Source organism: Rhipicephalus sanguineus, chromosome 9 (genome assembly GCF_013339695.2).
Source record: "Rhipicephalus sanguineus isolate Rsan-2018 chromosome 9, BIME_Rsan_1.4, whole genome shotgun sequence".
NCBI lineage: Eukaryota > Metazoa > Arthropoda > Arachnida > Ixodida > Ixodidae > Rhipicephalus > Rhipicephalus sanguineus.
In genome coordinates, this window is record NC_051184.2 from 152,550,340 (window position 1) to 152,611,364 (window position 61,025).

Sequence of the window (61,025 nt, forward strand, 5' to 3'; positions counted from 1 at the left end):
ATGATGGTGGCAAAGTTTCGTATGAAGCGTCGAAAGTGACATGTCTCGCTTGAAGGCAACGACAACGAAGTGCGCGCGCGACTAGACTGGCGCTGTGGCACGAGCGTGATTCTGGTGTCGAACGTAGCCATTCGTGTCTCCAACGCCTAAGCTGCGCTTTTTAAAGTGTTCATGTTTCCTTGCATAAAATAAATCGTCGTACAGCCATAAGTGGCTGTACAGACGTAACAGTTGGCGACGAGGAAGACTCTGGACTCACCGGCACTTCACCGACGTCAAGGAACGGAACGAGATGGCGACGCCTGACTTTGGTCGGCTACCCGAATTCAGCGGCAGCTCCGGCTCCTGGAGATCCTGGTATGGGAGGCTACAGTTCTTCTTCGAGGCTAACGACATTACGGACGCTTCCAAGAAACGTGCTCATCTGCTAACGTTATGCGGGGAACAGACTTACGACGTCGTCTGCGCCCTCGTTCAACCCAAGCAGCCCAACCAAGTGAGCTACGATGACATAGTCGAGATGCTCAAGGCTCACTTCGATCCACAGCCGTCTGAGGTCTTCTGCAGGGCACGCTTCCAACGTCGTGACCAACGGCATGACGAAACGGTCAGTGATTACGTAACAGCGCTCAAGAAGCTAGCAGCAGATTGCAATTTTGAAACAAGCGTAGACGCTGCGGCGAATCCAACAATGCTGCCGCTTGATGTAATGCTGCGTGATCGTTTCGTTTGCGGTCTTCGGAACGGGCAGGTCCAGCAACGGCTGTTCGCAGAAAAGGACTTGACATTCAAGAGAGCCTTTGACATTGCACTGCGAGCTGAAAACGCCGTCGAAGATCAGAAAAACGTGAAAACGGAATTCAAAGAGATTCACGAAGCCTGCACAAGTATCCGCAAGACAGAAAATCAACGTCCCTCTAGTGCCTCTGCCCAAAGGAAGAAACAACAATGTTGGCGTTGTGACGCGCAGCATAGTCCGGACACTTGCAAGTTTCAGACAGCTTCCTGCAACTACTGCAAGAAACGTGGACACATTGAAAAGGCCTGCCTGAAAAAGCGGAAAGAGGCAAGAACAAACAAGAACAACATCGAATTTCCCCGACAAGGAACTTCGACAGTGGCCTCAGCACCAGTCACGACTCCAAAGGATTCACCAGAACGTCTCGATGAACCCTGGCCACCAGGCGACGTACTATTGTTCGAAGCTTTGTCGAGACCTCCGTTCACTGCTACAGAGATAGCACGTCTGACACAAGAAGACAGCATCCTGCAGAGGTTGTACAAGGCAGTGCAGGATGACACAGTGGAGAAACTCACTGGAGATGAGTTCACTCCTTACCGACGACGAGCGACCGCACTAGCATTTCATCGCGAGTGCCTCACACTTGGATCACGGGTGATCATACCGAGCTCAGCACGATCCCACGTTCTGGCACTTCTGCACGCTGGTCGCCGAGGCATGGTAGCCATGAAGAAGTGCGCAAGGAGCTACGTATGGTGGCCCGGAATCGACAAGGTTATCGAGGAAACGGTGCGACAGTGCCGTGAATGCCTCTCAACGCAGAAGAGCCCACCCAAAGCTCCTATTCCCTCCTGGGACCGTCCCAAGACACCATGGCACACGGTGCACGTTGACTTCGCGGGGCCACTACTCGGGCGCACCTACTTGGTTGTTGTGGATGCACACACAAAGTGGGTGGAAGTCCGGCACGTGACGCAAGCAACATCCGCGGTTGTCATCGATGTGCTACGAAGCATCTTTGCTACGTTTGGCATTCCCCGAAAGGTCGTCTCCGACAACGGAAAAGCCTTTATTTCGAACGAGATAAGGCAGTTCTATACTGCAAATGGCATACAGGCTACAACATCACCAGCTTACCATCCTGCCACAAACGGCCAGGCAGAACGCTATGTGGCAGAGCTGAAAAGAGCACTCCTGAGAGATACAGACAAGTCCATACAGTGCCGACTTGCAAGATTCCTGTATAGGCAGCACACGACAATTCACACTGCTACAGGAATGTCACCTGCGAAAGCAATGTTTGGACGAGAGCTTCTATGTCCTCTCGATCTTCTCAAACGGGAGACGGAAATACACATCCCTGACAGCCACGATACATTGACGAAATCCCGTCGTTCCGCAGTAGGAGAGAGAGTGCTCGTCCGACAGTTTTTGAAAAAGCCAGATTGGATTGAAGGCGAAATACTGCGCCGCGTCGGACCACGATCCTGGCTTGTAAAAAGCAACCACGGAAAGGTTCGGCGTCACCTCAACCATATGAGGAAAACGAGCCAGACCGGACACACAACCCAATCACCGACAGATTGGAGCGTAGCAGATGATTTCTCGGACACAACGTCAGAAGAGACGCCGTCGAGTTCTGCTGATCAACGGCCTGACTCGCTCAACATGCAAGACAACCCTCCCTCGCAACCGTCGACCTCGACGTCACAAGCAGGAACCACCCGGAAACTGCGACCACCAGAGGTTAGGCGCCCTCCAGACCGCTATGGAGACTTCGTCTAAGGGGGGAAGAATTGACATGTCTCGCTTGAAGACAACGACAACGAAGTGCGCGCGCGACTAGACTGGCGCTGTGACACGAGCGTGATTCTGGTGTCGAACGTAACCATTCGTGTCTCCAACGCCTAAGCTGCGCTTTTTAAAGTGTTCATGTTTCCTTGCATAAAATAAATCGTCGTACAGCCATAAGTGGCTGTACAGACGTAACAGAAAGTATGAACACAGTCCAACGAAACTGCGCAGTTCTTTGACCGACGTAGGTTTGGGAAATTCGGCCACGGCCCGAAGCTTGGCCGGATCGAGAAGGATTCCGTCTTTGGACACGACGTAGCCGAGGATTGTCAGCTGCCGTGCCGCAAATCGGCACTTCTTCAGATTCAGTTGGAGGCCGGCGTTGCTCAAACGTGTCAAAACATGCCGCAGACGTTGGAGATGCCTGGAGAAGTCCGGAGCGAAGACGACGACGTCGTCCAGGTAACACAGGCACGTGTGCAATTTCAAGTTACACAGAACGGTGTCCATCATGCGCTCGAAGGTCGCGGGCGCATTACACAGACCGAATGGCATGACGTTGAACTCGTACAAGCCGTCGGGCGTGACAAAGGCTGTCTTTGGTCGAGCGTCATCAGCAATGGGTACTTGCCAGTACCCCGAGCGCAAATCGAGAGATGAAAAGAATTCTGCTCCTTGGAGGCTGTCAATCGCGTCGTAGATTCGCGGCAGTGGATAAACATCCTTTCGGGTGACCTTGTTGAGCCGTCTGTAGTCCACACAGAACCGCACAGAACCGTCCTTCTTCGCCACGAGAACAACAGGAGACGCCCATGGGCTGTCGGAGGGCCGAATTACGTCACGTCGAAGCATATCGTCCACTTGCTCGTTAATTGCCCGGCGTTCTGTGGGAGACACGCGATATGGACGTTGCCGCAGTGGTGGTTGGGCGCCAATGTCGATGCGATGCGTAACAGCGGACGTGCGGCCGAGGGATGTTTGCCCGACATCGAAAGAATGACGAAATTCATCCAACAAGCACAGAAGCTGCGAACGCTGGACCGACGTAAGGTTGCCAGCAATGGAGGGACCAAATACATCAGTAGGTGACGAATCAGACGTGGAAACAGCACTGATGGTGCGGGAACTGGTGCAGTGCGAGTCATCGGGTGCGTCCAGAACTTGTGCGTCTTCAACGGGTTCCACTTTGCCGAGACATTCCCCTCGAACCAACGTAACAATGCACGGGGATGGGTTGGTAACAAAAATAGCGGTGCTGCCCTGAGTGACTCGCACGGTCGCGAAAGGTACCAGCAACCCTTTCCTAGTGCAGACGCGTGCAGATGGCGAAAGGAGTGCAATGGTGTCGGAGAGACCGGCGCAGTAGACCGACACAGCCGTTGACGAGTTTGGAGGCACTTTCGTATCGTCTTTGACGAGGATCTTGCTCAGTGCCGGTGGACTGTCTGTCGGCGTCAAATGTGAGAACGGTGAGAGCTCGATTTCGGCTGGTGCGCAACGAATTACGGCGTCGTGGCGGGAGAGGAAATCCCACCCCAGGATGACGTCGTGAGAGCATGCCGCAATTATGATGAACTCGACGTCGTGCAGAACGTCCTGAATGACGACGCGAGCAGTGCATACTGCTGTAGAATGAATACTCTGGGAGCTCGCGGTACGGAGGGACATCCCAGAAAGTGGCGTCATCACTTTTCGATGTAAGCGGCAAAGTTTTGCGTCCATAACGGAAACAGCGGCTCCGGTATCGATAAGGGCCGATGCGCGAACACCGTCCACAAGCACGTCGATTACATTCGATGGACTTCGCTGAGGGCTTTAACAGTTCGATAGCGTCGCAGCCCTTGCCTCCTGGACTGCGACGACTAGTTTTCCTGCTCTCGTGCGACCGAACGTGGCCGCATGGGTGACAGTGATCGACGTCGTGGAGACGGAGAGCGGCGAGTAGTTGGAGGTGGGCGTGACGTCGGCGACATAGGTGGAGGTGGGTCGCAGAATGCACGGCTTGACTGGCTGGTGACAGGTGACGCGACTCGAGGCGGCTGCACGCGTTGACAATAACGTGCCACGTGACCGGCGTAACCGCAAGCAAAGCAGATGGGCCGGTTGTCGGGGGTGCGCCATCGGTTCGCCGGGGTAGGTCCTTCCCATGTCGCAGGACGTGATTGACGGGTCGGCTGCTGAAATGACTGCATGGTGGGCTGCAGTCGGGGCCGAGGGATGGCGTCAGCATAAGTAGCCGGCACACCCGCCTCAAAGAACGGAGGTCTAGCGGCGGCTTCGGCGTAACTCATTGGGGCAGCCGCAGGAATTACTTGGGGCGTCCTGGCGACAACTGGAGGGTAACTCTGGGGCGCAGGAGCCGGAGGTTGCGGGTGGTACTCAGGCATGACCTCCGCAATTTCCTGCTCAATCGCTCGGCGGAGAGGAGGAAGAAGGGTGGTCGACGACTGTTGCACGTGCGGCGGGTGGGCAAAGGCGAGGAGAGAGACCTGGCGTGCAATTTCCTCGCGCACGAATGACTTCACTTCTGCCAGCAACGCGGCCTGGTCAGATATTGCCGCCAAGCCAGCAAGCTCTGCGTCGCGTGATGGGGAGCGACGGGTCATCAAACGCTGCCGGCGGAGCTCCTCGTAGCGTTGGCACAGCGTTATGACCTCGGCCACTGTGCCAGGGTTTTTGGCGAGCAGCATGGTGAAGGCATCGTCGTCAATGCCTTTCATTACGTTCCGGATCTTGTCAGACTCAGACATGGTTCCGTTGGTCTTCTTACACAAGTCGAGGACGTCTTCGATATAACTTGTGAAAGATTCACCGGCCTGCTGAGATCGTTCGCGCAAGCGCTGTTCGGCTTGCAGCTTATGGACTGCTGGGCGGCCAAAACGCTGATGACGGCGGTCTTGAAATCGGACCAAGTCGCAAAATCGGACGCGTGGTTGTTGTACCACAAGCTTGCGACGCCCGCGAGGTAGAATACCAAGTTGCTTAACTTGCCTTCCTCGTCCCATTTGTTGGGGATGCTGACGCGCTCGTAAATTGCTAGCCAGTCTTCCACGTCGGTGCTATCGGCGCCAGTGAAGATAGGTGGATCGCGTATACGGGGGACACCGGGACATGTGCTCGTTGCGAGAGGAGGCGTTTGCTGGGCGGCGTCTTGAGGCATGGTAGATGGCAGGGTACGGGATCGGAGCTCCAGGGGCATTGAATGGGAGCAGAGCACTCTCCACCAAATTGTTAAGGTGTTTAATAGACAACACTCAACGACAATGAGTAATGGCGACAGTCACGGCAAGGCACGAACTCTCTGCACGAGCGGCGTTCTTTTTCAAGCAACCAAAGAGGACGACCCACTAGAAGGCGCTGGAGAGGGTAACCCATTACCATGTCCCGAGGCTTCTCTACACACTTATTACTCTTAGCCACTGTCCAGCGCCGCGTCGCACAATGCGCGCGGCGGTTATCGCGCAAATTCTGATGCCGCTCTCCTGCGTGGTGCTTCGTTACGAAATCTGAATCATAGGGCCACTTTGCGTCTCGTGGCTTTCACACATAAGCGATTTGAAGGATCTTGTGGATGCAAGTTTGACTTACGTGCGATTGACTAATGTGCAAATAAGATTCCAACTATAGTACCACTAGTACAGATGTTAGATCCAATAGAGCAAGCGTATACCTAGCGGTAGAAATCCTCGTGTACCGTATCTTTTCCTTCCTGCTGTCGATCGAATCCCGGCCGCGGCGGCCGCATTATCGATGGAGGCGAAAATACTTGAGGCCTGTGTACTTCAATTTGGGTGGACGTTAAGCAACTCCACGTGGTCCATATTTCCGGAGCCTTCCACTAAGGCGTCCCTCCTAATCCTATCGTGGTTTTGAGATGTAAAACACAAACAATTATTATTATCTTCCTGCTAGCTTTATTCAAGGAGTTTTTGAAATCATAATGTAATTGTTAGCACAAGTGCTTTCTTAGTTGTCCTTCTCATGCATCCCGTACGTTACCTAGGGCTCTGAACAGCTTTTTTTTCTCGGTCTGGTCACTGCAATATGTCTTTTGTGATGTGCTGCCAAAATAAGCTCTCTGCTCTATTCTTACTTTGAACTGTCTACTTTATTTCTGCTACTGTTTAAACATTTATATTTCTATTGAGCTTACTGTTCTGCCAAGGCGATTTTGAAAACAAATATGTAATTACGTGGGCGTGCACTGAATATACAGTACCAAACATTCTGCTTACTGCTGAGTAAAATAGCGAAATTGAGTTTGCATTATAATAATGGAAGTAATTAGGGGGCAGATGGAAGATGTTTGGAAGGGGATTCGAGAAAAATTGCTATATCAAATGATCCGTTTTTCTCGTAAGCGTCCCAACGAGCCGTTTCAGGCAATTTTTCACATGTGCCAAACGTTTTTACTATCTTACCTTAACAGGTAAGTTGACGCTTCATGCTTAATAGCCGTAGCCATTAGGGGTGCCGCCTGTATCGTGTTTCTATGCTTATTCAATATGAATGTTTGATACGGAACGGCTTTTCAATATTATTTATATTTGCTTTCCTTTTTAGGCCTCCCTAATTTTTTTTTTTTTACTATTACCAATCGCCAGGTGATCGGAGCCATGGCAATAGCGTGAATACGGCGGTGCCCTGCGGCGATTTGTGCAACTATACTGCTACGCGCTCATATTTCTTTATTTTGGTGTGATCTGGCTTAAACCTTAAAAAATTGTTAGCACCGCTCGTCTCAAGCCGCGCCGCCATGTTTCGAAATCTTCACGATTGTTTCAGATTGCTCTTTTAAGATTACGCGTGAATGCCGGACGCGGCAGCGACATTTCGACGGAGGCAAAATATTAGAGGCCAGTGTACTTAGATTTAGGTGCACGTTATAGAACCTCAGGTGGTCAAAATTTCCGAAGCCCTCCACTACGGCGTGTCTCATAATCATAATCGTGGTTTTGGGATGTAAAACCGCAACAATTATTATCATAGTTATGCGCAGGACGCGGGTACTATAGTTCATTCGGGAGCTTACGCAAGTTGGATCGCCGATATATGTATAAAAGACGACGCGTTCCGTCGATGACCCGACGACGATGGCCGACGACTTTTATTGGCGCTATCAGTGTACAGCGTGCTTCGCTTGTACCTTGAGTTAACTTAGTTACTGGGCACAAGTTCGCCCAATAAAGAGTTTCGTCTCTGCAGAGTGATTGCCACCACGTGCCACCACGTGCCAATAAATAGGTGTGAGCCCTTTCTGGGGTACACAAGTTATCTCGTTGAAGAAAAATTGTTAAAAGACTGCACGTTAGTGGGTATATCGATAAGGAACGCTTTACGCCAGCAGATAAGTAGAATATGAAAAGTCATTGCAGTTTTATGAGCTCTGCGTACACACAATGCGTCACGAAAAATGTCGCTAGCAGCTTTGTTGCTGCTGTGCACTGCTGATTCGGTATTGCGTAAACGGTCTTTTACGGACAAGGTAAAACTCCACACCTGTATTTGTGCCATCGTGCGAAGGCTTCTTATTTAAATCCTTGTGATTAGATCGCAACCCGCTAACTGGTCAGCTAGCAGAGCAGTGACTCCCATCAATTACAAACATGACGAGCAAGAGCCGCTGTCAGAGAAGAGCTGTCCTGTTAAGCAGCCATAACAAACGCCAATAAGTTCTTTCGGAAGTAAACTAATTACCTTGAGCAAGAAGGACTAAACTTTTGAGGTACTAACAGACATTTGATTAAAATAAAATAAAATTGGTGTCAATAAAGAAATTTTCAAGACAACCTTTTTGTGCATAGGCGTTTGCTAATACATTATAGGGGTCTATAATAACAAATTTGCGAATGTATCGAAGTATCTTAAGATACAATTGGCAAGTATCGAATCGGATACAATTATTGCGGTAGTATCTTGTATCTGTATCTCCAATACTTCTTGCTTGAGTATCTTGTATCGTATCGCGATACAATTTCAAAGTATCTTTGCCCAGCCCTGCCCTCATCATTACCAGTGACTTCAACATTGATTGATCAATACCGAACAGCGCCTGCTTCTTACAGTGCATGAAAGACGTACGGCTTGGATGTGAACAGGGCATCACAAGACCTCGTTGCCAGGTCCAGGACAGGAGGCACCATAGATCATTTCTTCGTAAGAGGGATCCATGATTTCCACCAGCTGTACATTGCACTTCACTACACTTAGACCCCTCGTAGCCGCGATCACGAACGAATTCGATAACAAGTTCTGTGCACTACATACCGCGTGTGGTGTTGATAACACCCATGTTGCTGTTGGCATCGTTGCGCAACTGTAAACGACCGGTTATATAACACATGTGTGACTCTTCAGCATATGTGTGCATATACCGTTTGCACATTTCTCTAGCGTCGTTCCCCATGCTTCGCATAACATCGATTCCCACGGTACGTGCGATCTGCCGATTTTTTAAATACAGTTTTTTCAGCACATGGCAAGTAGGTAGTTTACTGAGCTTTCCATTAGCAACGGCATCCATTCTACGAAATGTTTTCAGCTGTACAGGGCATGATATTTTATGCTGGCTCGTAATCATTTTATGAAACCATGTGTTGATTTGCAAATGAAGGTGTCACGTACACAAAAACAAATACTACAGGGCGTCCAGTCAACAAAACGCTGAGTAGAAAGGAACTCAGAAAACGAATGCGCAGCATACACAGGCAGGGAGAACATACGCGAAATCCTCGATCTTCGCATTTTGCAAACGAATTTTACGGCGCAGCTTTAGTAGAAAACCCTGTTATTTTTTCAGAGGGATATTGTCTTGTATCGGTCATTACGGGCAGGCCGTTCGACGGAATGCAATTGTACGGAACCCTATATGGACGAAGCAGTATTCATAAAAAAACGTAAGAAAAAATAAGGATGGTTTCGTTCCACAGAACTTACCGTTTCTTATTTACACAGTAGTAACAACGTTTTCGTTCTACGTAAGCTGCTGTTATTAAATTACGTAGGAAGGCTAACGGAATTGCCGCTCTGCACAACGTGCAGTTTTAGGGGCGAAGCACCTGAGAGTCTTGGCGTGTCGGCGTGCATCGTCGTCTGCTGTCGGGACGGCCCGTTTGCTTGAGCGCAAGAGAGGGTGCGCCACCTCAGCGCTCACCGTGTGGCGAGAGAGCGAACGGCACGCGTTGGCTGCAGAAACGCTCTTTGCGATGAACGCTGAACTACCAGCTCGCAAGGAACGAGAACGAGCCCTCGCCCGCGAGAGACAACGCCGACGCAGGCAGCGTCTGCTAGCGAGTTTCTTGACTGAAAAAACAGACTGCTCGCGCTCCACAACCATTCACCGGCCACCCCGTGTATATAGGCACTGGATATTGACCTGCAATGTAGTGCCGGTGGGAGATTTCTCTTGTGCGTAGTTGAACAATAAGGATTCGCAGCTTGCGCTGTAACTAAAAGCGGACTGCGGGTCTCTGTGTATAATCCTTCTTCTGTCTGACATTGCCCATTAGCAGTGATTTTGCTGTGGGAAACATCGGCGCACACTAGATGCTTCGCCCCTCCACAGGTTTCACGTTCGTGGAGCTTAAACACCCTCCTCTACATGCTTCACCCCTCCCCAATTTTTTACATGTGGTGAGGGGCTCTTTACCGTTTGACGTTCGGCTTTGCCCGCGAAAGTTTTTAAAGCGTAGCTAAATGGTGTAAACATCGGTTAATGAACTTAAGCGTTGATAAATGTAAAGTTATGTGTGTGCCCCGGATAACTAGCAGCATGCGCACTTATTATTTTAAAATGTTCCTCTTGAATTTGTGAACCTATAAATACCTTGGTGTGCGTATATCTTCTAGCTTATCTTTGAACGACCACTCCGAGTACGCAAGTAGCAATTCTACCGCATGCTTGACTATCTACGCGGTAAATTTTCAACTGCCCCTTCATCTCTAGAAATGCTTCTGTGTACTACTACTAATAATAATATCAGGGGTTTAACATCCCAAAACCACGATATGATTATGAGAGACGCTGTAGTGGAGGGCTCCGGAAACTGGGACCACCTGGGGTTCTTTAACGCGCACCTAAATCTAAGTACACGGGCCTCAGACATTTTCGCCTCCATCGAAAATGCAGCTGCCGCGGCCGGGATTCGATCCCGTGACCTTCGGGTCAGCAGTCGAGCGCCATAACCACTAGACCACCGTGGCGGGGCTCTGTATACTACCCTTGTATTTTGTACATGCATGTGCTGTTTGGGATACTGCTGTAGACAAATTAATTTATTAGAACTCGTTCAAAATAACTCAGCTCCCTTCATCTTGTTTAACTACAATCGAACTGTGTCTGCCATGAAAACCAATCTTTCACTGACGTCACTATCTTCTCGTCGTAAAATCGCGCGTTTGGCTCTTTTGCACAAACTATACCATCATTGGACACTCCGCAGCGAACTAATTTCTCAGCCACAATACATATCGCCTCGAATCGACCGACCATCTTCATAACGTTCGTCTCGAAACGTGTCACGTTACAAATTTCTTTCAGTCATTTATTTGTCGATCATCCACGGAGTGGAACCACCTTCCTGAAAATATCGTGTCAATTCACGATAGCCATTTATTTAGAGCAGCTTTCGCTAATATTGTATGATCGAAGCCTTCTGTTCTTCTTTTTTTTTGTACTTCGTGTTTGTAACCTGAGTGAATTCTGTTATCCAAGCCTTCTTTTCTTACCACGTACATGTTTGCAACATGAGTGCATTTTTTATCGTTTTTCTGCGATAACTTTGCATGTTTTTGTGAACTCCAGCTAAAGCTGTATAATCAGAAGCCTCTGTACTTAAACGTTCCATTGGCTTTTACGTTTTTTCTATTTGCTTACGTAACCACACCGCTCTTTAGTGCTTGTGAACCTGAGGTATCTAATAAATAAATAAATAAATAAATAAATAAATAAATAAATAAATAAATAAATAAATAAATAAATAAATAAATAAATGCACGGCCATAAACACACATCTCTCTCACACACACATATGGTATACATACATACAAGCAGCCCATACGGACTGAGGTGTATGCGCATGTATTGGGGGGTTTATAAAAATAAACTTCCACCTTTTGTGAATGTGTGTTGAATGCTAATGTATTTTGAATGCAATGTACATTAAGCAGAACAATAATTCGCAGTCCAGTGTACGCGTCCGACCTTGAGAACAGTAACTTTCGTATAAACAGCTCTTGAGGCTTCTTGCGTGTAAAGGCGCAACCCCTCAGCACCCTTAGCCTCAGGATGGTGTTTTATGTGCACAAACACCCTCTCTGCACGCATAAGGTAAACAAAAAGAAGTAGGAGTGCATTCACAAAACTTTTCACAAAAATAAGGGCGCAATAAGGGTGTTTTCAGAACTGATTCACCCACGAGGGCGTCATTGGTCTTTGTGCGTAGCCCTTGTTTTGCGACTTATTCATCGGTGTTCTTTAGCATGTGCAAACCAAACAAGCAACATGACTGTCGGAAGAGAACACGGGTGCTGTGTGTTGTCATATTCCAGATCGTCCACTCTGTTCGTTCTGTTGGTTGATGTTTCGAGAACTTGCCCAAAATAATGCTCTTGCAATATCCATCGAACATTCATCAAGCAAAATCAGCTGTCACTGAAGTTGGAATGATCTCACTTGATGCAGATTTCACTCGTAAGGCGTAACTTCCATCTTAGTCGCCAGGACTGCATGATAAACCCATAGTATAAGCCTCCCCCCCCAAAAAAAAAATAAATAGAAGGACCACTCTGTCAGCACCTTGCTGCGACACTACGCTTCGCTAGGGATTCGCACTTCGCGGACGAGTACTCTATTCTCCCAGATGGCTTCCCACCGTCTAAGATATATCGCTGTCGTCTTCCAGAGAGAATCCAACGATCTCTTTTTTTTCTTGTTCGCTGCTGCTTTTCTTTTCCCACCATCACTGCAGGGTTATCATTGGCCCATAGCTGCGCGGAGACCTGAGGCGGCGCGCTCCCTTCGGTGCGAGAGGAAGTGGCTTCCACATCGTGCGATAGCGCGAAATTGGATTCAGGGCCACGGGATTACGTGACCTGCTGCCGATGGCTCTCCCGGCGTCGCTCGAAGAAAGTTTCGCTCGAGCTTTGCCTGCACTCTCAAGTGCATTCTTGGCCACATTCATCCTGTTTTCACTGGATCCTAGCCGCATGCTGTTTTGAAATTTACGCTTGCGTATTCCGCATTCATGTTTGCTTCTGCCATGTTTTTGTCGCATTAGTGTCAGCTATTGCTCCATGTGGCCCTTATGCTGTTTCGGCAGTCTACGACTGCAGAGCGACGGAGGATCGCTTCGCAAGCAAATCTCGGCACACGCAGACACTGCTGGATAGGCGGTGTTAGTGTATACCGTGAAATATCACTTGAACGTACGTCGGTTAAACGAACTATTCATTCGCACGAACCTTTCTTCATGTCCCCACGGAAGCGCTATTGAACGGAAAGCTCCCTCTCCTCAGTTTATTGAAGTTGAGTGTACAGCCCATTTTAGTTTTACGAACATATTCCGTGACACTATCCAATGCCTCCTAGGTCATGCTGATCACGTCAACAAGTACAAGCGCAGTTTTTGTGGCATAGCTTTACCGTTGCCTTCGCGATAAGGTGTGCAAACAGCGTACCAATGGAGCTAACCGCGGCGGCCATTATTTTAAGTTGACACAGCTCTTAATTACCACTGGACGAAAAGCGGGCAGCCATTGGCCTTGAACTCGATTGGCTGCCTGCATATTTTCGACGCCAGCCGGAGTCGTAGCCACAACTGCAGCTATATCCTTATCCCTACAACCGCGTGCCGGTTATCATGAGTGCCAAACGGAAGCGCATGTCTCTAGGTGGAAAACTGGATGTTTTGCGCAGAAGCACTGATGCTCTCAGAGAAACAGAAGTCCTCCTCTGCTGAGTAGAGCGCTGTGCCCAAGAAGGTGGTTCTTGGGCCCTCAGATGCAGGAAAACCAAGGCACGAACAAGAAACACATTTATCGACTTGACACACACACACATTGGCGGTGGTGGCGGCGTTACGGCCAGTACCTGATCGCATCCTCTCCGTGTTACAGGTTAGAACTTTACTGTTTTCACTTCTACGGTTGTTTTTGATGCTGTACCGCTGCCACCACTGCCACTACTATTGTACCAGTGCATTATACTAGTGTTCCGTGTACTAGTGTACCGTATTAGCGCTACTACGTAGTCACTATGTCAAAAGAATACGTAAGACTTCTTCAGGATTGCAAGGAAGAGCTCAAAACAGAGTTTAGAACGTTTAAAGAGGCTATGGAAAGAAACATGCGCACAGAGGAACGCAAAGTTCACGGGGAGCTGGAGGAAATGAAGAAAAGCCTGGAATTCCTTAGTAAAAGCTTCGAGGAATCCAACCGTGTGGTTTCAACCGCGGTTGCTGAAAACAAAGCTTTAATAACACAAAACGAAGAACTTCATCAGAGAGTAAACCTGCTTGAGAAGAATCTTGGTGAATGCCAAGCAAACCTGGTCAAAGCCGAACAATATTCCAGAAACAGAAATTTGGAAATCAAGGGCGTGTTGCAAAGTCCCAATGAAAGCATTCTAGATGTCCTGAAGAAGTTAGGTGATGCTGTTGGCGAAGCTATCACAAGTGCCGATATAGAAGTGTGCCACAGAGTAAACACAAGAGACAAAAAGAACACTAACATTATCGTACAATTTCAAAGGCGGAGCAAGCGCGACCAAGTGCACGAAAGAAGCGATTGACCAACAATCATCTTGGTCTGTCATCATCAGGAGAAGCCCCCGAAAACCCACCAATTTACATTAATGAGCACCTCTGCCCACATCTCAAGAAACTCTTGGGAAAGACGACTGCGCGCAGGCGCGAATGTGGGTGGAAATACGCATGGTCCAAAAACGGATCCATTTACGCTCGTCGAAATGACACATCACCTGTCCTGCTAGTTCAGCACGAAAGCGATCTTGACAAGATCACCGCGTAACATCCCGTGACGTTCTAACCATCACTGCTGCGTCCGAACGATGGCGAACGGTGCAATTCTCCCTGCGCACGTTGCGCAAATTACAGCAGAGATAAAAACCAGTAAATCTGTTAAACTTTTGCATATTAACGCTAGATCAATCAGATCAAAAAGTGATGACATGATGACATTTATCTATTCTTGTAATACGGCGTTCAATGTAGTTATGTTTACCGAAACATGGTACGATGATGACACTCAGCATCTTGTGATGCCCGGGTACAACCACTTCTTCTTAAATCGTAAAGAAAGTAGGGGAGGTGGTGTGGCCTTGCAAACTAATTTTTCTGGATTTCAGTTGGTTCGTGACTACACTGTTTCCACCGAAAACTACGAAATTTTGAGCGTTAGGAAAGACTCCCAAATGTTTGGGGTTATTTATCGACCACCGCATGGTAGCATACGCGAGTTTCTTGGATTTTTCGACAAACTGCTCTCGTTTGCGAGCAACAATGCATATAGCCTAACTATAGGTGGTGATTTGAATATTGATGTATTGAAAGATTCAGCGCCTGCTGTTGACTTGCTACTCACACTGCAATGTAATGGGTTCCGCAATGAAATCACTGCGCCAACCCGTGTTACCACAACATCCACATCTTTGCTTGACCTGTTCATCACAAACACAGTTGCTGAAAACGTAATTTCCCGCGTCATAATCTCCGATTTGAGCGATCATCTGCCTATCATGTTAATACTTGAACAGTAATCAACGCTTAAAAAACGAAATGAAAAGAAAACATACCGAGATATATCAACACGTACACTTGAGGATTTTAGGCAAAGACTTTTGCTCATAAACTGGAGTGAGGTAACGGCCCTTAAAAATGTGAATAATGCGTACGATAAGTTTCTACACATAATTAAACAGTGTTATTACGCTTCCTTCCCAGTTAAAACATACCACGGGTGCAAGAGGGCTCACAAGCCGTGGGTCACTCGAGACTTGTTAAAATTAATCAACGTGAAAAAAAGGATGTTTGAGGTATTCCTTAAGACACGCAACAGCGAAACGCTGCGGGAATTTAAATGTTTTAAAAACAAATTGAACAAAGCTATTTTGAAAGCAAAAGAAGATTATTTTAGAACAATTTTCGACAATGACTGCCTACGAAAGAGTGACGTAGCCTGGAAAAAATTAAATAATCTCTTGAATAGAAAGCCAGTATCAGACGCCGTTGACTGTATGGTGGTTGATAATGTGTTACTAAGCGGCGAAACACTCGCGAACAGTTTCAATGACTTTTTTGTACAGATAGGAAGCACTGCTACTTCCCCAGCTACTTCTGTAGATGTTCTAAGAACATCACAGTCTTTCTTTTTTCAGCCTACTTCTGTTTCTGAGGTGATTACCCTTTTTTCCGGCCTTCGGAACAGTCGTAGCCCTGATGCAAACGGAATAGTAATCAAACCCCTTAAGTACGTACCAGATTTGATTGCTCCTGTCATCGCACACATATTTAACAAAGCAATCTCATGTGGCGTTTTTCCAAGTAGCATGCGAGTTGCTAGAGTCACAGTAATTCATAAAGGAGGCGACAAAAATAGCTTCTCCAACTACCGTCCAGTCTCAATATTGCCAGTTTTTTCGAAAGGCCTTGAAAAAGTTATTAATACCCGCATCGAGAGCCAAAACCCAAAACTAAGTGTGTTATATATCGTGCTCGCGGAGCGCTGGCTGTAGTACCTGAGGAGCTTGTCCTAGGTCCGTTCACTGTTCGCATTGAAAAATGCGTTAAACTACTTGGCATCATCTTCAACGAGCACATGTCATGGAATGACCAAGTGAACGCTGTTACGCTGAAATTGGCTAAGTATGTAGGACTAATTAGCCGTCATCGACACATACTGCCAGCTACAATAAAGAGATTACTTTACGACGCGCTTTTTAATTCCCACCTATGTTACTGCTTCCTGGTATGGGGTAAAACTACAGCTCTTAATATGTCAAAACTGAGCGTGTTACAAAAGAAAATGGTTCGACTTATTTCAAATGCTTCTTTTCTAGAACATACCGCCCCTCTTTTCAAACAGCACCAAATCGTGAAGATATCAGATCTATATACTTACAAATTGCTGTGCTGCTACAAAAAGGCAGCACTCGGGAAATCGGACACATTTCTTAAACTCGCGAACCTTAAACAAAACGTAATTTCCTATCATGTCCGATATCAACCGCCTTGGCACGTTCCGTTCTCACGCACACACTATGGAACGCAACGAATCCAAGACATCGTCCCAAGAACATTAAACTATTTCGAAACGCAAGGAACAGATATTTTATTTCACACAAAAAAAGAAATTAGAGGTCTGTTCACGTAACAATTCAAACTTGCCTTTTCCAATATTGGAGTATACACGTATTTCGCAAGTTGCGTTTTATATATATATATATATATATATATATATATATATATATATATATATATATATATATATATATATATATATATATATATATATATATATATATATGTGTGTGTGTGTGTGTGTGTGTGTGTGTGTATACTATGCGCATGCATATCTGTACATAACTGCGCATTTTTAACGTACTTGAAGTGCTTAGTATATTTCTTTGCATATTTTTCCTTGTTTTGTATTCTCTGGATTTCTTCTCTTTTTTTTCTTCTTTTCTTTTCTTCTTCTTTATTTATTTTTAGCAAGTGTATAACCAGCATAATTAGCTACATTTGACCTTGTAAAACTAGTGTACCTGCGCCCGTAGTGACTGCACTACGGTATCAATGTGTAATTGTGAGCAACTATTAATATGCATTTTTTTTTTCACTTTTATCAAGTGCTGTACCCTGTCGTTTTACCACCGATGGGTGGCTGGGGCTTTGTCAAGCTGTAATTGGACAGCTTTTTTCCCGGCCACCTTTTTTCACCGTGAATGTTCTTGTTTTTGGTGAAAATAAAGTTCTTTGATTGATTGAATTACACACGCTTCGTCTGACTTAACAATACAAATATCCTTTAAGTCCTAAACCTCAGAGTTAATAACCCACACGCGAGAGGATCGGCGCGTCCTGACGTCTAGGCCCGTCGAGCGTCACTCATAGTACCGCAGTCAGGTAGCGACGATGCCAGCACGAAGCGTACAGGTGAGTGATGGAGTCGTGCGAAGGTGCACGAGCAGACGACGACCTGCTGACGACGGCCAACTCGGACGTGGCACCACGGCCACGATCTCGGCTCCGGAAAAGGTCAGTGTGACGTAGTGTAAGGGTTTTGGGCCCAGGACCGCTAGCCAAGGAACAATCGAGCCACGAGTGCACACACACACACAAATATATTTACAGAAAGAAAGCAACTATTACTGAAGTATTCGTGAAAATAGGCTGTCACATGCAGTCCTATACTAAATGTGTCTCTAAATGAGAAGTCTCTCGCCGTGTTTAGCTTGTGGCTTGTTGGACGCCGATCGCTCGGGGCAACGCGTCGCCTGGCTCGTTGACGTCCTCAACGGTAGCTGGCCCACGCCATGTCACGGCCTTCTGCCGCAGCAGCAGCAGGAGGGTAGCGGTCGCTTCGAAGCTCCGCAACAGAGCCGCAGCTCTCAGCCGCCGCGTTCGTCCCAGCAGCACACGGGGTCATGCCAGCCACCCGGAACGGCAGCAGTACTAGCGGCCCAAGCAAACTGGAACTCACAGCCACACGGGACGTCAGCCGGAACAGCGGAACCTCGCCTGGTCCCTGGGCCAGTCACCCAGCCGGAGTCCAGGACAGTACAGCGCCTGGAGGACGTCGCCTAGTTCTCCGGACCGGACGTCCAGCCGAGAATCGTCTGCCCTTGCACGCTGCGCTGTCTCGAACGCTGTCACGCGCTTTTTCGATCCCGCGCGCTCTTCATTGTCGTCTTCCCTGGTGTCGCTCTTCTGCCCGTATTATCACAGTCAGCTTGGACGTGGCACCGAGGCCACGATCTCGGCTCCGGAACGGGTCAGCTCAGGTTGTGCCGGAACCGCCTGGACGTGGCACCGAGGCCACGATCTCGGCCCGCACGCTCGTTCACCACAGGAACAGCTGCTAGGCCCGGCCCGTAACGCTTGCTCGTTCCCGGGACACACCAAGCTCGTCCCGGCTGGTCTGGTCGCACCAGCTCGGTCCCTTTTGTCTCTCGGCCGAACGACCGGCGGTCTGTCTGCCTGGCCGCCTTCTTCCAGCCCGGCGACGTTCTGCAGCTCTCGAGCTTCGCGAGCGTCTCGCTCGCGCACACCGTCGTCGTCGTCTCTGGTTCGGCGTACTCTCTTGTGGGTTCTCACCACACATATAGTCTCTTACTACACGCTGATGCGCTTAGAGAAACAGAAGTCCTCCTCTGCTGAGTAGAGCGTTGTGCCCAAGAAGGCTCATTACAGCTTGTACACAGTAACACAATGCGTGACCCCTGCGAGACTATAGCCTTAAGAGTACATGTGCAGCAAAAAATTACCGCGTTCTGCATAAGATCGCCAATATGCGTAAATTCACATGCAAATGAGCAGCATGGGAAATAAATGGGTTGAAATTTCATTTGAACACCTGATGTTTTCTTCAGCTTGTGGTAACAAGCTACAACATGAGGCAGAACTTGGGAAGATGGAATCTTGGAGAGATGAAAAATTCTTCAACCCGGGGTGTCGCTGGAACCAACGTCTCGACAAGCGGCCTTTTCTTCTCCACGGTAGCCACTGCCTACATTAGTGCGTGCATGTGTATGCTTCGTACTCTCTGCCCTAACACAAACAAAAGAGGAGGAGAGGCCAAGTGTGCGAAAAAGGGGTGGGTCAGAAAGAGGAGCGCACGTTAGGAAATCGGTGAGCTTAGAGGAAGGAGTTAGTAAACAAAAAAAATTTTAAAAAGCCAGGGGATGGGTGGGGTGGCGGGTTCGCCTCGAGGGGGTATAAGGGGAGGCGGGTCTTTCGCCGAATGATGGTTGTCAATAGAAAGCGCCACCTGACGCTGATAATTTTTCGGTGATAAGAACGGCTAGAAATTCCTAGAAGAAATGCTTAAAGGGGTACTGAAACCTTTTTTGGAAGGCGAGTTTACTCTGCCATACAAATCTCCTGTTTGCGGAGACCGTTCTGAACAAGTGTGAAGCTCAGAAAATGCTGATAAGATATATTATTGTGATATTAACGTAAATTTCTTCACGGTGCACCTACCGACATCAGCGCTAGCTTGACGGCAGGCTACAGTACCAATTCTGCTGTCTTCACGCAGCAGTCTGGCTAGTTGTGATGACGTTAGGTACCAGAACATCCAAGATGGGGGCTGCTTGTGCTTGACCAAAACATTCAAAATGGCCGCTTGTGCGTCACCACCATAGCCACGGTGCGGAGCGGCCGTGGAAACGTCACTATATATTGTGCGAGCATGCGACGAGAAGCTCATACCGTGTTGTGACGTAAGGGTACAGTAGGAACCGAAACTAGCTCTAAAAACATACCATTGTTACTTCCTCAGCATGCACTGGCGCTTAGCACTACCTTTTCTAGGCTCTTGAGGGCTTGACCTTTCATTTGACGCAAAAGAACGACAACTAAAAATTTTAGTGTTCTCACTGGTTTTCGTTGTGTATCTACCACATCGGTTGGATTCTAGAGTTTCCTTTAAAACGTTTATACCTATTGGCTAGCGTGTATTAAACTTGCCAATAATGCATGAATCATTACTGGGCGTGAGGACATACCATGGCACCGATATGAGCAGCCGTCCGTGTGACGTGCAAGGTTGGATTGCTCCGCCAGCCCTCTCCCGCACAGCCCGCAGCCGCTTTCGCGCCGTCTTTTTTATTATTGTTGCTGCACTTCACTTTGACGAACTCAGTAATATACTGCTGTGGCTTCGTCTCTGACTAAATAAATTCGAAATAACTGCTCGGAGCAAATTATGCGTTTATCAAAACGACTTCGACACCACCATGACTGCCGGCGTCGTCTGCTACTGCCACTATACTGCCACTGATATCGAAGCCAAGGGGGTCGAGCCCGCTGCTTTTGTAAAAGGTAGGGAACCATTTTGTGTCGAAATGAAACTAAACATCTAATGGGCTTTAGTGTGCGCTTGAGGAAAGAGAGAATTAAACTTTATTGTCTGACCAGGCGCGCGTTCTCTTCGCCCAGAGGTGGGTGACTTCCTTATTCCAGGTAGCCATAGCTTGCAGCTGATGCCAGAGCCCTTACCACCAGTCGGAGCTGGTCCTCATGGTTTAGTGACGTCAGCAACGCCTCCCACTGGTCTTCCGGATTTTCGTGGATGCTCTGTTCGTCTATGGGCGGAATACTTGGGTTGTTACGGCATCCCCATAAAAAAAAAAGGATATTCTAGCTGCAAAACTGCGCGCAACGTGACCACAGTGTAACTTCAATAATTTAAGTTCGCATCTAAAGATGGGTCGCGGTTGACGCGCGAAAGAAATGGCATGAGCAAATTTACATTCCTCTTTAGTGTTCATAGCCTTATAAAGCACGACGCAAGCGGTTTCTCCGCTTTGTGGGAAGCAATCCAACATGCTAACAGATTCGCGCAGCCGGAATAATTCTCAAATTATTGCAGGCAGACGCACAAAAGCAATATGCACGTGCGCGCGTCATTCAGAGTCGTAAGTAGTTAGCCTTTTACATGAGCAGAAGTTTGTCTGCTCCACGATTTTAATATTTACGCCTTGCTCCTTATGGCGACAGTTTTCTACGTTTGTCAAATGGCGCATTTTTGATCGTCATCGAGCCACATCGGGATGAAAATTTTCGGCGATTTACTCCGTTCTACAGTTTGCACAAAGGGGCCAATCGCGATTGAAAACCACGGTCCTGATATGGATTCGATTGCGATAGTAAATGCACCGTGTGGCAGCCGGCCGTATTACCCTGCGCATCTGGATGCACTAGCATGCTGCAAGATGTGGCGTACTAAGGTCTAGGTGGCGATTTTATGCTTATGAAGCGCGAAAAACACGGGGAAGAAGCAGAGATACAGACAGGATAAGCACTTGACCTCTATGTATCTTTGCTAGGTTCCCGTGTCTTTTTTTTTTTTTTGCGCGTCATAAGCATGAATCAATCCCAACCAGGTCAGATAGGTGTGTTGGCTATTTTATGTTTCAGTGAAAATACCAGTGTCTGGCATTTACAACTTCATTGACAAGCAGTAGGGCATTTCGCGGCTGTTGTTAGACGGTGAATCAATGCATGAGGCCTGTGTACTTACATTTAGGTGCTACAATCAATTGTGTAACGTCCCTAAACCACGATATGATTGCGAGGGACGCCGTAGCGGAAGGCTTCGCTAATTTTGACCGCCAAGGGTTATTTAATGTGCACGTAAATCTAAAAACACGGGCCCCAAATATTTCTGCCTCCATCGAAAATGCGGCCGCCGCGGCCCGGATTCGATCCTGCGACCTTCGGGCAAGCAGTCGAGGACCCTAACCACTAGATCACCGTGACGGGTGATTTAGGTGCTTGTTAAAGAACCCCATAGAGGTGGTCGACATTTTCGGAGCCCTGCACTACGCCGTCCCTCATAATCATATCGTGGTTTTGGGACGTGAAAGCCCAGAAATAATAGAAGGTGTCGCAGTGTATGAAGATGGCCACGTTCTCGCCTCTAGCACAGCACAAAAAAGTCACACTGGATGGATTCATTCTACAGACATCCTCTATATGCAAGGAACCCCATGAGCTTGAAATAACAGTAAAGGAATGCCAGGCGACAGCGGTATCACGTTCTTGCAAAGCAGGGTATAAGGGTGAAAGTGAAAGCTCACGCTAGACTCGCACTGTGGCACGGAGCAGTGTAAGTACCATGCCGTCGATAACTGACTGCAATTTCCCTAATTGTGTAGTCTCTAAGTGTCCGCACACATGAAGTGAGAGTGAAACAACGCTGCTCAAAGGGGAAAACGCTAGAAATCGCGGTTTAAAGCACCGCGTTGAACTGTCCGCTTCCGTTCGCCGGAACAACGTGAGATCACGTGATCCAACTCTGCACGTCACAACAATCGTAGCGCCCGCGTCCCCAGTGGTTGGTTCTGTATCTCGGTGACCGGAAGTTTGACTGAAGTATGCAAAGGTTGAGATTGTCGAAGTTGCGACCTGCCACTTCAAAATTCTGTGCCACTACTTTCAGTAAGTTTTTCGCCGTGTCTGCCGATGTCATTTCAATCTAACGTTAGCAGACTGTCCTCCTTCGCGGATATGATGTTTGTCACAATGTGAACTTTCGAGCATCTAGATAACGTTTCGACTAGTGCAGGTATAACTAGATTTTATGTGATCGACGTAATCACTTGCGGTGCTTTTCACTATCACGGCATTTTGAAGGTGTTTGCATGTCTTACATCCTGAATGAGATTAAGGTATTATGATAATACTGGTTTAAACTTAAAACGAAGGACAAAAAGAAGTATTTGTCTGCCATATTTTTGTCTGCCATCTTCAATGACGACAACTATCATAGTGCATGATGGTTGGTGAAGACATCAAATGCGAGAAGTACTGGGATCGATACCCAACACCTCCACCAATTTGTTAAGGCGTTCACTTGACGGCACTCAACGACAATACGCGATGGCGACAGTCAGGTCATAGCACGGACTCTCAGCTCGATCGGCGTTCTTTCAGGAGCAGCCGAAGAGGACGACCCACTAGAAGGTGCTGTGAACGCGGATGAATCAGCTCGTAACGTTTTGTGATAGAACAAATAAAATAGCTTTAGCCTGTAATGACAGCGCCTTGTTTCAAATTTCTGTAGTCCTGCTTTCTGTTGGAGGTGCGACGGGGATCAGGGGCGTAGCCAGAAATTTTTTTTTCGGGGGGGGGGGGGGTTCAACAATACTTTATGTATGTTCGTGCGTGCGTTTGTATGTGCACGTGTATATATACGCAAGCAAAACTGAAAAATTTTGGGAGGGGGTTTAACCCCCCCCCCCTGGCTACGCCCCTGACGGGGATGTTTTCAAAGTGTACCTGTTATAAATGAACCTAACAGATTTTCTTTGGATACTTTCCAGTTTTAGGTTATTAGAGGCTGTCCAGGGATCCCAGGCCGCCGCTGCATACTCCAATATGGGCCTAATAAACGTCCTGTAGGCTCATAGTTTTATTTCCGTTGTTGAGTGGCCCATCGTGCGCCGAAGGTATCCCAGCTGTCTGTAGGCTTTTTTAGCAATAAACGTTACTTGTTCATTCCAGCGCAAATCGGATGGTTATCATTACTCCTAAATACTTATAGCTGTGCACTAAGCTTAAAGGTTGATCGCAGATGATATAGGCGAATTCAAGTGGTTTGTTCTCGCGGGTTAGGGTGATTGCTACAGTTTTTTTAACTATTAGCTCTCATCTGCCATGTACAACACCAGCTCGCAATTGTACCTAATGCTTGATTTAGTAGGACCTGACCGTTAGGGCTACATACTTCCTGGTATATTACGCAGTCGCCTCCGAACAGCCGAATTTGGACGCCTATGTTCTGAACAATGTCATTCATGAATAGCAGGAAAAATAGAGGACCGAGAACGGAGCCCTGCGGAACACCAGATGCCACCGGAGCTGAAGGAGAAGCTATGGTATCAATGTCTACACATTGCCGCCTTGACGAGAGGTAAGCAGCAATCCAGGCCAGAAGGTCATCATTTTTGAGAATGGGCTTCAATTTTAGTATTAGCTTGGAATGGGATACCCGCTCAAATGCTTTTTCAGAGTCTAGAAATGTTATATCTACGTGATTATGTCTGTCTAACGGTAAAGCGAGGTCATGTATTGTAACAAGCAGTCATGTATTGTAAAGCTCCCACAGTAACAAGCAGCCGGCGCCTGCTAGGACTACCCCCCGAATTCGGTCCCTTGCGCGGACTTGAAAAGATGACAAACTCGACTATAAGCCAGGCGAGTCAAGCCAACGGCGCCTATTCTTCTCTGCTCCTGCATGTTTTCCATGCGCCGCAGACACCACGATCTTTCCACGGAGACATTTTGGGGATGTTGATAACTGGCTCGACCACTTCGATCGAGTCGCCAGTATCAATGAATGGGATGAAGTTCGCAAGCTGCGGAGAGTTTACTTCGCATTGGAAGACTCTGCCAAAACATGCTACGAGAACCACAAGGGTTCCCTTGCGACAGAGTTCAGCCGACAGCTCTGCGATGCGTACCGCAACGCCTGAAGGAAGGAGAGAGCGGAACAAGCCATCTCGTCTAGGAACCAGCGACCGAATGAGAGAGTTTAGATGTTTGTCGAAGACATGCTTCGACTCTTCAAGCGCACCGACCCTGCGATGTCCGAAGAAAATAAGGTGCGGCATTTGATGCGTGGGGTTAAAAGAACAGCTCTTAGCCGGACCAGTACGCATTCCACCAACGACCATGGCCGAGTTCATGAGGGAGGTAACCACGATGGAGTTTACTTGCATATAGCCCTCGTACTCTCTAGCGGCGGTTGTCAAGGTACGAACGCCACGACATAACGGCTACTGCATGCTCTGTGGTGTCTGACATCGAGAGGCAGGCAGACTTCATAAGAAGTGTCGTGCGGGACAAGCCACGCCAACTTCAAGAAGTGGGACACCAACCACCCGGGACAGCACTCGCAGACGTCATCAGAAATGAAATCAGACAGGCGGTCGCCCCACTATATTCACAATGCCCATGGACTGTCGCGCCGCCGAGCGGAATTCAGGACGTCCTCTCGAGGAGGGTTAGTAGAAGACAAAATGTCAGCACAACGCTGTCGCTCCCTTGTTCAGCTGTGCTAGCCTCAGTGTTAACGCGTTGGCAAGGCAGGAACACTACGACTACATGTTTCCTGCATCAGTGAACAAATTGGGCGCTCCGCGGCACGAGAAATCTGATTCGTTCTTGCGAGACGTGAAGGTTTCGTAAAAATACGTGGCAACTCGCGCTTTCAATGATAGCCCAAAGCGTACACATACCAGCTTCGCGAGGTTTTCTGTAGCCACGTAGGTTAGTTAAATGTTATCGTCTGACATTTTCAGTTGAAACTGTTTTACTTGCATATAGCCCTCATCAGTGTTTTTGTAGTGCATGAATACCATAACATCGTACGCGGGAGGTAGCACAGGCTCGCGATGTGCTCTTTCAAAACTGAGCAGTCTCATGTTGGCGATACATTAAAACAAGGCCTCTATCCTTTGTCAGGAAAGCGCTGTTATGAATCGTGCGAGCGACGTTTCAGTCATTCGAGGACGCGTCCGCTCCACGCCTTTCGTGGAGCGAGCGCAGCGAACGCTCTCAACGCCGTCCGTCACCAGTGTGTTGGTTTCATAGCCAGCGCTGCGTTGCATGTTTTTGTACGTTTGTTGATAGGTGGCAGCACACTGCAAGCGAGTTGCTTGTTGACCGGTTTGAGAGCAAAATTGGCAAAATGTTCTCCGCGCCCAGACGTCTCTCTAATTATCAACATGGTGATGCGGAGTGGTCGAGGTTGTTCGGCGATGGAAATTCTTCAGATTGCTTTCAGCAGTGATGTTGAAAGAAACCATCTTGACGACGAGGATTTTTCACTGGATATAGAAGGCTGTGAAAGCACCGAGAGGGACAGCGACGATGAACGATCAGCTGCTAACTCACGAGGAGCGAGTTGCACTTCACGTCCCCTCGTGCGTTAATGTTCTTTCACGCTCGTAAGTCACTTTGATTGTATTTAATGTTTAACATCCTTGAACGAGATCAAGATAAAAGCCTAGTTTTTCTTCTGCATGTAGCGCAATTATTGTCAACATTATGGAGCGCCGCATGCCGCCAACATGCTCGAGCTCGATCAGCGAAGCAAAATGATTAGAGCGATGGAATGTGCAGTCACGGCCACAATACACGCCTCTCGGCTAACTTCTCCTGTATTTCACCGGTACCTTCCGAACGGCATTGTTGTTCGACGAACTTCGCAACGTCGAATTATTCGACGTTGCGAAAAGCATACGTGTGCATTCTTTTCGATATTAGTTTTTGGATTGTGCTGATCGAACCTGCAACATCTTAGTGAAGTGAATTGCACGCAGCGAAAGTCTGAGCATGACTGTCACACTAGCACTTCTGAAATGAATATTGGATACTTGCGTTCCGTTGAAGAAGTAACTCCGCGTTCCTGACTGCGCAAGTAATGGCGATTGCGTAATATATGTCTGGAAACGATCAACACGTTAAACAGATGGTACCGTGCAGCAGCGATGGCGCTACTTGCTAGCGGCCTACTACTGCGGCAAACCCGTCAGGCAGGCTCGGTACGTACTACCTCGGAGTGCCGTTCTGTTCATACGTCAATTCTAGTTCATGCAGTCTTCTGTAGCACACACAGGATTTCGCAAAGCATCGTTGATGCACGGTAACGGAGCTGAAATATAAACTTTCACACCGCAGCAAATAATTAGGTGGCGAGCACTTGGCACTTTCTATGGTTTGGGAAAGTATTTTGGTCTCATATCCATTTCAGTGCAGCTCATGGCTTCATCCTGTGAAAGTGGCACGGGCCGTACGTCCGCACGTCCTATCTGTTGCCATGCTAAGAAGCGGGTTGACCCTCCTCTGGGAGCCATCTTGAATCAAGCGGCGCGCCACCTATAGTTCGTGGGCATTGCGAATATAGTGAGCGCTGACTATGTAGTTTATCGTCTTCATCTATATGTAGAAATCATCTTGATCATCATCATCGTTTTACTCGCGGACTGCGCCGCTTTTGCTTCACGCGACTGCGTTAAAATGCAAGTGTTCTGCCGTCGTACCGGACGTCGTCTATAAGTGGCGGAGGGTGCTTCGATTTCCACGTCCTCTTGCTCTACCGGTCATCCCTGGAGCTCCGGTCTGGTCGACGTCTGTGCTCGCCGACAACAGTGATGGCACTAAAGGACACATCCATTGTCACAACCGCATCTGCTCAGCCAGCTGGACCTAACTATACCGTGAGTACGCCGCAACCATACTCTCCAGTACTTTCCGGCTTTCGCCGTGAAGACATCGAAGACGCCGAGGACTGGCTCAACAATTACGACGGAGTTAGGGGCTTGCAATCATTGGGTCGAGGCACGCAAACTGCGCAAAGCTTGTTACAGGTTGCTAAAACGTGGTTCTCGAACCATGAACGCGACTTTCCTGATTGGTCTGCATTCACGGAGCAGTTGCGTCAGATATCTGGCATGTCTGCAGGACGCTATCACGCAATGAAACAAACTCGCTACTCACATCCAAGGACCCGACGAGTCACATAAGTAAAGAATTGGAGACGTTCTGGCTCTCTGCCACCGTGACCAAAGTGACATTCCGGAGGGCGATCGCATTCGTCACATACTGAAAGGCGTCAACTCCGTAGCCTTCAACGCTTTCGTCATTCAGAGCCCAAATACAGTTCAGGACGTCATCACACCATACCAACGTCTGGACGCGCTCTATTCCACGCGCCTTCCACACGCCTCCTGTGACTCTCGCCTTACTGGATATCATAAATTGCGATACCTGATCCTCGCCATTATCAAAGAGGAACTTCACGGCCTTGTTCCGGGCAACACAGCCATTTCGCCTGTCCGCTATCCTCCTCCTTATCTGCGCGACGTTATCAAGTACGAGCTGGCGTTGACGAGGAACGTCGCACGGGCCACTTCTCCTCAGCCCATTCGGGCGCCTTCGTATGCAGAAGTTGCATTACGGCCTCCTGAACCAATTTCATCTGTTCTAGCGGACGTTATATGCGGCCTCAATGGCGGCAAAGGCACCAGCACAACCACACACTACTTTAACTGGCGTTTTTCCCTTCCATCGTCTCTTTCTACTGTAGCATACAGGGCCATATATCCCGTTCCTGCCACCGGCGTCAGCAAGATGAACGAAGTGGCCATTCTGCTTATGAAAGACACTTTGCTCCGAGGCCCGATCGTTACGTTTCAGCACCGTGTACACCCTCCTCCCGTCGGTCCCCCTCACCTCCACTGTCCCAAGGTGTGCCTCGTTCTTCCCACTCACTTTGCCGCCGGTCTCCATCACCATTTCTGCGTACAATCACTCGGAAAACTTGAAGCTGCAGTTTCTGGAGGTGGAACGGCTCGTTATCGAAACTTCACACTTCCTCCGTCTCGTCTAGCAAATTCACTGACTGTTTGTGTGGAAGGTGTTTCTGTTGACGCCCTTATAGACATTGGAGCCGTCGTTTCGGTCATTAACCACGAATTATGTTTCCGTCTACGAAAAGTGCGAACTCCTCATGTCGGTCCGGTGTTATGTGCTGCTTATAGCAATCCAATTTAGCCCACCGGGCAGTGCCCTGCTCATGTTGTTATCGACGGGAACCGCCACAGTATGCAGCTTGCTGTGCTTTCTCTATGCACTCATCAGGTCATATTAGGCTGGTAAGCGTCTGCCGTTATTTCGCGCGGTCAACCTCTTCTTCGTATTACGGACTCCGAGCTGTCTAGTACTTCCGATTTTTGTCACAGCTGCGGACTTTCCTTCTACCTCCACGCCAAGAACGTATTCTTACGATTAGGTCCAGAGTCACTGTAGACGGCGACGCAATGGTTATCCCTTGACAGCGCTGTATTTTTCGAGGAATTGTCATCGCCTCTTGTCTAGTGCGGTTCTCACACGGTTGTGCCAGTATCACCGCCTACAACACGACACAAGAGCCGCTATTGCTGCCCGAGGGGACCACTGTTGCCAGCATTATCGGCGAAGTACCGGTATGTGTCGTCACTGTTTCACCTGCCTCGTCATTCACACAGTGTGCGCCCACGGAATGCTCACGTAGTGCTCTCAAGGCAACCTTGAGTACAGATCTCAATCCAACCCAGACTGCTGCCTTGCTAGCCATAATAACGAGACATAAAACTTGCTTTGACGTTTTTTCCGATGGCCTAGGTCAAACAACGGTGACCGCTGATCGCACCGAAACAGAGGGATCTCGCGTCATTCGCCGCCGCCCTTACCGCATATCAGGTTCTGAACGTAAGCTAACAGAAGAACCAGTCAACGACATGCTCGCACACAACCATATAAGGCCTTCAGCAAGCCGTTCGTCTTCTCCTCTTTTTGCGCTGTTGTTGGCCTAGGAGGAGAAGCGAGCATGAAGTGAGGATATAAAATGGCAGACGAATGCTGTACGTTCAGATCATGACTTTTATACGTTTGCTCCTTGTAGAAAAGTTGCATTCATATACAAGTTTCAGACACAGCGATAGACTAAGCATTTTTTCTGTCATGAGCTTTAGTAATAGAAAACGCTGCATTCAACTCTGAAATTCTGAGAATGAGATATCCAAAACGTTTGAAAAATAGAAGAAACGGGCACTGGAAGGTTTGGCGGCGTTTTGCACTAAATTCTCGGTGAAGTTTTGTGTAAACAGCAGCGACGTGTAACACTGTCTTTTTTAATATATTCAGCGTTTCTCTAATCACAGCCACACATTCAAAATTATAAATTCTGGGCTTTTACGGTTTCTTTTTCTGATCCTGTCGGGACTGCGTTATAAATGGTTCGACGTTCTCTCGTCATTTTAACGTGAACACAAACCGTTGTGCACGATCACAATTGCAATTAACCCCCATCTAAATGAAGCCTCGAAGTCAGGGTAATCGGGCCGCCGATGTTGTGCTTAGCGAAGCACTGTAGATTTCTACCCGTAATTTCTACCTGCAATACCTGCTTTGCTCCACCTAGTACAATAATGATCTGTATCCCAAGGAATGTATGGTAGAGCCATTAGAAAAAAAAAAGACTGAAGCAGGAGAAATAGGAACCGGGTGTGGACACAAATTAATGACTTGTCGAGCAGAGGATATATTATGCTCAAATGTACGACAAATACACTTGATTTAGCGTTCGATGACCTACTTCCCACTCTCTCCTTAAGTCTTTATTTTATTCTCCACTTACCATACATTCGCCGGTCTTCAACCGACTCCCCCAGCAACAGATTTGACCAAACTCGATCACTCGAGAGCGCGACTCCATATACTCGCCATGTTAGCGTCAGCCGACGAATATATCCTCTGCTCGACAAGTCATTAATTTGTGTCCACACCCGGTTCCTATTTCTCCTGCTTCAGTCTTTTTTTTTTCTAATGGCTCTACCATTAGAAAGGTGCCAGAACCAATCGTAACTAAGAGGGGACCACGTCGCGACATCGCTGCCGACAGTGTGGCAGCTGTATTAACAGTATAGCAAGACCGTTAGGCTTAGCCAACGACATCAGCGAAAAGCAGTACGTACACGCGCGGCCGGCAGCTTCCGCGTCAGCAGACGCCGACACGATCGTTGTCGTTGCTGCTGCATTTTGTATGAGGTGACCCGAATGGTTCGCTTCCGCGGTGCCGGCCTTCTTGTTTTATTATTCATTCACTATTACTCTACTTTATATTCTCCCTCACTTTCAAAATACTCCGCGTGAGCCCCGGCGCGCCTTTCAATAATTCAAGGCGCGGCACTTGATCATCTTCCAACCTGTCCGGCGCGTCAGCCACGTCCCATAATGTTCGGCCATAACGCTTCATATTAATAGCTGTCTCGGCGTAGCGGCTGCGGCACGACAGCGCCAGCATTGTTCTTTGTCCCTTGCACTCGATTTTTGTTGCCTGCCTCCACCCGTCTTCGTCGGGGATTTGCTCCTCTTTTTCTGCTTCCATAAAAATTGCATTCCTGCACGAGAGGGAACTGTTCGTGCCCGCAAAACCGCAACATTTATTTATCAAAGCGCACACTGACATCGATCTTGCTTTTTTGTAGAATGTGTGCTCGGATACATCGATATCCCGGAAAACATCATCTGCATGTTTCCTCTGGGGCGGTTTCGTCAGCGCTTAAAAGGACGCGAAATGGCCTACAGTACGGAGGGTGCAATGGTTAAGTCCTTTTCATTCATTCATTCATTCATTCATTCATTCATTCATTCATTCATTCATTCATTCATTCATATTTATTTCAGACAACTGGTATATAAGTTGCCTTGGGGGTCGGAGTAAAGGCACGCGAAGCCTGACAAGGCGCCGATAAGCCGCGTACAGACATGCAAACACCAGCCAAACATGACAAAAGGAATGTAAAGATAGGTCGTAAACGCAAACACATTGCAATTTTTCGAGAAATCTTCCTGTAACTTGTAAATTCAATTATTCAAATTTTCCAATGCGAGTCGAATATCGAATATGTGTATACCATTAAAAACTCGCAGAACGAGAAGCGACAATAGATTTTATTACTCTTGAAATACTGAATAGAAGTGCATTTCATAATCTATCTATCTATCTATCTATCTATCTATCTATCTATCTATCTATCTATCTATCTATCTATCTATCTATCTATCTATCTATCTATCTATCTATCTATCTATCTATCTATCTATCTATCTATCTATCTATCTATCTGTCTGTCTGTCTGCCTGTCTATCTATCTATCTATCTATCTATCTATCTATCTATCTATCTATCTATCTATCTATCTATCTATCTATCTATCTATCTATCTATCTATCTATCTATCTATCTATCTATCTATCTATCTATCTATCTATCTATCTATCTATCTATCTATCTAATGGGGTCTATACCAAACTTGGTAGGGCATGACATGACTCTACGACGAACATAAATGACAGGTCATCAGATGAAGACCATGATATGCATGTCATGAACGGCATAAATTACATACCGCGGTCTTGGTGCTCTCGCGGCCGTTTCCCTAATTTGACATATACCAAAATTCATATCGCGCGACATGCCTGTATGAAGAGCATAAATGACCGGTCCCAACATGCGCAGCCAACAGCATATCTGTCAATCACAAGAAATTTCAAACCTGCCTGCGTTCTGCCATTTCAAAACTTCAGAATGCCAGTGGTCAGGAAATTGCGTCTAAGATTGGCTCAATACTAGAGGGATCTCGGAAAAATTCCGAGTTCGTTATACCATCGAGCAAACGATCCTCTTCTCGTTGGTGGAATGATGAATGTACGCGCGATTACAGAAGACGAAAAGCCGTTTGGAAAAAAGCTTCTCCATAATCAATGCCCAACAAATCGGAAAGACTATCAGTTTCTTGCTGGCGTGCTTAGGCGCACTGTTAACCGAGCGAAAGAAGAATATGAGATTAGACATTACGATTGCCTTTCCAAATAAAAAAAATAAGCGTGCTTCGTTCGCGTATCTTCGGAGAAGAAAAATACTACCAACGCCTTTAACATTACAATCATGTATCTTGACTCCGCAAGAAATGAACACCTCACTGGAGGAGATTGCCAAAGTTCGATTGGAATACCTCAATTTTCCGACGTACATAGTAGCGTGGGATCGGAAATTCCTTGTGGACAGAAAATCTTATTCTTTTAAACGTGGCTTTTCATCGAATACTCACACACAAACGAGATGAGCACCGCAAGGCTCAGTGTTTTCCCCGGTGCTATTTAATATACTAATGAGCACCATTCCATGACACAAGGAAATAACTACTTATGTGTATGCCGACGGTATCGCGTTCTTTGCAACGGTAGATAATATCCAGAGCATATATGAATGGATGCAGACTTACCTGAATACCCTAATCACTTTTTGCTTAATCCGAGTAAATGAGCCCTTCTTTTTTTCCCACTGCGATGCCGTGTGCACATCTCACTGAGTTATCATTAGGAGGACATATCACAGGTAGAGTATATTAAATACCTTGGGATAATTAATGATCCATCTCTTAACAGGCGACCACACATCGAATATATAGCTAGAAAATGTGGGCGTGCTGTTGGCATGTTGTGTTGTGTGTAGGCTAAGCAACTATTGCACACCCATGAGAAGAGACACACCGCTAATGATCTATCGCATGTACGTTCGCCCTACTTTGGAATTTGGTTGCGTACTTTTCTCTGATGTTCCAGCCTACAAGATCCGACCTGTAATTCTTTTGGAAAGAGAAGCGCTGCGCTTAGGCCTCGGCCTCCCTAAAACGGTTTCTAACAATGTTCTGTATCTAGAATCGAGGGTTCCTTCTCTTTCGTGCCGCTTTCGCCTTCTGACTGTTCAGACATTCTTCAGAATTTACGAGTCACCCCTACGACAATGAGAAACAGCTTTGATTTCCATTCCGGAATTATTTTTTGGCGCTAGATGGTCGTGATTTAACACACCACGAATTATATTTGTACATCGTTTACTGGACCCTCTGAAAGTACGTATCTGCGATACCACCTCGACTCGTGATTATTCATACCCTGTGGATATTCAATTTGACGATATTTTTTTAATAATTTCGAAATTACTCCCCCATCATACTTTAGATGGTTTATTACAAGAACACCCGCAGAGAATTAGAACTAACGCTATTATTGCTACAGATGCATCACAGTGTGACGAAAAGTCAGGTGTTGGCATATTTAGCCCAAATTTGGATTGGTCTTATTCCCTTCGACTACCCGATTTCATACCCGTTCTTGTGGCTGAATTTCGGGCACTGGTGCTCGCATTGCGCATTGCGGAGTTAAACTCCGCAATTATGTCTACCATTATAATTACAGATTCTCTATCTCTCTGTGCCGTACTCTCTGCTGGTGCTGACTCCCACGTAATAAAGGCGTTTCGTGCACTGGTACCCGCGCATTTGAGATAAGTTCGAATGATTTGGGTTCCTGGACGTAAAGGATTGTTCCTAAATGAAACTGCCGATTTTTTAGCGAAGTCGTCGCTCAGTGGACCGATTTTACCGTATTTTCCACCACCCGCTTATGTGACCGCTGCGCGATTTCGCAGGCGTAGCGTTGCGGAAGTGTTTGCAGACACAGCACTGACAAGGACCTCCGAATATCGGCACTTATTATATCCCTGGCGGACTTCACTTTTTCAAACCCGTAAACTGGAAGTGTCAATTACGAGGCTGCGCTGTCGTGCACGGAAGCTAAATTTGTACCAAGACAGGTGTGCTGTGGCACCTTATCTCTTGTGCGCATTCTGTGGTGTGCTGGAAACTATCGATCATTTCTTTCTGACATACCGGCGACATACTACAGCACGGAAAACCTTTTGGAAACAGCTTAACGTGCTACTGGAATGAATTTACCTGTGCCTGTGATCATGTATTTCGGAGCCTCTATATCTGGGTTCTCCAGTGCGAGGGTTTGCGTGGCTGTGCGGGATTACCTCAATGAAACAAATCGGTTAACTAGCTAATATATATTATTATCCTCGTGTGTCGACACAAATATGTACTTTTTTAAATGACGATATTGGTTTATTTTATTTTATTATCTATTACTAATAAAAAAGGGGCCTTGCCTTTTTGCACATTTGATCGAGCACCAAAATTTTTTATCAAATTTGTAATGCATCAAATATATAATTGGACAACCTCCCTTATTCTGAAGTGCTATAACAGTTGTGAGCATTATTCATATGCTTCATCCTCTCACCTGTAAATACTCATCATCACCACTTGGGTCTGAGTAGCGGGGCTCAGGCTCGAGAGAAATAAAAAAGATTCTTTCGGCTTCAACGTCCTCTCACAAGTGGTGGATGTGCTGGGTATAAAAACGTATAAAACATATAAAACCACTCTATCTTTGGCCAATCCCCCACTGCGGGTGTGAGCCACAGTTGAAGGTGAACAAAAACATGATCGGTTCAAGCCGACGTCCTGATGTTAATAATATCCGGGGTTTAACGTCCCAAAACCACGATATGATTATGAGAGACGCCGTAGTGGAGGACTCCGGAAATTTCGACCACCTGGGGTTCTTTAACGTGCACCCAAATCTGAATACACGGGCCTCAAAACATTTTCGCCTCCATCGAAAATGCAGCAGCCGCGGCCGGGATTCGATCCCGCGAGCTTCGGGTCAGCAGTCGAGCGCCATAACCACTCGACCACCGTGGCGGGGCCGACGTCCTGGTGTTGCGATAGACAGAGGTTCTTAGCTGTTCAGTATAACGTGACATTTCCGGTGGAGGTGCGGGGTAGTGTTTTGACGCCTTGGAAGAGCCAGCTGACTTACGGTGGGGCCGGCGGAAACTAGGCCTGCCTCCTAAAATCGGCCCTCTTCCGCAACTCCGCAGAAGTATGGCAAGTGCGGGGACACAGACTCAAGAGACAGCGACTCCGCCTTCTCCATGATTTTTCAACGCCCCGCGAACTCCGCGGCCGTTTCATGGTGACGTTTACAAGGACGTCGATGACTGTCTTGATCACTACAAGTGTTGCGCCAGCATCAACAAATGGGACGAACACCGGAAGCTTCGGTATGTCTACCTTTACCTCGAGGACTACTTGGCTTGAAAGCCATGAAGCTACCATGGCAACCTGGCCAGAGTTTTGCACTCAGCTTCAGAATACCTTCCGAAGTTCGGACCGAAAGGAGCAAGCAGAACGCATCCGCAATTCCCAGAATCAGCGCCCGAACGAGAACGTTGTTATGTTTGTTGAGAACATGTCCCGGCTGTTCCGGCGAGCTGACTCGTCAATGAAGGAACACAAGGTGCGCCTACTAATGCGGGGCGTGAAAGAACAGTTTATCGCAGGACTCGTGCGCAACCCTTTAAACACACTCGTGCAATTCCTCCACGAAGTCACAACGATGCAGCGAATGCTAAGGCAGCGATCTTCACAATATGAGCGCCCAAGGAGCCTTTCATCTGTGTCATCGTCTGTGGCAACCATAGGTCGGCAAACTCACTAATGAGTCGACTCACTCAGACTCACTCAAACTCAAATCGGGCCGTGAGTCTGAGTCTGAGGGAATCCGGGTGAGTAATATTTTGGTGAGTTTGAGTCCGAGTGAGTCCGGTTGAAGAAAGTTTGAGTGAATCTGAGGCCAAGTGAGTCCGCTTGAGGAAAATATTGGTGAGCCTGAGTGCGAGTGAGCCCTAAGCGCAAAATATATTTATTGAGTGAGTCCGAGTGAGCTCCATGTTTTGTTGCCGACATATGGTCCTAACTACTCATATTCATCATTACTATCAACCTTATGTCGGCTTACGTTTACACTCAAGTCTATTCACACTAGCATTCATGGGCCATCTCAATATTTATTGATCCGAGGCGTGAGTAAGGGGAAGGGGTGCCATGACCTCCCCCGCAAACTCTTTCATCGGAAGTTCTTGATAAAAATATCTCGTGTGAGTGGCGTATTTCATAAAAATCTTACTGGATCGATATATGATAATGATATGTGATATATGATTACTCGTATTTGAAGGTAAAAGATCAAAAGGCGTGTCGTAAAGCACCGATTATGTGAGATATTGGCGTTAAAGAGCATTGACGCCATGATCGAAACAGCTAATTTTACACCAACGGACTCCTGAGTCGACTCACTCGGGCTCACTTAGACTCAGGTGAAGCCATTAGTCATAGTCTGACTGAGTCCGGCTGAGTAATATTGATACCAGACAGCGTGGCTGTATGATAGAGGAAGACGACGCCGGGCAGAGCACATGCCAATAATAGCGGCAGTTCCCCCGTCGGCGACTCGTACGGCTCGGTTTAGGGTGGGCGTGACAACTTTCTTAAGTCGGCAGCGAAGGGCAGCACTCATAATGGACACATGCGCCCCAGTATCTATTAACGCGCTCACAGGAACATTGTCTACAGTAACGTCCAAAAGATTCCGGTTTGTTGTTAACGTTAAACGAGGATTTCTTGCGGAGGTCGTCAATGCAGCTCCACCTCCAGAAGCTGCACTGCCTAGTTTTCCGGTCGGAGGCGCTGCGAATAGGTCGGAGAGGCAGCACGGCGAGATTGTGGGGGCGAGCGAGATTGACGGCGAGCAGGGGATGGTGAGCGGTCGTAGCGAGGTCTGGTCAGAAGTGCGGCAGGAGCAGAGAATGTGGTCGGCATTGAAGAAGCAAGCGCTGAGGACGACTGGTTGACAGAACTGGCCTGGTTTGGAGACCCATGGTGTGCCGGTGGAGCCCAGTGGTTGCGGCAATAGCGAGCGATATGACCAACGCGTCGGCAGTTAAAACAGATGGGCTTGTCGTCAAAGGTACGCCATTCGGACGGGTTGCGTTGTCGAGAATAGGTGGAAGCAAGTCGAGGAGCGGACGGCCGACGATAAAAAGGCTCAGCAGAGTACACAGGTGGAGCAGGATTTAGGCCGAAGTTCGATAATTCTTGACGGACGACGGCTTGGATCAAGGAAACCGTTGTCGGGGAAGGGTCAGGCGTTGAGAATGGAGTGACCACCGGTTGCGCTGCCTCAACTTCTCGACGAATGATGCGGGTGAGGTTGTCATATCGAGGGGCCTGGCGGAAGACGTCATCACAAGAGGAAGTAGGCGCTGTGTTCGGAAGGCGCGTGATGCTTTGAGGTACGCGGCGGGCTTTAGCCTGTTCTAGACGGCGGCATTCTTTAAGGATCGTGTCGATGCTCGCGATGTTGTTAAAAACCAGCAGGTGGAAGGCGTCATCGGCAATACCTTTCAGGACGTGATTAACTTTCTCGTCTTCCGACATGCGCTGGTCGGCCTTGCTACAAAGAGCCAGGACGTCAAGAATATAGGAAACGTAGGACTCAGTCGAAGTCTGGGCACGCGTGGCGAGAGCCTTCTTTGCAGCGAGCTGACGGCCAGATGAATCGCCGAAAAGATCGCGGATCTTCTCTTTGAAGAGATCCCAGCTCGTTATTTCTTCTTCGTGGGTTTCAAACCATGTCCGCGGAGTGCCGTCGAGGTAGAAAAGAACGTTAGCGAGCATGAGTGTGCGATCCCAGCGGTGCGTAGCACTGACGCGCTCGTACCGGTTCAGCCAGGCGTCAACGTCGGTAGTACCATCTCCGGAGAAAGTGCCTGGATCCCGGGGAGGCGAGAATGTGACGTAGGTTGTGGCTGGGGCTGAAGGGGTCGGCGGTGATGAAGCTCCGGGAGGCGAAGTCGGTGAGGGGTCGCCGGTGTTGCGACCGCTGCGCGTTTCCATGCAGGTACGGGAATCGTCCACCTCCACCAATAATGTTACAGGTAGCTTGTTTAATAACTATTCACAATGCACAGCGCAGGGTGGACAAGATGGCGACAGTCCAGCAACAACCAGCAAGCGGCGTCGTCTTCCTCTTTCATACAGCCACGCTCTCTGGTATCATAACTACCTGTAACAATATGTTGGTGAGCTTGGGAATGAGTGAGTCCGGTTGAGAAAAAGTTTAGTTTAGAAAAAGTTTAAGAACCAATATATCACAGCCCACAGACGTAGCCCTCAGCAAACATCAGATATATACCGGAACCCCTGCCTTCCAGGGTCCTCGGCAGGCATTCATCAGCAACACTTACAGCAAGATGCGCTGAGTGGCATATGCATCGAATAACGACCAGATCTTTATCGACTTCCACCAGGCGGGCAATTACCGAATTATGCTTTCCCACCATAAGCTCGCGTTATCAGATGCAAGCCCTATGGCATTTTTTAGACGAATACCTCTCTTTTCGAAGCACCGTTCGAGGTCTGAGAACACACTTCCTTGCAGCGCCCCCTCCATCCAATAAGTCAATGTACGAGGCAAATGTTTCGCCCCCGCCCCCTCTTAGGTGACTAGGGGGGTCAATGTATGGGGCAGATATTGCGCCCCCTTCCCTCCTGTGCGCAAGTCTATGCGTACAAAACCACACACTTGTTTCTGGCTGCTCATATCGGTGGTTGCATCTATTGAAATAGAAAACTTCGTTCTCGCAGTGCTTGAACTAGTTCCTCAGTCTCCGCAGGGAAGTGTGTTATGCCCTGTGTTATTCAACATCTACGTAAACGACATAGTAAGAGTTAGCGAGAACGTCGAATTTTCAGTTTACGCCGATGACACAAGCTTGTCCAATCCGACGACGTATCTAATCTTTGTATACTAGCTCAAGACACGCTAGAAAAGCTACAAAAATGGAGTGACGTGAATTCTCTTTTTATCAATGCTGCTAAAACAAAGGCTGTTTTATTCAAACTAACTAATAAAAAAATATATACTAGCTTAGACTTACACCTCGGTGACAGAGAGATTGAGATTGTACAAGACGTTAAATTATTGGGGGTCACTTTCAGTGAAGACTTAAACTGGTATTCGCATGTGTGTGATGTTGCGAAAAAGCTTTCAAGGCATGTGGAGTCTTTTCAAAATTCCGAGATATAGTTTCTCCGAAAGTTAAACTCCTCATTTATAATGCCTTATTTCACTCGCACATCAATTACTGTACCTTAGTCTGGGGAAACACCACGCAAAAGAATAAACTAAAATTGATCAGGCTACAGAAGAAGGCAACACGCCATATCGCAGGAGTTCCATACGACGCTCATACTTCAACATTATTCACAACATTTAACGCACTCCAAGTAGAACAACTGTACAATTTCAATCTCTTTGGTAAATACAAACTAGGTTTGAAAAGTAAAAACAATTTTCGGACACCGTGTCAGCTAAACGAGTCATCCGCAACACCTTACAACATAAGGGAAAGAGACACGTGGCACATACCGTTTTCGCGAACGAATTATGGCCTTAAAAGTCTTAAGCATATCATACCAAACTTTTTGAATTACCTAAACAACAAATTCACTACGCCTGATACGCTGACAAACAAGCAGTGGAAAGAATATTGAATTAGCAACCCCAGACAGCGTCTTTTATGGCGTAGTGGGTACCTTTCTAGTGTACTTGTATTGTAGCCCCAAGAGAGCTTACAAGGAGCTCTAGAAACGCCGCTCTTCCAGCTTTCGCTGTGACTGTGCTGCGGTTTCGGCGCAGGCCTGGCGTTTTTTACCTTTTCATATGTACATGTACAAACATGAACTGTTTCATGTACTTGTGTTTTCGTTAGGCATACCGTTTCAAGGTAGTGTTTCTTACATATATATATATATATATATATATATATATATATATATATATATATATATATATATATATATATATATATATATATATATATATATATATATATATATATATATATACACTGTATACTGTTTTCTTCAGTGTTTACCGATTTTTACATCATCTCTGCAGTTGAAATTTGCCGCTAAATTCGCTGTTATTTTGCCTGCTTGTGTTATGCTTTCTTGTACTTTTCCTGTTTACTTGCTAGTATTTTATTTCTTTTTTCTTTTTCTACATGACCACGTGTCTGCGGCCAATCTGCTCAGGGTCAGGAATCCCGTGAAGCTGCTTTTTAGCAGCTTTTGATTCTTGTCCTTCCATCTTTTCTCACTTTTTAATCTGATTTGCATTTTGTTTTGCATTGACCATTACCACTGTATGAAAACATCGAATCACTGTGCCTTAACACGATTGCTGAAAAAGATTGCTAAATAAACGGAAACTGAAACAGTTGCCAGAATGTTGTTCACAATTCTAGTACATTTTTTTCGGCTCAATGTCACCTCACCTACCACTTTTGGACTGAGAAATTTCTTTCAACAGTGGCAAAAGGTGATGAACCACTTCGAATGTGATGTTTTGTGTCGCGAAGAGCACTGCCAGTTTGACCTCCGCCGTTTTTACCGGGTCATTTTCAGCGTGGGCTTTCTCAAACATAGCACTCAATTGTCGACAGCGTGTCGTTTATCGATCTCATAGCCGCCTGGTGTTTCGCGGTTTTGTCATGTTTTAGAAGATCACTCTTACCGCATTTAATTATATCAGACCACAGGCTTCGCTCTTCGCTTACGTAGTCGCGCGCTCTACAAGCCATCCTTTGCATTCCGGCAGGCTGAGTCACTCGGAACGAAACAGCTTCACGAACTTTTTTTCTCGTTTATTTTGCCCGTTTAGGATTTGATTGTTCGGCGCCGTCATCCGAACTGTCATCGGAGTCGATCACTTCTGACAAAACACCTGATGCAGCCAACACGTGCAACGAAAGAAGATTGCCGCTCCTCTTTTGGTATACTTTTATCACTTTTGTTTAGCCCACATTGTTGCCAGTTTATGACGAACAATATGACTTCCACTAGGGCGTGCTGCGATCTACGAGCTGAGGTGCTAAAAATACATTGTGCATACGTGGATTTCGAATATAACGTCCGGAGTGAACAAAAATACGCTGCGTATAAATAAAGGGAACGAATCTCAAAGGCTATGATTTCGCGAGCTACATGCACCAGAAACGACTGGAGAATCAGAAAGCGCCTCGTAACCTCTTTGTTTTGGACATTATAAAGAAGCTTCTCCGCCACTGAAATTCTCTGCAATATTGTGAAGCTTCTTAGCGGCGAAGCTTGTTCTTGTTGGGCTGTATGATGGGAAAGCATAACTCGGTAATTACCCGCCTGATGGAAGTCAATAAACATCTGGTCGTTACTCGATGCATATGCCACTCAGCGCGTCTTGCTGCAAGTGTTGCTGCTGCATGCCTGCCGAGGACCCTGCAAGGCAGGGGCTCCGGAAGTATATCTCATGTGCGTGTGCGTCGCCTTCCTTGCACCCGTCTTCTTTCGCGCTGTATTTATTCAATATCACGGAGATTCCTTTTTTCCCTTTCGTACAAAATGACAGTCGAAAATTCGCTGAAGTGAAAATTCCCTGCACGGGACATCACTGGACTGGAGTGCGCTAAAACTAACCCATTTGGCGCCAAAAAACGCAACCTCCTTCTCTCCGCACAATATCTTCGAACTCTGGATGCTCTCGTTCTTACCTCTTTCCTTTCTTTTCTCTCCGCAACAGCAGAAGTGGAGTTCGAAGGAGAGCGTAGCGGCCCCTGTTCTCTTTCACGCAGGCAAGAGAAAGTGCGTAGTTAGCTCCATGCGTATACCTCCTCGCAACAGTGCTCGCCTTCGCGGCTGACGCTGCCGGCGCATGCGTATACACCGGCGCTTACGGCGACAAGTTATAACACGCGGGAGCATACGCTGGGCTGCAGCGAGGATTCTCTTTTACGCGGCGGACACCCAGGCGCCACTAATACTGCAGGTCGTCTATAAGGCGGCGGTGAAGGGTGCACGTTTTTTATATACACTTGTCACGGCTAACTCCTTTCCCTAGGCCTACTCGGTGTGTCCAGATAAGATCGAACGCGAGGTCCCGGTCACCATTCCTGATTTTGATGAAATTTACTGTAGGTCTAGGCATTACACCCAGAAGAATGGTTTCGAAGTTAGTTTCGCAAATTTTCGCCTGAAAAAAAGAACATATACAAATCCTGGCCGAAAAAAAAACACTTTCCCGCCAATTTCGCGATTTCTTAATTTTGGGCAGACCTAGCGAAAAAGCGGTGCACTTCTTGGTCAAAATATTTATTCCCCTTAAAGAACCAGTTAAGTACACTTTTATGAGTCTATTATTTTTCTTGCTTGTCGAAGCACTTTTGAAGAAAAAATCGCAAACGTGAGAAATCGCACGAAATACCTGTATTTCAGGAATTTATTGCTGTGAGCACGTTAAAATGAGGATAATAAAAATCGTTACATATTAACTTCAATACTTTCGCTCTCTTTTAAAATTACTTGCGAGGTTTTATGACACTCCGCTTAACTCGATAATTGGGCTAAACCAAAGTAATTCATTAAAAACGCCGAAATTTGAAAATTGTTTTCTCAAAAAGGCCATTTTTAATTTTTTTTTAAAAATCCCTCTGATTGAAGTCAAGGACGTCATCTACCATTCTGCAGAAAAAAAAAGCTGCATTATTTTGGTTGCTAACCAGTCCTAGTGCGTCAAATGGGACCAAGCCAGCCTAGCGGCCACGTCGTTCGTTATGTGCTGACACTCGGATATAAGTTGCTAAAAATACTTGTACGTGACATAATCACAAATCAGCAGCTCCAGAGCAACAGATGCGCAGCCAGGTGTCATGGTTCAGCAAGCTTTGTCCTGCGATCAGCCGCTTTACAAACTCGCAGAAGCGGCCGCTCGATGCTGCGGGCGCTCACATTACATGAGTGCCGCTTCGACTGCGCATGAGCTCCGCTTGGGCGCCAGACTACGCTCATAGACGAACGAGAGAAGTAATGCAACACTGTGAAAATTAAAGGCTGCTAAGTGCCAACCAATGTCAGGGCAGACGAAGCAACTGTTGAGCAGCTATGGCTAGTGTTCAAAGAACGCATTACTGGGCTCATTCGGTGCCACGTCCCGAATATCACTAGCAACAAGCTAAGCAAAATGAAGAAACCGTGGATTAATGGACATCTTATTCAGCTAATCAGAAAGCGCAAGAGGGCTTTCTCTCGATATTGCCAAAATAAATCCCCCGACAACTTTGACAAAATGAAAGACTTGACTGCACTTTATAAGATTAAACTGAAAGAAGCCAGGAAAAAGTATTTCAGGGGCTTGGCCACTGACTTTCCTAATAAGAAGAGGTTTTGGAAATATATGAGACGATGTAGTAGTGAGAAGGTTAGCCCGCCAGATCTACGTCATGGTGGCGAGATAGTAACTGAGGATAGTGATAAAGCCACACTCTTCAACGACTTCTTTAAATCGGTTTTCCGTCCTCCTACACAAGTCATTGTTGCTAATAAAAAAGAACAATGTTTACCTACGGGGGAGATAGAGCTCTCAGTGAATGGTATAATTTAATTGTTACAGCGCATTGACGAAAGTAAAGCAACTGGTCCAGATGGCATATCACCAAGAGTTTTAAAACACTTCTCTGAGGTAGTAGCGCGCTACCTATATGTTATATATAAAAAATCCCTAGAAGAAGGCAAGCTTCCTGATGACTGGAAGGTAGCTAATGTTGTGCCTGTTTTCAAAAGTGGTTCTAAATCATATGTATCCAATTACAGACCTATTTCTTTGACGCCGATTTGTTGTAAAATACTTGCACATGTTTTATATTCTGCTTTAATGAATCACCTCACTTCAACTGAATTTTTTAATCCTAAACAACACGGGTTTAGACAAGGTTTTTCATGTACAACCCAATTAATTGAATTTTATCATGACATAGCATCAGCCTTAGATGATAGAGGACAGATAGATTGTTTGTTTTTGGATTTCAGAAAGGCCTTTGATACGGTATCACACTCGGTTCTCATGCAAAAATTGCAGAATTTGAACATTGATCAAACCATTTGCGGATGGATTATGGACTATTTAACAGCACGGAAACAGAAGGTAGTTTTAGGTGGATCATGTTCACGTTTAGTTTCAGTGACATCAGGGGTACCTCAGGGTTCCGTACTGGGCCCACTCCTCTTCCTTGTGTATATTAATGATATTTCGGATGTAGTTAAGTGTCGTATTAGAATGTTTGCTGATGATTGTGTTCTGTATACCGACTTGACCGACCAAACGGATTCCACACAGCTTCAGGAACACCTTAATCATGTAGAGGTATGGTGCAAAAATAATGACATGGTCCTAAACACTAATAAGTGCGTTCACGTTAGCTTTACTAAAAGGGTCAATAGGTTGATGAATCAATACATTTTAAACAATCATGTTATTAGGAAAGAAGACAAATACAAGTATTTGGGAGTTCCGTTTTCTGAGGATGGGGGCTGGCCTGAACACATTGGCACTGTGGTCAGCAGAGCTGGAAAAGCCCTTGGTTTTTTACAAAGAAATCTTAAACATGTAACCACAGGAGTTAAACAGGCTGCATACCATGTCTATGTTAGGCCTATACTGGAATACGCCTGTCCTGTGTGGGATCCGTTTCAAAAAGTACACATTCATGCACTTCAGCGCATTCAGTCCCTCGCAGCAAGGTTTGTTCTGGGTAAATATGACCGAACTGAAAGCTCACGAGATATGAAGAGAGATCTTAATTGGCAATCTTTACAAAACCGAAGACGTAATCTGAGATTAAAAATATTTTACTCAATTTTAACAAGAAAACGGGGATCAATCCTTCAGATTACTTAAAACCAGCCCATTATCAGTCCTCTCGTCATGACCACAAAGTACGGTCATACACCCCCAGAACTGATCTGTTTAAACATTCATTTTTCCCACAAGCGATTGCCGAATGGAACATGTTACCAGCCGAATTGGTTGACCGCAAGACTGCGGATTCATTCTATGAAGGACTGTGCCCCCCGCAATAATGCCTAAATGGCGCTGCGGGTAATGTTCCAAATAAAAAAAATATTTTCAACGAAAACTCTGCCGGGAAATTTCGCAGTCAGCGCCTCCAGTAGTGCTCTCATGTGTTGCTTTCTCTCTTCTGATGGCCTAAAGATAATTAGGTTCCTTCTATAAGCAACACATGACACAAAAGAAAGCCATTGACATCTAAAGAAAACTGTCATACGTGCTTCCGGGGGTCGAACAACTCAAAGTGCAGTTGTTCTCCATCTCGTGAACACTTGTGTCAGCCGGCTGTGAAAAGAAGTGTGTCCAAGTCAATTGCTTCATTAAAGAACCGCTTTTACAATACTGTATTGCTGTGTGTCCGCAGATAGAATATTCAACGCAAGTCGAGCGTTTATCACGATACTTTGCGGCTGCGGGCATAACGCCAGGGAAAACAAATACATGCATTGAAGGCGCTCACTGCGAAATTGCCGGCACAGGGGTGCTATGCAGGATGGCCCGAGCTTCTCGGGCACACGAGTTTGCTCCGAGCTTGCATTACGGTGGTCATGACAGGAAGACAGTGAGGAGCACGCGATAGCAGCGTTGATAAAAACGGCTACAAGAACGAGCATGGCGTCACAAGCGCATATGCGGCATTTGCGGCGGTTTTCAAAGGAACACCGCGTGCGAGCGCGTCAGCGCCGCCACGCAGTCAACGTTTTGACAGTGCAGCGACGACAGCGTGATTGTCGCGCTATCTTTTTGCCAACTGATCATCGCGCCGCCCACGGGCGTGTTCGTGGGCGTTTGTCCTCTTTCGTAAAATTCTTTCGTTCCACCTGCAGCATGGAAATTTCCACTCTCGAAGGCAACAAGGGCGCACGCGCAGCATTCTGTTGCAGCTCGTTTCGTTTCTCTGGAATATTACAGATAAATAAACGGACAGGTTACTGCTATACTTACATTACACGTCTGAAGATTTTTTTGTAGTAGCGAATCGGTAGAAACAATGCCTCCACAAACAAGTAAATAGTAAACAAATAAATGGTTCTCGCCGAAAATCCCACCAGGGGCGCTTGCTTCATAGCTGTGAGTGGTACGTCGTGAGAGCGGTGAAAGTGAATGCGAGACATCGTAGCCACGTGATGATATAACCTTTAGTTCTTCGTGCGTGTGTACATAGTCTGTGCGATTAGGCTCATAGATGAATCGTGCCGCTCGCTGGCGTTGCGTCGTGAGCACTGTTCCTCGGCAAGAGGAAACGCGGTGGGCGGACCCGCTCTTCGCCGCGGGCGTCTGTCAATCAAATTGATTGACACGCGAACTCGGGCACAAACTCGTTGATTCTGAAAAGGCCCCAGTTCAACTCGTAATTGGCATAGCGCCGGTGTGCTTGTCAAGTGTTTTGTGCAGTGGACGCTACTCAGCAGCTTCATTGCGTATAAAATAATTTCGTCAGCTTGCACTACTTTCGCAAGGCTGGGGCCATCGGAGTAGCTTGTGATCACCTAGCTTCTTCCAGCTTTTTACGTGGCTCGTCTACTCAGTATGCTTGGTCTGCTTCGGAGTAATGACCGTGTCAGTTCGGTTTCAATATTCGTGCTATTGATTAGGAAGGTCTTAACTAACATGATATTGAATAGCCATTCTTAATTGTTAATGTTTTAATTACCACGACATTAATTACCCAGGTTTAATTCGCAAGGGCCTGAATAGCACGGAGGTAATTAGCATAATACTAATTAGCACGATCCTAAATAACACGACATCAGTGAGTAAGGTCCTCATTATCTTCTTTTTAAGTACACGATCCTAATTAGCGTCGTGTTAATTAGCACTAATTGTCGATGTTTTAATTACAGCGGCATTAATGACTCAGGTTGATTTCGCAAGGTCCTGAATAGTACAGAAGTAATTAGCACAATTCTAATGAGCACGATTCTAATTAACACGCCCCTAATTAGCGTCGTGTTAATTAGCACTAATTGTCGATGTTTTAATTACAGCGGCATTAATGACTCAGGTTGATTGCGCAAGGTCCTGAATAGTACAGAAGTAATTAGCACGATTCTAATGAGCACGATTCTAATTAACACGCTCCTAATTAGCGTCGTGTTAGTTAACATTAATTTATAGTGTCTTAATTACCACGACATTAATTACTCAGGTTTAATTCGCAAGGTCCTGAATAGTACAGATGTAATTAGCATAATCCTAATTAGCACGACCTTAATTAACATGATCTCGGTGAGTAAGGTTTTGATTATCTTGGTTTTAATTACATTTTCCTAATTAGCGTCGTGTTAGCATGATCTTAATTACCTTGCTCTTCGCTTTACACGATTTCATTAGCATGGTCTGAGTAAGACGTGGCTTAGTTAGCTCGGCCTTAGCATGATTTGGCCATCAGCTTCGTCATAGCACGTCCTGACTTAGTTAGGTATACCATCCAGCCAATTAGCTAATCAGCCGGGTGCACGTGCTCTGGGAGCGATCAGACGATGAAGAAGAGAACGACGAGGGCGCGCGCCGGCCGAGCGACGCGCTAGAATGTACAGGCTGGTCATGGTGATTATACACGCGGCCTCGGCGATTAGCTCTAGCCGCCGTGTTATAAGGCGCTCGGTCGGAACTAATCTCAGAGGACACGGTGCTGATTATCCTAAAGGATACTTAGTGCAGACATTAAACGCTTGAAAATGAATTCAAACGGCCCGCGCACACATAAAAAATATAGTTAGTAGAGCTTTCTGCCACTTTTCTTGCATGGGTGCACTTCTGCACTCAGTGGAACGACAAACAAATGAAAGAAGTTTGACGACACCACCCAACCTTCTCGACCGCCCTTGACGTGACGCCGCGTTCCATCGTAACCAATGGAACGGAGCGCGCGCTGAGGGATGGATTTCACCTTATCGTACTATTAGCTCGTTCAAAAGGGGGTGTCGCCAGAGCTCGGAAAGATCCCGAGTTTCGCCAAACTCGGGCCATCCTGCATAGCACCCCAGTTTTTGTTGCACATTATGACATTTGTTGACACTTAACAGCCTTCAACTTTCACAGTGATGCATTCTTTCTCTCGATCGTCCTCTGAGCGTAGTTTGGCGCGCAAGCGGAGCTCATCCGCAGTCGAAGCGGCACTCATGTAATGTGAGTGCCCGCAGCATCGAGCGGCCGCTGCTGCGGGTTTGTCAAGCGGCTGATCGCAAGACAAAGCTTGCTGAACCACGACACCTGGCTGCGCATTTGTTGCTCTGGAGCTGCTAATTTGTGTATTTGTCCCGTACAAGTATATTTAACTTATATCCGAGTTTCAGCACAGAATGAACGTCGCGGCCGCTAGGCTGACATGGTCACATTTGACGCACTATAGCTTGTTGGTAACCAAAATAATGCAATGTTTTTTTTATGCAGAACGGTGGATAACGTCCTTGGCTTGAAAGAGAGGGATTTAAAAAAAAACAAAAAATGGCCGTTTTGTGAAAACTATTTTCAAAGTTCAGCGTTTTTGGTAAATCACTTACGTTTCAGCCAATTATCGAGTGAAGCGGTGCGTGATAAAGCCACGCAAATTATTTTAAAAGAGAGCGAAAGCATTGAAGTTAATATGTACCGATTTTATTATCCTCCCTTTAACTTGCTTACAGCAATAAATTCCTGAAATACAGGTATTTTGTGCGATTTGCCAAGTTTGGGATTTTTGTCTTCAAAAGTGTTTCGACCAAGCAAGGGAAATAATATACTCATAAGATTGTATTTCACTTGTTTTTTTTAGGGGAATAAATATTGTGGCCATGAAGTGCCCCGTTTTTTCCCTAGGTGCGCTCAAATTTCAGAAATCGCGAAATTGGGGGAAGAGTGTTTTTTGCGGTCAAAATTTCTATTTTTTTTTCAGGCGAACGAAATTTTTTTTCGCGAAACTAACTTTGAAACCATTGTTCTGGGTGTAATGCCTAGACCCACAGTAAGTCTCAGCAAAATCGGGAATGGTGACCGGGACCTCGTGTTCGATCTTATCTGGACAAACCTTACTGTAGCCGGCAGTTCTTCTTAATGTTGAAGCGTCCCGCTTGCAGGGAGTGCTTTAGCCAGGACTTGATGAAGAGTGTACCTAAATGTCACTGCCCCAGTCCACTGACAGCTTAGGCGTCGTCGAAAAGCCAATTGCGCTATTTGTGAAACTTCAAGACGACCGAGTGAAGTATTGCAAGTCTCTTAATGCGTGAGCCAGCTTCTGTGTATTAACTCCTAGAAATCCATTATTTCAATAATTTACTTTCATGAACATGAATGAAAACATGTACAGCGCTTTCGAGAACTGCACAAGCACTATAATGCTATGCTATAATGCTTCGAGCCTTCAAAATGCGTGGAAAGTTAAAAACAAGCTAAACTTCGCGAGAACTAAAAGATCGAGACACGGGCACAAAAGTCAATTGAATGAGAGAGAGATAATAATCTTTAATGAAAATCCCGGAGAGGTTAGCCTGGTTTGTCGCTTGGCTTGCTACTCCAGGTGTCGGGTGATGACTATGGTATTTACAATGATCACATATACACACAAATTGTACGTACAGTCACAAACGCACATATATACACAAAGGAGTCATTCACAAACTTTGGTTGAGTCGAGTGTTCCTCAAGAACACCAACAGCGCTTTTGTGTTGCGCATCGCATGACCGCTGTCTTGCCATGGGCTGAGAAGGTGCCGCAGCTTCAAGCTTGAGCCGCGTTGCAAATGAAGTGCTGCCTTCAGAACCTGTCGTTCGACGTTGTAGCGGGAACGGTCGCAGGGTACGTGCTTTAAGTATTCCCGAGTATTACATGTGGTGCACGTGGGTGAGTCCGACTGCCTGATCTTGTGTCAATTGAATGACTGCACACACAGACACTCGGAGAAGTCTACATTTTTTACAACTTGTGTGACCTTTTGCTTTCTTTCAAGTACCCAAGGAAAACAAAAAAACGGAAATATGCGGACATCTATCTTTATATGAAAAACTGCAAATAACGTCATTACCAGAGAAGAAAGCCACAATTTAGTTGCTGTAGCGCTTGTTTCAAGATATAAAGGGTTAGTCACACCCACAAAAATTATGAGAAAAAATTCTTATATAAATTATAGTACCACAGTACCTAGAACAGGATGGTTTGAAAAGTCGAGAACTCGACAACACCTCACGGCTAGAGAGGAGCGAACATGCTACAATTAACCAGGCTTATGCGACGCGCGAGAGAAATTTTCTTCCTGCATCTAATGAGAGGTACAGGCTTTATATAGAGGGCGGATGTTAATATTGAAGGGAAACGCTAAGCCACAAGTTCGAAGGCGCACATCGAAACAGCCGAGGAAAAGTAACATCACGGCCGTAGAAAAGACGCCGAATTGCTCTCCTTAAAACGCGCCTTGGCGCTCACACTCCCACCCTCACACATTCCAATCTATACGAGAAGAGTCCACACAGGCTATCTTTACGTGAAGATAGTAGTGTCCAGGAACCAGCACCCTGCTGGTATCAACATTCTCTTATCCACAAAGTTGTTGTAGTGACACTATAAAGCGCATGACAACATGCCGTAATTTCTGCAATGTCATTATGTGACACAGGCAGCTTTGCGGAGAAAGAATAGTAGTACATATCCGCTCGAACGCAAACAACCAATATGAGTACGTTCGAATGTGAACGGAAACCGTAACCCACATTCATGTTATGACAGCTTTATCATGTATTCCGGAAGAACAATTATGCAGTCATGTACTTCGGAAACATTTCGCGCATGCAACCCGTGAGGTAACAAAACACGCTCTTTCATTTTTCCTGGTTCTCGAATAAAAGAGTGCGAATGTAAAGAAAATGAACTTACCTTCAATGATGGCAGAGGCCTGTGATTTACAGAAACCACAAATCCAGAGAATAGTAAATGCACATCAGGGTGATCGCTTCCATCCCTCCAGCTTAGCAGAAAGGAAGCTGCGAAAGGAAGTTCAGACGTCCATTTACCCACAAGAAATGTTACGGGACTAGGCCACTGATGTTCCGTATTAAGCCGAAGAATTCCCATTCCGGGATATTAAAGTTCCCTATTTCGGGTATTGGCCCCCTCCCCCCACCCTATAGTTCGAAAAAAAAAAGATGGCAGCATACTTCCCTGCCTAATGTAGTAATGAGTGTTCCCACACAGACATATACCCTGTATAAAACAATCCGTAGGACAGTGAGTGGCGCTCACAGCCGACGTTTCGACCTTGTATTATTCAAGGCTGGAACTGCCAAGGCTGGAAATCAATTCCAGCCTTGAAGAAGACAAGTCCACTTGCAAAACGTCGGATCGAGCACCCACCCACTGTCTACGGATTTTTAAATGGGAGGCATTTCTTAGCGAACTTCTGCGACTTAGAGCATATCTATCTATCTATCTATCTATCTATCTATCTATCTATCTATCTATCTATCTATCTCTTCTATCTATCTATCTATCTATCTATCTATCTATCTATCTATCTATCTATCTCTCTATCTATCTATCTATCTATCTATCTGTCTGTCTGTCTGTCTGTCTGTCTGTCTGTCTGTCTGTCTGTCTGTCTGTCTGTCTGTCTATCTATCTATCTATCTATCTATCTACTATCTATCTATCTATCTATCTATCTTGAAATAGGGGTGTTGTACGTGAAGAAAGGGTCAGACGTTGCTTTGTGAAAGGCTCTTTATCAGGCAGGTCCGGCTACCAGCGAGCATGAGCGCGAGCGACAACCACAGTCACCGATCGTCGTCTTCCTCTTTCATAACAGCGGAGCATCTGTCATTCGCATTCAGTACAATTATTCCCCGCGCAATAAGGAGCCATCCTGCCTACCTAGGGGCCAGAAAACACAGGAGGATCGTAGCACTGTGTAAGTCGGGACAAATGAACGATTTCCTGGCCACGGCGGCGATGGTCAGAAGACGGTTCCAGTGGCTCGATGAGGTAGTTCACCGGCGAAGTCTGCTGAAGTACACGATATGGACCGTGGTACTTGGGGACCAGCTTGGTGGAAAGGCCAGGAGTAGTAGACGGCACACGCAGCCAAACGAGCGAGCCAGGATTGTAGGAAGTAGTGCTAGTGGACTCGTCGTGGTGGTGCTTCTGGCGCCCCTGGTCTTGTGTTGTGAATGAGCGTGCAAGTTGGCGGCATTCTTCAGCATATGTAGCTGCTTGGGATAGAGTTGTAGACTCTGAGGCATCGGGTCGGTACAAAAGAATAGTGTCCATAGTAAAAGAAGGCTCGCGTCCGTAAAGGAGGAAAAATGGGGAGAACCCAGTAGTGCTTTGAATGGCGGTATTATAAGCGAAAGTAATAAACGGTAGTACTCGATCCCAGTTGGAGTGGTCTGACGAGATGTACATAGACAGCATGTCACCGAGAGTACGGTTAAAGCGTTCTGTCATCCCACTGGTTTGAGGGTGATAGGCGCTTGTGGTGCGGTGCACGACGCGGCACTCACGCAGCAATGCTGTGATCACGTCCGAGAAAAACACACGACCGCCATCACTCAGCAACTCTCGGGGGGCGCCATGACGAAGGACGAGATTGTGGAGAATAAAAGTGGCCACGTCTTTTGCTGTAGAAAAAGGAAGGGGTGAAGTTTCGGCGTGCCGTGTGAGGTGGTCGACGGCAACGATGATCCAACGGTTACCGTCTGCAGTGCTGGGAAGGGGACCGTAGATGTCGATGCCGACGCGGTCGAACGGTCGGGCAGGGCATGGCAAAGGGAACAAGGCGCCGGCGGCGTGTTGAGGAGGAGTCTTGCGTCTCTGGCATGTGGAACATGCCCGAACGTACTGTCGAATGAAACGGTACATGCCACGCCAGTAATATCGAAGCCTGATTGGAGAATAAATTTTAAGGAAACCTGCGTGGCCGCATTGTGGGTCGTCGTGGAACGTAGAACAAATTTCGGACCGGATGTGACGCGGAATGACGAGTAACCACTTACCGCCGCCGGCTGTGTAATTTCGGCGGTACAGCACGTCTTCGTGAGTGGTGAAGTGCTCGGCTTGCCGACGCAATGCCCGAGAAGATGGAGAAGGGTTCCGACCAGACAGAACGTCTAGAATGGAAGCAAGCCAAGAATCCTTGCGTTGCTCAGAGGGCATGTCGGAGATGGTGAGGGCGGTGGTATCGCAGGTAGTATGTGTGAAGCTGGCAGAGTCAGGAGACAGGGGCGAACGGGAGAGGGCGTCTGCGTCTGAATGCTTGCTGGCCAGAGCGATACACCACGCGGATATCGTATTCTGGAGCCGTGACGCCCATCGGGCAAGGCGACCACTTGGATCTTTAGTGACGAAAACCAACACAGGGCATGGTGGTCAGTCACTACGTCAAATAAGCGTCCGTACACGTAAGGCCGAAATTCTCTATCGCCCAAAGAATGGCCAAGGCATTCCTTTTCGGTGACAGAATAGTTGCTTTCGGCTTTAGGAAGACTTCGGCTTGCGTAGGCAACGACGTACTCTTGGAAGCCATCTTTCCGTGCGCAAGAATAGCGCCGAGCCCGACACCGCTAGGTCTGTGTGGATCTCAGTGGGCATGCAGATGGGTCGAAGTGTCGCAGAATAGGAGGTGACGTGAGGATGCGGCTCAGTTTCTCGAAAGCATCGTCACAAGGGGGAGACCACGCTGAAAGATCACTAGAGCCAGCGAGGAGTGTGGTCAAAGGAGCGCTGATGTAGCGAAGTTGCGGGCACAGCGCCGGAAAATAGGAACAAAGGCCGATGAAGCTTCGAAGCTGTTTCAGGGTAGTTTGGTTTTGGAACGCTGAAAACGGCTGTTAGTTTGGTGGGATCAGGAGAATACCGTCCTTTCGACACCACATGCCCTAGGATCGTAAGCTGCCGAGCGGCCAAAGTGGCATTTCTTTCAGGTTCACGTTGCAGTCCCGCGGCGGAGAGGCAAGCAAGAACTTGCTCGAGGCGGGTTAAATGGGTCGCGAAATCGGTAGTAGAAAAGATGGACAATTCGTCTGAAATAACAAGGCAACTATTCCACTTGGGCCTCGATAGATCGTGTCCATCATACGCTCGAAAGTGGCAGGGCGTTGCAGAGGCCAAAGGGCATGACTGTAAAGTTCGTAAAGGCCGTCGGGCGTAACAAAAGCCGTTTTTTTCGCGATCGGCGTCCGCCAGGGCACACTGCCAGTAGCCGGAGCGCAGATCTAAGGAAGGAAAGAATTCTGCGCCCTGTAGGCCAGTTCTAAGGCATCGTCGATGCGCGGTAGAGGATAGCTATCTTGCGCGTGATACGGTTGAGACGGCGGTTAGTCCACGCAGAACCTGATGGAATCCGTCTTTTTCTTCACCAGTACTGGAGAGCCCAAGGGCTGCTGGACGCTGTGATTATTCCACGCGTTGAGAATATCGTCTACCTGTTGATCGATGACACCGAGCGTTCGGAAGTCGAAACACGGTATGGACGCTGCCTCAGTGGTGCATGTTGACCGGTATCAATACGGTGGACAACTGCTGACGTTCGACCTAAAGAAGGCTGGTCGTGGTCGAAGGAGGCTCGAAAACGCTGGAGGAGTTTGGACAAGCTGTTTCTTCTGCACAGGCGTAAGGTGACAATCGACGGCTTTGCAGAATACGTCCATAGGAGCAAGCTGTGTCAGTTGCAGAAGTGGTGGCACAAGGCCGTAGTGATGCCGTGTCTCCAAGTGTGTATAGTCGCGAAAAGTCAGCAAAGTAGTGAGGCTCCCCAGACATTCGCCGCGTAGTACAAGAGATGGGACAGCAGAGACGTGCACGACGTAAAGTGCCGCAGAAGCATTGCAAAATTTGATGACGGCAAACGGGAGGATGAAGGTTCGGTGACGCACACTCGTTACAGATGGCTGGAACAAAACAGTAGAGTTAGTGGCAGCAGGCGAAAACACAGGCACTATGACGGCGGACAAAGGCGCGATGTGGACGTCAGCTGCGGCAAACACTTTAGGCGCACTGCGGTCGTCGAGGTCAGGGCACGGATTCGACAACGTGAGTTCAGCACGAGCGCAGTCTACGAGGGCCTGATGGGTAGAAAGAAAATCCCATCCTAGATTGACGTCGTAGGATGATCGCGGAAGAACGACAAACTTGACAGCATACCGAACATCTTGAATCACAACACGAGCTGTGCACTGAGCCGAAGGCGTGATGTAATGCGATGTCGCTGTACGCAGGGCAAGATTCGTAAGCGGTGTGGTCACTTTTCTCAAACTGCGGCACAGTTTCTCACTAATGACAGAAACTACGGCTCCTGTGTCGACAAGGGCACGTACGGCGATACCTTCTACTACTATATCAATTTCGTTGGGCGGATAAAGAGGAGGTCTTGGAGAGTTCGACGACAACGCAGTTCTTGCCTCCGGAACTGCGGCTGTCAGTTTTCCTCTCGTGCGGGGCTAGGTCGTCGAAGCATCGGGGAGATGGATCGGCGACGGGGCGAAGACGAACGGCGTGAGTCGAAAGGGCGTCGAGGGGAAAACGAGTCAGCGACAGCCGACGAAAGTCGTTGGGAATGCTGGGCAGCCTGATAATTGGAGGAAGGCACACCGTCCTGAGACTGGAAGCTGCGGCGTCGACAGTAGCGGGCTATATGCCCTGCCAAACCGCACGCGAAACATATGGCCGATTATCAAAGGTGCCATGGGCTAACGACAGAAGGTCCGGAGGCGAAGTAGGATGGGGTACCACCGTGTGTGTGGGCGGCGGCGGCGTGTAGAAGGACCCGGTGGCCCGGTAGGCCAGAAACGATGGAGCCTGTGGTCTGGCAGCGACGGCCGCGTAAGTCACGGTGTAGTGGCAGGCGGTGATGGTGGTAGTGCCTGCGCGACTTGCGCCTGAATTACCTGACGAAGACGTGGTTCCAATGATGTCACTGGTTCAGGTAAGTGGGCGACAAGGGAAAGTTGACGCGCAACTTCCTCACGGATGAACTGCTTGATCGGAGGCAGTAAAACGGTGCGATCAGCAGCGACGTCATCGACAAGGGCGGAAACCTCAGCTGTAGCCTCGGCAGCGTGGCGCGTCGAGACACGCTGCTTTCGCAACTCGTCGTACGACTGACAGAGTTGGACCACGTCAGCGACAGTCTGAGGGTTCCGAGCGACAAGCATCTGAAACGTGTCGTCGTCGACTCCTTTCATGATGTGCTTTATCTTGTCCATTTCGGCGAGAGATGGATCGACGCGCTTGCATAGGGACAAGACATCTTCGATATAGCTCGTAAACGTCTCGTCCCGGCGCTGGACTCGGATATGCAAACGCTGTTCCGCGCGAAGCCGGCGCACGGCGGGACGACCGAAGATCTCGGTGATGGTTGCCTTAAAGGTCGACCAGGTGGTGATGTCAGCCTCATGGTTTTTAAACCAGAGGCTGGCCACATCAGCCAGGTAAAAGCGGACGTTGGTGAGCTTGTCGCAGTCGTCCCATTTGTTGGAAGCGCTTAAGAGTTCGTACTCGACGATCCAATCCTCGACGTCGTGCTCGTCATTGCCGTGAAATACGGGCGGGTCGCGTTGCCGTTGCACGCCAGCACAGAATACTGTCGTTGTGGCGGCAGCAGCTTGCGAAGGGCCAGGTGCAGTCATGTTGAAAGGCGATGGTAGCGTCCGATTGCGAAGTTCCAGGATGATGGGAACCCCGGCTTCTCCACCACTTGAAGTAGGGTTGTTGTACGTGAAGAAAGACGTTGCTTGTGAAAGGCTCTTTATCAGGCAGGTCCGGCTACCAGCGAGCACGAGCGCGAGCTACAACCGCAGTCACCGATCGTCGTCTTCCTCTTTCATAACAGTGGAGCATCTGTCATTCGCATTCAGTACAATCTATCTATCTATCTATCTATCTATCTATCATCTCTATCTATCTATCTATCTATCTATCTATCTATCTATCTATCTATCTATCTATCTATCTATCATCTATCTATCTATCTATCTATCTATCTATCTATCCCGCCCATAACTTTGTGCTCTCCTGGCCGTTTCATTAATGGAATGTATACCGAAATTGCCATGGCATAACATGACTATATTACGAACATAAATCACGGGTAATAACATGAAAATCATGGCATGTATGTGATGATCGGCATGATTTACATATCACGGTGTTGGCTCTTGCCGTTTCGTTAACTTGACATATACCAGATTGGGATGGCGTGAAAAGAGTGTATGACGAAGATAGTGACAGATCCGAACGTGCAAATCATGACAGACATATCATGTACAGCATGATTTACATGACATGGTCTCGGGGCGCTCGCGACTGTTTAATTAAATGAATATATACCAAAACTGGTATGACAAAAGAATCAGTATGACGAACATAAAGGACCGGTGATAACATGAATGTCATGACGTGCACGTCATGTTCGGCATGACATTCCTGCCATGCTCATTGTGCGCTCGCAGCCGTTTCGCTAGCTTTAGATGAACCAAATTTGGTATTGCATAACGTGACTGTATAACGAACATAAATCACTGGTGGTAACATGCAAATCATGACATGCATGTCACCGCGTCGAAGCTTGAGCTTGCTGGTGATGCATTGGAGGGAATACAGCGCAAAAGAACGGGTACAAGGAGTCGACGCACGCACCAGAGCGCTGACTTACAACACTTTTTTCACAGAAAGGAAATTATCAACATATATGCATATGCCGCTGACATGCGCCACAACCAAGAGAAATGATAAGTTTTTTCTGATGATGCATAGTACAAGCAACACTGCGCACAATGGTGTGTCGTTCTTCGTATCTTCGCCAGCGCTGACAGTGAGCACTGTATATTCACCATGACTCAGCATACCTTACGAATTCAAAGTCTCACTAATCCTGTGATACACTGCTTTATTCTTCACCGCACTAACCACCATCTCTGCAAGCCTGGTTGTAATTAGCGCCAACATGCTATGTGGTGAAATCGAAGCAGCAACCAAATGAAGCAATTTCGGGACTAAATCCTGAAATTTGCTTTTTGGTTAAAACAAAATTTACTTCGGTTAGACTTTAGGGGAAAGTTCTTATGCTTCTCGATCATATGCGCTTTTATGCTTATTTTTTTCTTGGACCCCCTTAGCGCGGTACACACGCTCATTATAAGCCAAAGTAGCTTTTTTCCCAAGTCAAGCTAAAGATTTCAATTTAGAGGATATTCGCACCACATCGGCAAAACTAAAATTTTAGGAGCGAATACGTTTTAGGAAGAGTTTCGTAAAAGTGATTTAGGCTTCTGGTCTACGACCGTCTCTTGTAAAGCGTGAAATACGCTATAATTTTCTCACATTTAACGTCTCCACTGAGGAGTTAAATACATTCAGCTATATTGTGAAGCTGTCTTATAACAAAAGCACAATGATCAGACAATGCAAGAACGCAACTGTTAAAAGAATACGCGAAACGTGCGATTTTTAGCGATTTTTTTTCGCATCTGGTTTTCCACCATCTCGTGAAATTCAAATAGCCCTCAGAGACCCAACATTTCTTGCCGCTCGAAATCTTTTTGGAAAATACTGTGGAACTAATGCTAATATGCGCGTAAGTTTTTGGGAGAAAGCAATTTTGGTCGAGCGCAACCGTTAACGTTGAATGACCAAATTACTCAGTATAAAAAATGGAGAGAGCAACTGGGCGTGTTGGTATGCATGATTCGCAATTGTAAGCGCAAAGAAGGCGACGGACGAAAAGGGAGACACACACCAGGGCGCCTGTGTGTGTGTCTACCCTTTCGTACGTCGTCTTCTTTTCGCCTACTATTCGAATCATACTCAGTATAACCACACAAAACTTGAAGCCTCAAAGATTCTTTCTCTACATCATGTGGTAGCTCATATAACTACATTTTTGATACCTGCTTGCTAACTCACGTGCCAGGTCTCCCTGCTACTGCTCTGGCTCTCTAAGCCTGCGCGTTGTAAGTTTCAAGCTACTCACATGCGCATTGTTACGCGGACATTCGTGATTGTTGCTGTAGTCCAACACGAGCCCGAATAACCTCAGGTGAAGGCTGCAAATGATAGTGCGCGTCTAGCGTGAGTAAACGCGTTAGCGTCGCTCTAGCGGCAGCTGTAGCTACAACGCAAACTTGAGCGCAAACAAATACGAGCCGTGCAGTTGCTGCGAGCAAAAACGCGGCGCTACACTGTAGAGAAAAGAGGCGTTCTTGGAACGCTGCGCTCCGCCTAATTAATTTACCCAGAGCAGATTGTGCGCTCCAAGTATTGTAAGGACTTTGGGGTTGATTCACTAGACTCGAGCCTTCTTTGGCGCCATTGCGTTGAGTTAGCATGCAATACCGAATGCATTCTCGGGATTGTTAACAGGGCGCCGGGAAGGTTTTTCGGACGATAGAAGCTCGTTGCGAAAACAACGAAGGGACCCGCTCAGCCCACGTCATCCGCGTCGCTAATTCGGCGCAGCACTGCAGTCGGAGAGCGTGCGTGGAATGGTGCGCTGTCTTACTTTCGGCGTATCGTAGGTGCAGTTCACTGCTCAGGGAGCGCTGAGAGTAACTGCAGCAGGAGCACCTTCTACCATTCAGGGACGCCACGAACGCGCACTCGAAAAGGAAATGCGAAGCGAGACTGTCGAACGGCAATGTGGGAAGTTTCGGTTGGCGGTCGCTGAGAAAAAAAGGCTTGGAATGGGAGGATAAAATTAAGAACTTGCTTAGAAATTTCTTCATACAGCGCTATCATTCTTTCAAAGCACATTTGTGTGGGGGGGTTGAGTGGCGAAAACACGGCATTGGCACATGCAATGTTCATTGTGAGCCTCCGTATTTGCATTACCGAAATGCTATCAATCCTTGTGACAGTTGAGTTACATAATGCATTATCAAAATTGAGGAATCCCGATGACAGAGGCTTTTATATTGCAATAGATACAGAAACTGCAGTTGTCTATGTAGCGTGCATGTAGCCTTTGTGTGTCACACGCTACATCCAAGTACGGTCGTCTGTGGCCGTTTCATCAACGTTTAACAATTCCCGTATTTATTATTACCGTCTTCTCGTGAACTCTCCAGCAGTTTCTGAGCGCTTCAGCGAAGCTGATTCAACAGAACAAAACTTTCATCTAGAGACAACACGTAAAGCCTGCTTGAAGGGTTAAACCGATGAAACTGGATGAAAAGCTGAAATAATCGATGGCGAATTAAGAAAGTTCTCGGCCGCGAGCGGTCCATTGCTGCAGATTGCAGCACCTGCACGGTCGCTGACTTCGTGCGGCTGCACGGGTTTCGGCGACGTGAGAGCGAAGGCGCGGGGTAGGGGATTAGCGCCGGGGGAATAATTTAGGCGCTGGAATACTTAAGTAGGCCCTGACCAAGTCTGATGTGCGGGCAAGAGGGCTTACACCGAAGATCTACTGGGTACAGGAGAACTCTGGCGAAGCGTGGTGTACGTTTCAATATTTCCTAGCGTTTTCTGCTCACAGCAATTTGCACGCCTCCTAAATTTGGATGTCGCAGTTATTTTCATACGATCGCCCTCCGAGCCGAAAGCC

The 61,025-nt window shown here is 47.2% G+C and overlaps 1 protein-coding gene across 1 annotated transcript; it reads left to right on the forward strand.

Moving 5' to 3' along the window:
• The first annotated feature begins 292 nt into the window (after positions 1–292).
• On the forward strand, positions 293–18,357 carry LOC125760002 (uncharacterized). Its single transcript, XM_049419549.1, has 2 exons — positions 293–1,850; positions 18,005–18,357. Exons 1-2 carry the CDS (start codon positions 293–295, stop codon positions 18,355–18,357), a joined length of 1,911 nt encoding a protein of 636 aa, XP_049275506.1.
• The last annotated feature ends 42,668 nt before the right edge of the window (positions 18,358–61,025 follow it).

Bases quoted from the DNA above. Each gene is read 5' to 3' on its own strand.
- LOC125760002 (XM_049419549.1), top strand. From the start codon at position 293: ATGGCGACGCCTGACTTTGGTCGGCTACCCGAATTCAGCGGCAGCTCC. The intron at 1,851-18,004 runs GCATACAGGCTA...CGCCGTGTTTAG, and splicing joins GCAGTTCTATACTGCAAATG to CTTGTGGCTTGTTGGACGCC.